The sequence below is a fragment of the Amblyomma mixtum genome, chromosome 2, assembly GCF_055824585.1.
Source record: "Amblyomma mixtum isolate Tamu chromosome 2, ASM5582458v1, whole genome shotgun sequence".
Lineage (NCBI taxonomy): Eukaryota > Metazoa > Arthropoda > Arachnida > Ixodida > Ixodidae > Amblyomma > Amblyomma mixtum.
Genome location: NC_143013.1, coordinates 139,592,493 through 139,664,581, shown reverse-complemented (window position 1 = coordinate 139,664,581; position 72,089 = coordinate 139,592,493). Strand labels below are relative to the sequence as shown.

General features: G+C 45.7%; 1 protein-coding gene across 1 annotated transcript; it reads left to right on the top strand.

The window, feature by feature from the left end:
• Positions 1-19,671: 19,671 nt before the first annotated feature.
• Positions 19,672-65,268, top strand: LOC149361088 (uncharacterized). The gene is made up of 8 exons (XM_089567993.1): positions 19,672-19,693; positions 34,587-34,745; positions 40,312-40,490; positions 41,418-41,624; positions 43,841-43,956; positions 49,967-50,093; positions 56,900-57,199; positions 64,968-65,268. The coding sequence occupies exons 1-8, from the start codon at positions 19,672-19,674 to the stop codon at positions 65,103-65,105; spliced, it is 1,248 nt and encodes a 415-aa protein (XP_089424119.1). The 3' UTR covers positions 65,106-65,268.
• Positions 65,269-72,089: the final 6,821 nt, after the last annotated feature.

Genomic DNA, 72,089 nt, shown 5'->3' with positions numbered 1-72,089 from the left:
CGAAATGTAACAGGAAGCCTGCTTAGAGTAACTGAACGTGGCCTCCAATATCGTCTGCCTCCGTTTGTTTACGCTAGAGCTCAGAATGGATTACCGTACAGGTAATAACGCGCTCTGGAGGCAGCTAAAGGAGCTTTGCGTGTAGGGAAATGAGCTACAAAACCAAGAGCTGCGTTAGCTGCAGCCAAGAGTGCAAAGAGCCAACATAAGCGATCTAGGCGGGGTATTAATGATGTCTGCTGGCCACGCGTGATACTTTAAGCGAGGGAGAACGTGCCTCTCACAGTTAGGTAAGAGAACGGCTGGGAAGGAGATTGGCGTGAAGAAAGAGAGGAGAAGGAAAGAGACAAAGTAGCGCGGCAAGCGCTTAGTCTAATGTTATAACGCGCGCAAACATTGGTGAAATATTAATAGTTGCTTCGAGGTTGAAACCTTTTAGTAACAAGGAGATGATACATATCGATTTTTTCTTGAACACTACTGTGACTATCTGTATAAGTAATGTCATCTCAATATTAGAAACAGCTGTAGCAGCCCACGCAGGGATCTTCAGGAAATATTCTTTGGGTTTCGGGAAACACCGAGCTTGCTGTGTACACGCACAAAAATAACTATTTTCCGTCAGTTCTCTAATTCATCTTTTATCGAGGGTGAAAGGGTATTGTTAGTGTGGTATTCCCTTGCCGAAAACTTCATTTTTTATCTGCTTCTTGTTGAGGATATCATTATGGGGTCAGGAGAATAGGGTGCTCTCGACAGTGAGGTCTGTGCTGTCACGAGACTGAGATAAACCTGTGACTTTGGTGCTGTGATTGTGCCAATTTACTCCACCCACACCACTGGAGCACCAACTGGGAGTAAAGCTTAATCGCCTGTACTCCTTGGTTTCGTAGGAGAGCGATATGCTCGAAAGTTTTTTCTTAGTAGCAGACTTTATTGCTTCTAGATCTTGCAAACAAAATGGGCGAGGAAAACAGGCCTCAGTGCTGTTCGCCTTTTATATGTAAAAAAAATAAAAATTCTAGGGCGTTTATTTATTATCGTGCGATGACAATGCATTAGCATTAGGTCTTCTTGCTTTTTAACTCGATAGCGTTAAGGGTCCCGTACAGTGAAAAACGCGGCGTCGTGGTCGACGGTTTGAGCAAAAAATCCCCAGAGGAGCAACCTATATGTGGACCACCTACATGACACGAGGGCCACTTAGGTCACGTGACCTTGTGACGCCTTCTGAACATGCTCACCCGATTGTGAGCAAACTGCTCGCCGTGGCATGTGGCAGCTAAATTAGTGATTTGTGGGGAGAGGGTGCGCGGAAAGAGCAACCTGGATCTCACAAGCCCGACCGGTGGCGGCACCTGTCATCGACAGACAGTTGCGCATTGCTTAACCGTTGGGAAGAAGTGTATGCAGCAATAAGAAACGCAACAAAGAGCACAGCCGCGGGTGCGGATAAGATCAACAACACACTCATTCGCAATCGAAAGCTAACCGAATACCTCAATTGGCACTGGCAAGCGGGAACCGTACCAGAAGAATGGAAACACGCGGAAGTCATCATGATCCCGAAACCAGACAAGAAGTTCCAAGTATAAAACCTCAGACTAATCTCCCGTACATCGTGCCTAGGCAAAATCTACGAGAAAGTGGTCACGAGAAGGCTACAAAACTATATGGCAGAAAACAAGCTTTACCCCCACAGCATGTTCGGCTTCAGAACCAGACTTTCAACCCAAGACGTGCTCCTACAAATCAGAGAAGTACTGAGCAACACCCCGCTCAACGGAGAACACATCATCATGGCACTGGACATCAAAGGCGCCTTTGATAACATAAGCCACGAAGCCATCATGAGAGGACTAAAAAACTTAAACAGCGGCACGAAAATACACAGCTACGTCATGGCATTTTTGTCCAACAGAACAGCAACAATCGGCCTGGGAGAGCTACGATCCGAAAAATTCAACACCCCGAACAAAGGCACGCCGCAAAGATCGGTTATTTCACCCATCCTTTTCAACGTTGCCATGATCGGGCTAGCTGAATAACTCGAGCAAATCGAAAACGTACGACACGCCATGTACGCCGACGACATCACCTTATGGGTAACCAAAGGCTCACTCGGAGAAAAGGAAGAAAGACTACAAGAGGCCGCGACATACGTGGAAGTCTATGTCAAGGCACGAGGACTAACCTGCTCGACAGAGAAGTCCGAGCTTCTAAGAGTATGGCGAGGCAAGAAGAACCGCACTGTCCCCGAGGAAGAGAACCTGACGCTAAACCTTCCGACTCGAGGGACAACTAATCCCGGAAAAAACACTCATCAGGATATTAGGAATGTGGATACAATCGAACCAAAGGTGCACCCACACCCTAACAATACTTAAAAGAGCAACCAACCAAGTAGCCCGCATGATAAAAGGATCTCGATGAAAAGACACGGCATGAAAGAGGCAGACACGCTAAAACTGGTCAGAAGCCTGGTGGTAAGCAGAGTAACGTACAGCCTCCCATACTACCACTCCACAAAATACTAAACGCAACCAGCGGACGCAATCCTGAGGAAAACTCTCAAGAAGGCGCTTCGCCTACCACAATCAACATCAACCGACAGACTACAGTCTATGGGGCTACACAAGAGTCTCGAAGAACTCCAGGAAGCGCAAATAATACCACAAATCGAAAGACTAAAACTATCGGCAACGCGCAGAAGACTCCTGAGCAGATACGGCGGTGAAGCTACGATAAAGGAGACCCAAAGCACGGAGACTATACCAGACGACTACAGAAACACCACCAAATTAGCACCGATACCAAGGAATATGGACCCGAACCTACATATGGTGCGAAGAGAGGCAAGAGCAGAGTATGTACGTACAAAGAACACTGGCAACTAGAAATGACACAGTGTACGTAAACGCCGCTGCATACACTGAGGACAGAAACCACAAGAAAAGCAAAGTGGGAACGATGATCAACTAGGACCTAAAAGAAATCACCAGCGCATCAATCCGGAACTGTACAGTAGTCGAGGCCGAAGAAGCAGCCATGGCTCTAGCGGCAGCGGAGGGCTATCGATCCAGCAGGTCTTTAATCATACTCACCGACTCACAAGCTGCATGCCGCAACTACCTAAACGGCAGAATCAGCCACAGCGCGCTCCGGATTCTCCGCTCAAGTGGCAAAACCGAAAACAACCAGGCCAAACACACGATAGTTTGGGTGCTGGGACATACCGACATTACGGGAAATCAGGAGGTGGATAGGCTCGAGGGTACGCAACAAACCGAGCATCCAACAATCCCGACCCCGCTGAGAAACCCGAGTCGGTAGCCCAAAGCAATACGGAGATGCTAAACTACTACAGAGGGATCAGACGAAAATACCCGCCCCCACACAAACAACTCAATAGAAAAGACGCCGTAGCATGGCGACAGTTACAAACCAGAACATTCAAGTGCTTAAACATGCTAAGAAAAATCTACCCCACGTAGTACAAGAGCGAGTGCCCGTGGTGTGGCGACAAACAAACCAGCCCTATACCATACCACATGGGCTTGCCAGAAAATAGACGAGCTAGCCATAATAGAAAACCCGAGCGCGGAACAGTGGGAGAGAATGCTATCCAGCGACATCCTGAAAGTCCAACAAGGACTAGTAAGGCGTGCACGCTGGGCAGCTGCCCTCAGCGGAGCCCTGGACTAGGGCAACCGACCCTGAAGAGAAGATGGAAGACTTCAACTGAAGCCGCAAAAAATTCTGTAAAATAGAGCAAATAACATTTCCACCACCACCACCCGTTGCATCACTGCTCCAGGAGTGGAATAAGCAACCCCAGCGATCTCTGAATGTAAAGTTGAAAATGACCAATTGCATAAGTGGACATTAACCTGTTAACGCCATAACATCGTACTCTTAAGTCGGAGCTTAAGTGCCCCCTACTCTTTCAATCCCTATTCTTATATGCTGGCAGGTGGCTCTTCAGCTTGCCAACCGGGGCAGGTGGCAGGCGGAAAGTGCGCACAGCGCTACGTCACCGGGCGCCGGATAATTTTTTTTTTACCTTCAGGCCTCTCCCAAAAGGAGGATTTCTTTCCTTTGCCACCTGCCAATGTGGCAAACTGTAAATGTACACAACACTACGCATGTGGACGCCGGACACTCTCTTCACGATGGGGCCTCAATGCTAATCCTAACTCCCCTATTCTCCCCCCTCTTCCCCTCAGCATTACTCCCCAACTTCAGGAAGCTCACTTAATTAAAAAAAAGAAAAGCTGGACAAGGAGGTGTAAAGGTATGCACTCTCCAGCTCAAGGGTTCCCAGAAACTACTTCAGTGTTTCCAAAAGACCCAGACATGACGGGCTGCAAGCCAGTCATGTCGTCTCCGTTCCGGACATCGTCTGTTTATCTTGTCACCACCGTACGTGCGTTCGTCCTGGTGCCGTTCTCTAGCAACACCGACACCACGTCAAGTTAAGCTAACTATAAAAAACACGTAGATACCTCCAATTTGGACCGGTCAACCCTGAATTTGAGCGTGCCCAAAACGATGGCGACTTCCAAATATGGCTCCGATCAATGCCAAATATTGGCTCCGGCCAGCTTAGAAATTTCACTTCGGCCTATTTTTCCCACAATGGCTGTCCAATCATAATTTATCGCGCCCAAAACGATGACGACCTCCAAAACTGGCCAGGGCCACCCCTAAAATTTGGCCACCCTCCAAAATTTGACCTTGGCAGATTTGGATCAAAATCGATATCTAGCCTTTAATTGACCGATCATAACACAATGGCGACCTCTAAATTTGGCCCGGGCCACCCCCAAAACTCAGTCCGAGCTACACCAGAAATTTGACTTCGGCAGATTTGGACCAGAATTGATGTCCAGCCATAACTGAGTGTGCCCAACACAATGGCGACCTCCACATTTGGCCCGGGCCACTGCCAAAATCTCACCTTGGCGATGCGGCAATGCTTTCGCACTATAAGAGGTTTAACGAAGTTAGCATCCTGAGCATTTCTTTTCGCTCAATAGGGAACAGAGTAGGGATAGTGGTGCCAGGCTGATTAATAACGTTTACCCATTCGCGCTGTCGGCGCCCCTCAACGCCACGTCATCCGCGTCAAGTGTGGGTGATGCCGCAGTCAGTAGTCCGGAAAACTAGAGAACTTAAGACGCTCATGTCTCTGACTTCCGTTTGTATTATGCGCTTATTATTCACCAAGAGGACGCCTCAAGGCCTAAAGCCTTCAGGGGAGGGCCGAAGCGTGCCGTAGGCGCTGTTGCGCTTACGCCGAGACTGCTTTCAGATCACAGCACATAGGGAAAAGCCAGCGGTAGTCAGCGGGTCACTTGCGCGCCATCTTCGTGAGGAAAGCGAAGTACAAATTGCAAAATACAAATGAGGCAGGGATAACTGGCGCTCTCGGGCCTCTGTGTACAGTGGCGAGTAGCGCACTCATTTTACCACCCGAAAACGTTTTGGAACTTTCTAATTACTTCTGTGCACTTTTTGTTCTCTGCCGTTACGATATGTTCTCCTTTGAGTTGTACAGCGGGCCAGTTGCTTAACAGTATCACCGGAGAGTCGAATTAACGGGCGCCCAGTGCTCTGTGATAAAAGCGGATCAGCAAAACAGGCTTTAAATGGTATGCACTTTGCGCGCATGTGCGTACTCTGAACCGTTCCGTCGCCTTGCTTCGTCACAGATCACTTACTGTACGTGCTTTTCTTCCATACGCATGAGATACTGTTAAAGAATAGGCCGAGTGGGACGTGGCTTCAGAGATGCTGTTGGCTAGCCTGCCAAACTACTGGCTGCCAGGGCAGCAGAAAACAAGCGCCGTTCTTTTTGTAGCGATACACTACGCCAGCCGCTTCGCGGGGTAAGCGTGGCTGCGCGCTGAGCTGTGGCACCACGGCTCCTCTAGCTGTGCGCATGCGCGGAGTGACGTCATAGCCCGCCGCTGGTGTGCGCGCCGCGCGCCTCGCCGCTGCGCCGACAGCAGGGCAGACGCCGCCCGCCCCGTCAGCTGTGCGCATGCACGGAGTGACGTCAGAGGACGCAGCTGGTGTGCGCGCCGCGTTCCTGCATTACGCTAGCATTTTGAGCCCTCAGCGTGGGGGCGCCATTAGCGCCATGGCTACTGTAGCCATGGCCACCGTGGCGGCGCCATGGCTAATCACGTGGTTGGTCACGTGGTGCGGAGCAGCTGCCGGCGGCCCGCCTCGCTGGCGAAACTGAGTGGGGGAGGAGTGGAGAGGCAGAGAGCGGGAGAGAGTGAATCCACGTCCGGGGACGAAGATGAAGAAAGTAGTGCACTGCACGGGCTCGGGCCGGCCCGAAAGCCCGTGATCTGTTTTGCCGGGCCTGGGCCGGGCCTGGGCCGGGCCTGGGCCGGGCCTGGGCCGGGCCCGGGCCTGAAGTTGCGGGCCCGGGCCGGGCTCGGGCTTAAAGCTGTTGACCCGTGTCGGGCTTGGGTCCGTACGGAAACGGCTGGTGTCCGACTATTCATTTACTTTTGCAGAGTGAAGTACACAACTGCGGCATTGGAGCAGCGACACGGATGAGCTATGGGTTATAATACGCGCTGAAAAAAATACTAAGCTTTACTCATTGACTTATTTCTTTCCTTATTTCCACGCAGCGGTGGCTTAGTGGTCAAGGCGCTTCATTACTGAGCCGGGGAACCAGGGTTTGCTCCTAGCCTCGGCGGCCGCATTTCTATTTAGGCGGCAAGCATGACAACCATGTACTTTGCAGTATCATTGCTCGTTGAAAAAACCCACGTGGTCGAAATGATCCGGAGCCCTCTGCTTCGGTGTCTCTCACAGCCTGACTCCCCTTGGGCCCTTAAGCACTAAAAACATAGGTTTTATTTTATAGCTATCTTTTTCTCATGTGAGAAAATTCACAAACTAAAGCGCGTTTGGTTTTCTTTTGGATCAACCGACTGGAACGTCTCGTAAATGAAATAGCCACAAAAGCTCGCTAGACTTCGTAAATCTCATCTCATAACCACATCTATCCCTCCTCGCTTCTTCAGCCTGGTCGTCATGACAATTGTTTAGCCCTGTAAGTTATCACGTGGTTCGCGCGTTATCTTCTGCTCCACCAGTGCTAGTAAAATTCAACCGGTTTTAATTGGCCATTGATCGCTCGTCATCGCATAACATACATATACACTATTAGAAATGCATTCGGGAAGAACATATGAGTTTAGGACGCTTATAGTCTTCAAAATGCACACCATGAAACACTCAAGACTTTTAGCTTTTCTTTTCTGCGAGATCTCACTAAAAAAATGTTATCCCACTGCTTGCTAGGCAGGTTTAAAATTTATACTTCCGGGCGGAAAAATATAACTGATTAAAATCATGGGGGAATGCAAAGTAGTCTATTACGCACGTATGCAGCCATTTTGATTTGGCTCTCGGAACTTCCGAGTTTATCTTTGCGCACCTACACGAGATCACTGTCCAAAAGATGGGCCTGGCGAGCACTACTCTTAATCACTTCCTTCTGGGTTAAAAAAACCCAACTTTCTGCAAGCCAAACTGTGGTTTCAGAACCTTTGTCAGCCAGCTTCTTATCGGTCTAGTAGCAGTCTACTTGCTTAGAGTGAGCAGTATATCTCAAGCGTTACTGTGAAATGGACCGGGCCGGGCCCGGGCTGGGCTTCACTCCGGGATTCACGGGCAGGGCTGGGCCCGCTAGAGAGATAATTTAGCGGGCCTGGGTCGGGCCCGGGCTTGAAGCCGCGAGCCTGGGCCGGGCTCGGGCCCGGGCCGGGCTTGGGCCTCAGATTGAGGCCCGTGCAGCGCTCTAGAAGAAAGAACGCCCAGCGAAACGGAGCGGGGAAAGACTGACTTTGCAATTCGACTGAACGAGTTCCACTCGGCCAGCTGCAGCTATCGCGTCAGTCCAGGTTTAAAAAGAGCTAAACCACAGCCAATTTTTTTATTTAGCTTTTTTTTTCTCTAAGCTGAACTAGCAGTTAGCCCCCTTTCCTTCTTTCATCTTCACACTTGAAAAGGGCTTGACGCCTTCGCACATGCGCATTTTTTTTGCACTTTCAGAATAGCAAAATGCAGAGTGATGTTTGCCTTGATACAACAAGTGATAGCAGTATTGAAGGGAAGACGCAGCACCTTCGATTCGCATCCTCACCACTCCGCGTACTCGTCCTATTCTTTCACGACTTCTCGCTTCACATTGCCTTCGCATTCTGCGCATCCTGAGAACAACAGCGTTACATCTTCGCAAGGTAACATGCGTTTATTTTGTGTGTTTTCATTTGCTGCTTTTATGGCGTGACTTTACAGGCAGCCCAGCATGAGCCGTGGAGTGTCTGAAGTCCGCACAATCAGGCAGTTGTCCGGGGGTGCACCCACTAGAAGGTTCTGTGGAGGAGACACCTTCCGGGCACAAAGTTTGGTTTGGTTTGGTTTATGGGGTTTAACGTCCGAAAGCGACTCAGGCTATGAGAGACGCCGTAGTGGAGTGCTCCGGAAATTTCGACCACTTGGGGTTCTTTAACGTGCACTGACATCGCACAGTACACGGGCCTCTAGAATTTCTCCTCTAAGAAATTCCAGCCGCCGCGGCCGGGATCGAACCCGCGTCTTTTGGGTCAGCAGTCGAGCACCATAACCACTGAGCCACCGCGGCGGCCGGGCACAAAGTGGACGACTGTGATTCGTAGGCCTGTTTTCGTTCGTCGAGGAGCACGACACGCCGCTTTTCTTGGCCGGTTTGCTTCGCGAAGAAAGGCTCGGTGAGCCCCACTCATTTGAGTACATGCCCACACCATGTGGAAGATATCACAGGTCTCCCCACAGTGCGGGCATCGCCCATCCGTGTTAGGATCGTAATGTTTTATTATTGCAGGACAGAGTAGAGTACCTGTCTGCAGGCGCCTTAAAGTTCGCTCCTCCGTCTTACTCAGCCCCTTTGCAGGGGCCGGGAAAAGGCGGTGGATGTCGCTATAATGCGTTATAATTTCCTTGAATCGCAGCAGCGGCTGGTTAGTCTCCGAGCCAGAAGAGCTGGGATGAGGAGCCCGGTGAGTAAGCGCTCGGGCAGCCGCGTCAGCGGCCTCATTACCTCGTAAGCCCTGGTGGCCAGGAGCCCAAATGATTCTTTTGGGTGTTGGATCAGTGGCAGTCCGTCTTAGAATGCAAGCAGCTAAGGGGGAGATCTCCCCTGCCAAGTAATGATCACATGCTTTTCGGGAGTCAGTAATGATGATTCTCGAATTGGCGTGGGCGGCAGCAAGCGCTATCGCTACTTCCTCGGCTCGCATTGAATTCGGGGCTCGAAAAGAGAGTCCATCAACGTGCATTTCCTGGTGAACGACAGCGGCCGTGTAAAATCCCGTGGGCGATGGGCCTGCTACGTCTACATAATATACACCGGGTCGGGAGCCGTGTTGTCTCTCAAGAGCCCGAGCCCGCGCTTGTCGCCTGTTTACGTGCATGTCGGTGTCCATGTTACGGGGGAGCGGGGAGACCCAGAGCATATGGCGCCACAGTACTGGGTTACGCTCCGCCTCCTCTGGAGTGCAGTTGTGTTGGATGTGTAAGTGGTTTAGCAGGCGGCGCCCAGGGGCCGTCTGCATGAGCCGCGTGTATTGGTTCACGAGGTGGGCCTCCCGCAGCTCCTGGTAGGAGTTTAGCACCCCCAATGCCTTGAGTTTGGCATTAGAGGTAGCCACCGGGAGATCCAGGGCTCGCTTAGTTGCCTTGCGGATGACGGCGTCTATTCGCGCCTCGTCTTGCTTAGTAGTGCGGAGATATGGCACGGCGTAGAGGATCCGGCTAGTCACGAAGGCATAGACGAGCCGAAGCGCGTCCCTGCCCCGCAGACCGCCCCGCTTGTTGGAAACGCGGCGGATCATGCGCCCTACCTGTTCGCCTACTCTCTTGAGTTTCAGAATGGTGGAGTCCGGTCTGAGTCTGTGGTGAATGAAAAGGCCCAGAATACGGAGCTCCTCCACCTCTCTAATAGGACCTCCTGACAGAGAGATGTGAATTGCTGTCCTATCCTTTGGGTTCGCTCTGACATGCAAAAGCTCTGATTTCGCTGGAGCACATTGGAGCCCACAGTCAATGGCATACGCATCGACTATGGAAGCGGCCTGCTGAAGGCGGGCCTCCATGTCCCCAAGGCTCCCCTCAGTGGTCCAAATTGTAATGTCATCTGCATACAACGCGTGTTGAATGCCTTCCACCCGGGCCAGTTGGCTTGGGAGGTGCATCATAGCTATGTTGAAAAGGAGCGGTGATAACACCGCTCCCTGAGGGGTACCCCGTGTTCCCATCATGTAAGGGCCGTATTCCTCGCCCTCAATCCGAAGAAAGGCCTGGCGATTAGTCAAGAAATCTCTTACATACGCGTAGGCCCTAGTCTCACAATCGGTAGAACTCAAGTTGGCCAGGATGCTTCCGTGTTTAACATTGTCGAAAGCTCCTTTCAGATCAAGGGCGAGGATGGCTTTGTCATTGTGTTGCATAGTTGTGGGTCGTATTACATCCCTGTGCAGCTGGAGAAGGACGTCCTGTGCAGACATGTGGGGGCGAAACCCGAACATGGTAACTGCAAAGAAGCCCTTACTCTCCAGGTATGGAGAGAGGCGATCCCGAACCATCGTCTCCATAAGCTTGCCCGCACATGAGGTCAGTGATATGGGCCTCAGGTTGTCCGTATTCACGGCCTTACCTCCTCCCCCCTTCCCCTACCCCTTCCAGAGAGGCATGGGAGACTGCCCTTCTCAACTGCTCCTCGCTTGAGTCCCAAAGGGCTCTGGTGAAACGAGCTAGAGACGGGGCATTGTCATGCGGTGTCCCGGACTAGGAACGCCGACCATGTAGAGTGGCCACTCTGTGGCTCCCAAACTCTATTTCAGAAATTAAAAGTTTTCACCACCACCACCACCCCACTCATTTAAATAGCAGTGTTTGGACTTCCTGGATTGCGTGAAGACCGAAGCTCTCTGTATCGGGTGTTTCAGCGAAAACTTTCAGAAATTTTCTAAAATAGGCTTTCTAGGGTAAAATTATGGCTTTTACGGCATGGTCTTGCCAGGCCTGGCGGACACCAGAAAACCGATGAATCATCTTAACTAGTAAGCTGATTAACTAATTTCTAATAATTAACTTTTTAACTATTAGAGTTAGGTGCCTGGTTGCAATTAGAGATCTGTAGCCGGTCGTTAGTAATATCCATATCAGTTTTACAATTTCGAAAACGAAAATATCCTTGGTGCTATGGCTAGACCAAATTTAGCTTTTTCGACTAGTTACGTGCACTGGAGGGGTTGCTTTTCCTGCATTCTTTCAGAAGCGCATGTACTTTCGCACAATGCAGCCAAATTTTGTCGAGCCACAGCGGCGAGGGTAATCGCGCTTTCGAAATTCTGAAAACTAATGCGGCCATTACTAACGACCGGCTACAAATGTCTAATTACAACTAGGCGTCTAACTCTAGTAGTCATAAAGCTAATTATTAAAAATTAATTGGCCAACTTGCTACCTAAGACGATTCACCGGTTTTCTGGTGTCCGCCAGCACTGGCACGCAAAAGCCCTATTTTTACCCCAAAAAGCCTATTTCTGAAATGTTTTCAAAGTGTTCGCTGCAACACCCGGTATATCGATAACCCTGAGCTCCTTCTCTCTTTCCGCTTCCTTCTGACCTTTGAACCATTAACTCAAAATTCCCAGAAAAGCGAATTTGAAAGCGTTCGCTTCAAGTCTCGGCTCTCTCCCCATGCGGCCTCTCCGTACTGACAAGGAGGTGTTTAGAATCCCCATTCGGCTTTATTGGAATTTGCTTTCCAAGTCAAGGCCACGTTTTCTGAGCAGTTATCTCGTTCTTTAACGTTGGTGAAGTCTTCTGACTTTTAATCATAAACCATCGGTGCTGCGCAGAATTCCTACTGCCTTGGCGCTAAACATTCTCCAACGATACATCTCGGAAAAAAGACTTTTGGCAATTGAACACAAACCGAGAAGACGACGAGCAGACACCAGAAGAATATGTGGCTAGAGGCGAATAAAGAGACCATAAATTTACCGCAATAAGAAACCCTCGGTTAAGGAATGGCGGCAGTGGGAAAGGCAGAGAAAATGGTTGAAGGTCCGAGCATATTCGTACTATTAGAAATTTTTGCAGCAGCACGAGCACAGGAGGCACAATTACACCTGAGCGTCGTTATCTCTCAACAGCGTTTTCCTTGGTCTTATGTCACTTTGCTTGTGCTGTTGCTGCAAGCGATTACTCTCTCCTTCCAACTACGCCCTCCAGCACCATTCTCCTGTTTTCTTCCTTATAGTCATCTCTGTCGGCATCCTCATCTTTTCTTCAAACCCGCCACTCTCATTTCGCAGTGCAGCACATAAATAGAAAGGCGGGAGATGAACACACCAAAAAAGGATAATCTCACGTATGCAAATATGCCGGCTGCAAATGAATCCCTGAGAGATACTGTTCGAGCAGGCCCTGCTATAAGTGGGCTCTCAGTTTGCCTTTACTCGAGGCCGCCTCTTCGCTCTAAATGTCTCTCGCCGACCCTTGATGCTGTCTTGCTCTGCATTCTGTTCCCGCCTTCCTTTTCGCTCGAGCCGTCTCTGTTGAAGCTCGTTTCGCTGGTAAGATAAAAGAATCGCTGCAGGAGGCTCTCGTTTGATTCTTCATACCGCTTTGCCAGTGCAAATGCTTTGAGCAGGCCTTCTGAAGTAGAATTCTTAGAGCCCAAACCCGGTGAGATATCTCGATGCGCGAAATTATTAAACAAGGATCAAGCTCCACGTTGATTGTCTTGTACATCGCCCAAGGGCTGGTCGAGAGTGGCTGGTTACGCTCCTAGTCAGAGTGCAGGCGCCCTTGCATATAGCAGAGGTAGGGTATGAACAATTGGTTCTCAGAGGGCGCTCAAGAAACATTTGCGCCTTTTTCGGAAAAGAGCTCTTTCTACCGGCTACTTGGAGAGCCCGTCGGTGCTGCTGGCAATGAATTTTGTCGTAATCTAGGACCTCATGGTCTCATTTTAAAGGAGTGTGTGCAGTGAGATTAGTTTCAGTCACGTTGTAATAATAGTTAGGCTGATCAGGAATGCCCAGCCAGAGGAATGCCCAGCCAGACGAAGTCAGTATGCTTAGATCTCTAAAATATGCAAATACTCAATATTTGGACATTACGTTTAATTGTGAGCCAACTCTTGAATATTGTAGGGTAGTGTTAAAGAAATATTAAGGTGAGAGTTCATTTTCCCAATGCGCAGCAAAATCTTTGAAAGTGTCCATTGCTGGCTTTCAGTAGTCAGGCTGACATTGGAAACCGACAGGTAACATTTCTGAGGATAGCAAAAATGGCTACAGCAAACAAATGCAAACCTGGCGAGGGGAGATCTACTGATATGTTGATTGTTATAGTGGAACCTTACGATATCTGAAAATAGTGAGTTCATAAACAACTTCCCATTGAAGAATGCGCTTGACCAGAATTACTGGGTATGAATTTTTGGCGAGTGTTATCATGCGTTGCATAGTTTTAGAAAGGCTCTCCATCCATTTGTGGCTGCCTGAACAAACAGGTTTTCTGCTGTTCGTGGTTCAACATCACCACCTCTTGCGATGCAGAGAACAAAGAAATTCTTGAAAAACGAATATTTAAACGAATATTTAAATGCATTGGCGCATGTTCTGCATTTCGAGAAGAGAAATGCTTTGTCGCGAAAGTTGTCCATGGTACAAGACGCTCGTTAGAATTCGCGTCGGCGAGTCATGCGAACAAAGGTAAGAATATGACGAGAATACGAATACTAAACTGGCCGTGCTGCTTTGCTGAGGAATTTGGCGGCACTCTTCTCGAAAAGACTAGACAGGATTGTAACACGAAATAAACCCCGGGGAGAGAGATGAAACAGCCGCACTTTGTTCCCATGACAAAGCTGCGCATTCACAGGTGTTTATTTTTAGTTTAGTTGCAACTAAATTAATCATTTGCTTGAGTAATATGTTTCACCCCGAAAGCTTTCGTATCACATATATAGGCCATTATATGAGCCTAAATAAAGTACCATGAGCACTCCCCTAAAATGTGTCTTGCGACCGGAGCCCTCCACAAGGGCACCTCTTGCTGCCTTTCTTCTTTTACTATCTCTGTCATCATGCAACTGCGCCGATTACTTTTATTACTTTTAGAAAACAAGGTTTTCTACTGAGACATTCATATTGGGAGAAATAGAAGACCGAACTCCCCGAAAATGTGGACACTGCTCCCACGGCGAGACACTACCGTTTTTGTGTCCTCCTTAATACACGCCAGCTCAGCTAGCTTCCCAGGGCCGTTCGACATCGCACAACAAATACTACCTCGAATTTCTTTTTCGATACATTTTTTTGCGTACTTCTTTGTGGTCCTCTTACGCGAAAGGAGATCTTTTCTTTTTTGGCACAGGTACCCGTCCTGTGCCGAAAGCAGCAGTATACAACAGTGTACAACAGCTGTATCTTAGCGGTACTCACCTATGAGGCTGAAACGTGGAGGCTAACGAAAAGCGTTTAGCTTAAGTTAAGGTCAATGCAGCGAGCTATGGAAAGAAAAATGATAGGTGTAATGTTAAGAGACCGGAAGCGGGCAAATTGGGTGAGGGAACAAACGCGGGTTAATGACATCTTAGTTGAAATCAAGAGGAAGAAGTGGGCTTGGGCAGGGCATGTAATGCGAAGGCAAGTTAACCGCTGGTCCTTAAGGGTAACGGAGTGGATTCCAAGAGAAGGGAAGCGTAGCAGGGGGCGGCAGAAAGTTAGGTGGGCGGATGAGATTGAGAAGTTTCCGGGGATACGGTAGCTGCATCTGGCGAAGGACAAGGTTAATTGGAGAGACATGGAAGAGGCCTTTGCCCCGCAGTGGGCGTAGTCAGGCTGATGATGATGAAGACCCATCCTCATGTTTTAACAGTGACAATTGTATCTGTGTTGGAGTTAGGAAACACTCTGACCGGCGTGAGCGTCTCGTACCATCCAAGCTGCCAGGGCAGTCCACCTTACCGCAAGCGTAAGCGGGCGGCAATCTTTTTCTTTCACATTTTTTTTTGCTTCTGCCACATGTCTAATATGCTGATTGATAATATTCTTTTTTCCCCCTCTGTCTTTCTTTTTCTTCCCATTCAAATTTTCCGAGAAAAGAAAAGAAAAAATGTCACCTTTCACGAAAACCCATGCGAAAAACCGGCAACAAGAACTGCAAACAAACGACTAACAATGCGCCTAACGAGAAAGGGCCTAATTTTAAAACTGAGCAAATCACTGCGGCCGCACTGAGTCATAAATACGTACTGGAAGAATGAAGTTTTTAGCAGGGATTCCCAACCAATAATTAGTGATATTTTTATCAGCCTCGTCACTGAGGCAACTTTCTCTTTTGCGCATTGTCGGTAATTCGCGCCGAAGAAAAAGACATCGGCACGCGTCACGCTCCCTTCGTGCCATACGCTCGTTCCAGCTTGCCAACGGACTAACACGCTAGGCTTAGTTTCTCTTCCCAAGCCCAGATTCTTCTCCTGACCGAGAAATCCAGCAAAAGCAATGGCTGAAAGTGAGTGCAATGTCCTTGGGGTGTGTTTCGGGAGTGGCCTTACGCGATTTCATGACCCGAAGCTGCGACTCTGCTATAATGACTCTGTAACGCAGGCTCAGTAAAGTTCTGGAACATTTATTGACGCCGCGTAGACAACGAATATTTTAGCTCTTTCTCTGCGGGTGCCACGGACGGTGTTCGAACTACCGACCATGGCCTGGGCTTCTGAACGCCATCGATAGTGAGGCATTGCGCAGATCGGAAGGCGTTTCCGAAGCTACTGCAGTTGCTGAGTGTGTGTGAAGGTTTTACCTGGCGTTGGTCAAGAAATGTTCCTAAATGTCTACGCGAAGAACATTTTCAACTATATTTGACACTGTGTTCAGATTATTGCTTTAGAGCGAAGCGTTTAGGCGCCCGTTCCTGCCTTGAAAGGCGTGCCGCGGCGCCGGGGTCGGCGTAATCGAGCGAACGAGCGCATTGGAGGTTAAAAGAGAACGAACGCAGAGGGACGAAAGACTGCGACGAGCGAGGAGGAAAGCGGTACCGTGAAGGCAGGTCGCGCGTCTGCGACCAGGGATAAAAAAAAAATGAAAGAGAAAAATTGTTCTGGAGCACGGTCGAAGACCTGGGCTCCCGCTATAGCGCATCTCTGCTCACGGCTCTGGCACTCTCCCCGCGACCTTGGCTAAGCGGCGCACGAGGACTTACAGTTCGAAACGATTTGTGCCGACTCAAGGAGTTAGTATTTCGGAAATAGGCGCAGCTTGACGCCAACTGCGGCACCTGCTCCCTTTTTCGGCGCCGCTACACGCTTGCAGAAAAATCGTTCTCGGTTTTTCTAGCGATAGCTACACTACGCAAGCCGCTTCGCGAGGTCAGCGTGGCTGCGCGCTGAGCCGTGGCACCACGCGCAAAGCGTCGCGCCGAACGGGCGATGGAATTTCTTCGTAAAATTGAAAATTGGGTTTTGAGGAAAGGGAATACGCAGAACTGCTTCACATATCTCTATGGACACCCGAAGAGCGCCATAGAGGAAAATCCGACCACCTGGGGTTCTTTGACGTGCACTCCCATCACACAGTATACGGGCCTCTAGAATTTAGCCTCCATCGAAATTCTAGCCGCCCGCTTCGTCAGTTGTGCGCATGCGCGGAGTGTCGTCAGAGATGCGGCGGGTATATATATCACAACGATACGGAGCCTATGGTAGAGTGACGATTCGGTTTGCAGCCTTCGGGCTGCGGCCGTGTATCTGTTTTTTCAGCCAGCATCCGTTCCGGCGGACGCGGTTGTTGCGACGCGCGTCTTTACTCTCTCTTTTACTCTGTCCTCTTATCTTTCAACTCTCTTTTATCTGCACGTGGCAGCGGTGGTGGCTCGGCTTGAGCCAGTTGGCAGGCCCGAGCACTTTTCCTTTTCATCCTTCTCTCAGTCAGTCGCAACCAGCCTGTGGTAGAAATGGACATCTCGGAGGAAGCTAGGGCTCGTCGCAGGATCGAAGGCAAGAGGAGGCGGTGAGCCGAGGAGACCGAAGAAGAGCGCACAAAACGTCTCGATAAGCGACACAAGACCGACGCGGCTAGACGGGCCCACTTAGCCGTCGACAGTGCATCCAGGACGACAGATGACGATGAATCGAGTTCTGCGTCTCTGAAAGAAGCTAGACACTCGCTACTCTACCAGATTTAAGCAGAGCTAAACCATAGCCAGTTTTTTGTTTTGACATTGTTATATGGATAGCATTCACGCGTCGATGGCTTGACAAATGCTCTACCGGGTTCAGTTTGCGGCGATCGGCTCCCCCTCTTTCCCATAATTTGTCCGAATGAACTCCTGACGAGATTATTATGTTGAAGTACAGCTGTGCCGGTCGTTGCGCGTGACATTTTGCCACCGCAACGGCAAAATTAGCGAGTGCGTAATCGTCTTTGTTCGCTTTGCGGCTGCTTGTGTGACGTTTCTTTGGTGTAAAATGGTGTAGCGCAAGAACTATAGTGTGTGATATACTGAGTTAAGTGAGGAGCCACGCGCATGACTGATGATCAGTCATTTGAAATATAAGGAACCTGAGAAGAAATGACAAGTTTACTTACTACGAACCTGGGATACACAGAATCCAATACGCGGTACCGTCAGTTCTGTTATAAGCGGGCTTGACTTATTATCGTACGGAGGTAAATGAAGCTTGAAAATCAGACCGAATAAGCTTCCGAACGCGTTTCTGGTTCGCACTTTTTCAACTTTTATGCGAAGCATACTACTTTAGCTACCACTTCAGCCCTTCACCGTGGTTATGCGCCTCCAAATCACGTGATACATGACGTCACACCACGTGACACGATGACGTCACGACAGTGGAGAAACGGGGGCCCACCTCGCGCCGTCGCTGTGGTTGTGCGCCTCCAAATCACGTGATACATGACGTCACACCACGTGACACGATGACGTCACGACAGTGGAGAAACGGGGGCCTACCTCGCGCCGTCGCTGTGGTTGTGCGCCTCCAAATCACGTGATACATGACGTAACACCACGTGACACGATGACGTCACGACAGTGGAGAAACGGGGGCCCACCTCGCGCCGTCGCTGTGGTTGTGCGCCTCCAAATCACGTGATACATGACGTCACACCACGTGACACGATGACGTCACGACAGTGGAGAAACGGGGGCCCACCTCGCGCCGTCGCTGTGGTTGTGCGCCTCCAAATTACGCGACACGATGATGCTTCGCATTCTCCAGGCTTAACCAAGTTAAGCCTCAGCCATTTTTTTTTTGTAATCTGAAATTTTTTGAAAAGCTCTATTTAAGTAGTCTTACAAAAGCAGCAATACATTCCTTAAGAATATCCGCGCTTTTATTTGCACTATTGTTCACTAACACAACCGACAATAATGACAATTTTGTTTTTATAAAAGTTTGATATAATTCACGCCTTGTTTCTTTTTCTTTACAGTGTCGCAGATGTCTTTTTATTCCGGTAAGACCTGCTTGTCTGGCTTCTTTTTTTGTCTAGCCCGGATATTTCTTTGCCTGCACAGCTACGCGGAGTAGCGATTAGTGGAACGACTTTCCGGAAAACTATTAAACAGTTGAAATGAAGACAAGTAAGGCTACGTTGACTGGGTCCGCATACGGATGCAGCAGTTTATTCGCACCCTGAAACAAGTGTCCATATACTGCTATGTAAGAACATTTATGACACTTGAAAACTCTGCTGAGTTACAGCTAGGATTGAGAGCTTCCTCGGGATTAAGGGGCGGAGCGTTAGCGTTGTGCTTTGCGTCGAGTTTTCGGCTCGAGATCGAACAAGGCTAGAATTTTTTTTTGTCTACCAGGACTGATTCGACGAATGATCTTATGCGCGAGTAACCAGGCATTTAAGCCGACGAGAATCACCTACGTGACGTCATATCGACATCTGAATCCCCTCCACGTTGAACCTTGCTAGGAATCCTGGGACTGTCACGGCCCACGGCCTCACTGGTTCCGCGATCTCTTAAATTCGACCTCTTAGACCTCTTAGTACATGTTACGGCAATAGCTTTGTATCGGAAATGTCTTAAGCCATCGTTAGCTCCCTCAATTTGCCGGAGCGTCTCGTGATCCCGGAGAAAGGCGGAGAAAGTTAGGGGGCTTACTCGCAGGTAGTGTTTTCTAAAGGTGCTGCACGAAAAACAGGCTGTCCAAATAGGCGAAAGTGAGGTCCCGCTAGGGTTTCATCGCAATGCTGCGGTACACAAAAGGAAATTGTCTATCTCTTCACAATGCTTGAGGCCTGTCGGTAGACACGGCGAGCTTCCTTTTAAGCGATTCTTCTGCCACTAGAATGAGGAGCACGACGGCGCGCATGTGAAATACGGGCCAAGCTCTTGTCTGTTCATGTCCTTTTCCCGAAGAGGAGCGAAACACTACAGATGTGTTTTTCCTTTCGGGTATATTTTGCTCACAAATTTTGGTGATTGTATTTAATATCACAGATCGCATCAAAGAATGACAGCCGTACACTAAATTGTTCGGTCGAGCTAACAACGTTTAATGGAATGTCGCCTTGCTTTTTGCTGAAACTATCTAACACGATGGCTGAAGGCAGGGCTGAAAGTAAGTCAAAAACAATTTTTTTCGAGTGAATTGGCAATGCAGGGTAGAGGCCTAGTTTGGGAAGTAAATGAACGGTGCCTTCTGTGAATACGGGGCGTGTTGCCCTCTAATAAAATTATGTCAGCTTTTCCCCTCTCACTTGTAGCGCCCTCTTAATTTGCATTTTGTTAAGTGTAGTAGACACTGATCCATAAAAGGTCGTCGTCGTATGCATTGGTTTTCTTTTTTTTTTTCAGGTGTCTCGGAGGTTTCGCAATTTGGCGGTGAGACTGACTTTGTTTTCTCTCCTTTCATGGGGGTCATATGTTTAGAGCACTAATCACGGTTTCGAAGATAGCAAATTTAATCAGAGGTAAAATATCAGCGATTACTTGAATTATAAATTGTGGATAACCACTAGTCCTGGGAATTATTTTCCGGGAGTTAAAATGATCTTTTGGTATCTTCAGCGCTGGACCACGCTGCCTGATAGGTGCGCGGGCCGGAAGTTCGAAAAAAGAACTCAACCACCTGAGCCCACTGGAGAAGCTTTCTTATATGGACTTAGGCATTAGTAGTTGTTATTTTGTCAAGCTTTAACAGTTCCGTTCTGACCACGTAAAACTGCCAGAGTAGCACTATGGAAGTTTATTGTACGGTGCCAGTAACGGAGTGTTTATGGAAACGTTAACGACGCGTTGTTGTGCTACTGGTTTCTTTCCACTACGAGATTCGAACTAGGCTGAACTGCACTATGAGAAATTCGTAAAATGCAAAAGGGGGCAGATTCCTTCAGTACAATGCGTTTTTTCTTAAAAAATTAATTACTTCCGCGTGTTATTAGCTAAGTGGCGATAAACACGTGGTCGAGAAATAGACATCGCAGTAGTGGAGAAAAGAGACTGGATCAACGTGTCTTGCATGATACCACCCAAAAGTGACCTCGCGAATTGATAATTAATAGCAAATATACAGGTCACGTTTTGAGCGCTTACTGCCGTGCTGCAGCCGAGTTCGGAGAGAGCGGTAATGCACTGTAACCGCCGCAAGGCACCGCTGACGACAACAAACTATAATCACGCGAATGAGAGAGTGGAAAATTCTTGACTCATCCTTATTCATTTGACCCTTCACAAATGGACGCTGAAATGAATGACGCTGTTGCGCACAGTTCTACCAATGCTTGTGAAGTACTCGGACTTTGCTTCCACATCGCAACCTGTATCGAGCCTACTGTGCGACAAAATTGGTGTGCCTTTTCTGTAAGGCAGTAGTTTTAGAGACAAAATACACTTTGGGATATCGCGCGGGTAATTACAAATAGATTGCTCTTCGCAAAAAATGCTTCACAAGTAATCTGCGAGCCAGCGATGTATGGTGATCACTGTGGCTATTCTTCAGAACTGAAAATATTTAAGCGTGTAAATATGCGGAGGCAGAAATGGCGCCCGATATTGCCGGTTTTATAATTCTCTGTGTGTGTTGCTGGTGCACTAAAAAAGAAGGGGAAGCGCTAGCCACCTTAACTGCAGTTTAAAGATCGTCCGTGGCGTACAGCACTCTCGACACGCTTATGTAATTAGCGTGTTCACAAAATTACACATTTCATGTCTTATTGTGTGCAGTCGTGCACAACACATCTCAAGCGCTCGCTAATTTTACACGTCGAATGATCAGGCCATGTCAGAGGTTTTTGTCAACATCTAACGCTGTCTCAACATTGGAGGCGGCCGATTTTGAATGCAACTGCTGTTGCATCAATCAATCAATCAATCAATCAATCAATCAATCAATCAATCAATCAATCAATCAATCAATCAATCAATCAATCAATCAATCAATCAATCAATCAATCAATCAATCAATCAATCAATCAATCAATCAATCAATCAATCAATCAATCAATCAATCAATCAATCAATCAATCAATCAATCAATCAATCAATCAATCAATCAATCAATCAATCATTCAATCAATCAATCAATCAATCAATCAATCATTCAATCAATCAATCAATCAATCAATCAATCAATCAATCAATCAATCAATTTATTCTGCACTGCAAAAACACTACAGATTCAGGCCTGTCGAAGCCTCATTGGGTTTGTATGGCAGCGCCATATAATTTCCTCCAAAGATAGAGAGGGCGCTGCATGTCTGTAAAAAAAAAGACATTTTTTCGTATCAGCAGCTACTGATGGGACACAGCGGACTTTTTCTAGTACAGTTTGTGAGGACAAGGCCACTGCGGTGCTTTGAACGATGCTCAATGCCACTTTCTCTATTTCTCAGGCGCTTTAGGAAAGAGCTGGTAACTATAGTGTATTTACGACCGAATATCGACTACCATATCAATATAGCAGTTTTTTTTTGTTGTGCATAATAGCTAGAGCTTCAAGCCATCTTCACAAGTTTGTACCACAAATCTTTTCTTCTCCACAGACAGCCAAGTGTCCTCCATTTCTTCTGGCGGTGGTAAGTGGTCTTCTCCAAACTAACGTGCATAAACATCTCTCTTTAGAACAGAGGTAACCATGCGACGAATCTTGTAACCATCATTGCTATGCATTTCAAAAACGATGTGGGGGGGGGGAGGGCGGAGAAGGGGGAATAATTCTAAGTTAACAGCGATGCCTTGAATTTGGCAAGGGGAAGCGGTGTAGTTTATGTGTGTTATTAAATGGCAAAGACAAAACTGGTCCTTTATATTTGCTCAAGTATGGAGCGAACAATATTCTTATACCCATGGCCGTAACACGCACACACACAAAAACAGCTTTAGGCCAAATTATTCCTGGCATGTTAATTCTCCGCTGAGACATAGTGGGTCGGGATGAGCTTAACGCCTTTAACGGTCAGTAATATTTTGAAATCGAAAGCGTTTAGAGCAATTTAAATCTTGGAAATAACGCTCTGAGCCGCAGGTGCATGTTTCAGTGCAGGCTGAATGGAGAATTGCTATCAATACATTTCTGGTTCTCGTGTAACTTTCACGCTAAATGAAATTTGTAGCTTATATTTGAAGTGCGCATCGAGCGTGAAAATGAGCTCACGCGGCATCGAGTCTGTAATTCCAAGCTAAAAACTGAATTATTTCCGTTACTGATTTCACCATCACGCTACGTGCTATTCACCGAGGTGACACTTTTACCAGCGACACTAGAAGTAGAAACAAAGCAGGAAATTTCATGACAGCTGCCCAGCCATTCGGTTATAGATTTATCGAGCATGGCTATTCATTAGGAATAGTTCCTTCACTTTCGGCTTAAAAGCATATTTTAGCATATTTTCGCATATTTTAGCATTATTCTAATGCAATCACACTGTCAGGCACAGCACAGGTTTAATACTTATAGTAACTACCACTAAAGCCGAGCAGCTTCGTTATCGCCTTTATTTCCCAGCATAATTTTTGTTTACTGAAGCCTTTGACTTCTTCAGTGTGAGGACGATGCGCACTTCACAGATTTGATACATGTATTCACGAGAGCCAAATGGACACGTCAGTACGGCTGTTTTAAATTTAGCGCTCGCACTGGCTGCAAAATAATTTTTTCACAAAGTTGCCTTTATTCAACAAAAGGTATTATTCAGAGCATTTTAATGTCGCAAGGGTTATACAGACAGCGAATAAAGATTGTAACTAAATGGTGTTCTATTGAAGCAACCAGCAAGTGTGTATCCTTGTGTAATAATGCTGTCTTTAAACTGACAATATTCTATACTTTCCCTAAATATTGTCTACAGTGGACGAGCCGCGCTAACAGTAATGCGAGTAACAGAGTAATGCGCGCTTGTCGCATTACTCTATATATTCAACAGTCCCTGTTAATAATTTACTCTAACTTCCGGAAAGTTGTAGTGCAAAGCAAATAATGTAAAAAATTTCCAGTCTTGGTACGTACGTGCACTTGAAGCATCCTTTTTCGCTCTTAAAAAAGCTCTGGATTATGAAAGGAATGCGTGATGCTACACATCCCAAAATAGTCGCGGGATTCGCCGTGAAGTCACCTCTCAAGCATCCTCATGTCGCCTCCCTTTGTGAGGTATGGATGGAAAAACTATTTTCGTCAGAGAGCATGTGTGGACGATTCCGTGTTAGATGGCCATCAACCCATGGCTGACGGCAACCTGGGTGGCCCACTCCACGGCCCTGGTCTGGACGACCGGGTCTGAGCTGGCCAACACGGCCATTGCTCGAGGGAAGCATCACGCATAAAATCCGCCGGTTGCGGTGCTATGCTGCAGCTACATAATATGTGGTCATAGGTCGCCAATTCCTGAAACCATTTGCACTCCGGCTGAATGTCCGGGTAGATTTTGCTCAACACGTATGCGTTGAAGAAACATCTAGTCCGCAATCGTCGCCAGACGTGTTCCTGCGCCTTCACCAATTGCTTGTCCGGGGGTGGGTAAATCCTCCGCTCGAGTCTGAAATTGTTAGTAATGTCATGAAAGGATACCAGCCCATCTCTCGTGAACCTTCCCGGGACGTCCGGCTTACCTACTCGGCTGACGAAACCTCTAGCATTCGTGTGAGCCGTCTCGTTCCCAGGGTTCAGATTTGGCCGCATACTACCTCTTCGAAGTTGAAGACAGGCAGACGGCAGATACATACGCATCTCTTGTGCGAAAGGAAGTGGTTTTTCGCTCTGAACCTCGACGCGTTTCTCTGACCCGTGACTTTAATACCGCTCCCTTGCCTTTCATGCCGTGGCAACCAACCAGAAGGCAGGTAAGCATAACACCGAATGATGCGACTTGTTTATTTCGAACGTGACTAGTTTTTTGGTGGTGTTGAAAAAACGAGGGAAGCTCCTTTGGACATTTCATCTTTTCTGAAAGAAACGTTTCCGCAAAGATAGAGTTCGTCTGCGCGCACATCTGTCATCATGCACTGGATACAGGGTGTGGAAACATTTGGCGATGAAGTTTTGCTGTTTGTGCGTCTTCGTTCGAGTGGTAGTTTTCACACTGCTGCTACAAATACCTTCTGTAACGAAGTTGTCAGTGCTATCTTGAAAGAGCGTTATTAGATAAAGGGCTGATTTACATGTTTTACGAGAACGCTTCAAAAGCTGCGCTAAACTGTACTGCATATTCATGAGCAGGGAAAAGAAAAAATAACAGACCATTTAACTTGGTTACGCTAAATGCGACATAGGTGCGATAGCACTGGTGGTGTGCTTAGTGTTACCGGATTATTAAGAGCTCCAAATTAAGGGTACAACGCGGTAGCTTTGATGGGTTTATGGCCATATATCCGGAATTAGTCATTTTTGTTTTATGTTCATAGATATCTGGGAGTCCTCATACCACTCCTGGCGTAGGGGTGCAGCGGTTAAGCGATGCGCCACTGCCCTGCGATGGCAGGTGCTGGCACCGGTGGGACTTGCGAGACCAATGTTGCACTTTCTGAGCCACCTCTCGTGACCGACCATTAATGGAGCTTCCACCTGCCACGGTGGGCAGTTTGCTCGTAATCTGATGAGCAGGTTCTGATTGCGTCAAAATGTCACTAAACTACCAGGTGGCTAAACTACCATCTAGGACAAGTTGCACAGAAGCCGGTGAGCACACAAGGACCACAAAGACAAGGCCTAGTGGTGGCTGATTACAAGGTGTGCCGTAGTGGTAACGCACTGAAACACTATAGGAATCGCCGAAGCCCAACCCGCCTGTCAACAGAGCGTCCAGCTCCATGGCTTTCACTTCCTTTCCAACTGTTGGAAAGAAGCTGCTCTGAAAACACTATAACCTATTCCCTGACCGCTTCCCTATCCCGACTTGATCGTAGTCACCACTAAGAAGGCGAAACGAAATAATAGTTTACCGAACCCGTGGCTTAGGTTTGACATAATAGGCTGCACGGGCAGTTTGTGTAGTAAAACGAAAGTTTTACTGTGTCCCTACAGGAATTAATCAGCAAGCTCAAAATTGCGTGAAAACGGGTTTTACACGTTCCAATCACAGAAATGCCTTGCTGATAAATTTGCGAGTTGAAGGTCGCAAATAGCACAGCAGTCAAGTAGTTTCACTGTTTATGCTGAACAAAGCTCACTACGAAGACGGTTAAGCCACAATATCACACGTTTACCTCAAGGCACTAGCGCACAGTAGTGGCTCCCAGGCTGACACCTTTGCCGTTTGATGAGGCCTCAAGAATTACTCTGGTTGCATATAATTCGTGTGCCACGACTAGAAGCAAGATGAGTTTTGATACCATAAAGGTTTAATTCTGTTTTTTTTAATGGCTTAGCTGGATTTTTACTGCTCCTGATATCCAAGGAGGTTACCTCTTCATCAACAGTTAAGCAAAAGTAATTCTGCCGCAGTTGGAGCTCGCACACAAGTCTCGTGTGTGTTGGTAGAGAATGTAGAGCGTGAAATACACACTTTCGGATTGTTTATTCCTACTGCTTCCTCGCAGTACTTTTTAGAGCGGTAAGCACTACATGTCACGTTTTGGGTCGCAACGTTATGCGTTACATTGCACATCGTAACCCAGTGGTTGCCATCGTAGCCAAGGGGGTTAACTAATGGAATAAAATTATAACAGGTGGCAGCGTGATGCCAGAGCATCACCTCGCGTTGCTTTTTAGAGCGGTAAGCTCTACTTGTCACGTTTGGGTCACAACGTTATGCGTTACAACGCACATCGTAACCCAGTGGTTGCCATGGTAACCAAGGTGGTTACATAATGGAATAAAATAACAGGTGGCAGCGGGATGCCAGATCATCACCTCGCGTTGCTTTTTAGAGCGGTAAGTTCTACTTGTCGCGTTTGGGTCTCAACGTTATGCGTTACAACGCACATCGTAACCCAGTGGTTGCCATGGTAACCAAGGTGGTTACATAATGGGATAAAATAATAACAGATGGCAGCGTGATGCCAGAGCATCACCTCGCGTTGATTTTTAGAGTGGTAAGCTCTACTTGTCGCGTTTGGGTCTCAACGTTATGCGTTACAATGCACATCGTAACCCAGTGGTTGCCATGTTAACCAAGGTGGTTACATAATGGAATAAAATAACAGGTGGCAGCGGGATGCCAGATCATCACCTCGCGTTGCTTTTTAGAGCGGTAAGCTCTACTTGTCACGTTTGGGTCACAACGTTATGCGTTACAACGCACATCGTAACCCAGTGGTTGCCATGGTAACCAAGGTGGTTACATAATGGGATAAAATAACAGGTGGCAGCGGGATGCCAGATCATCACCTCGCGTTGCTTTTTAGAGCGGTAAGTTCTACTTGTCGCGTTTGGGTCTCAACGTTAAGCGTTACAACGCACATCGTAACCCAGTGGTTGCCATGGTAACCAAGGTGGTTACATAATGGGAAAAAATAATAACAGATGGCAGCGTGATGCCAGAGCATCACCTCGCGTTGATTTTTAGAGTGGTAAGCTCTACTTGTCGCGTTTGGGTCTCAACGTTATGCGTTACAATGCACATCGTAACCCAGTGGTTGCCATGTTAACCAAGGTGGTTACATAATGGAATAAAATAACAGGTGGCAGCGGGATGCCAGATCATCACCTCGCGTTGCTTTTTAGAGCGGTACGCTCTACTTGTCGCGTTTGGGTCACAACGTTATGCGTTACAACGCACATCGTAACCCAGTGGTTGCCATGGTAACCAAGGTGGTTACATAATGGGATAAAATAATAACAGATGGCAGCGTGATGCCAGAGCATCACCTCGCGTTGATTTTTAGAGTGGTAAGCTCTACTTGTCGCGTTTGGGTCTCAACGTTATGCGTTACAATGCACATCGTAACCCAGTGGTTGCCATGTTAACCAAGGGGGTTACATAATGGAATAAAATAACGGGTGGCAGCGGGATGCCAGATCATCACCTCGCGTTGCTTTTTAGAGCGGTAAGTTCTACTTGTCGCGTTTGGGTCTCAACGTTATGCGTTACATTGCACATCGTAACCTAGTGGTTGCCATGGTAACCAAGGGGGTTACATAATGGAATAAAATAACGGGTGGCAATGTGATGCCAGAGCATCACCTCGCGTTGCTTTTTAAAGCGGTAAGCTCTACTTGTTGCGTTTGGGTCTCAACGTTATGCGTTACATTGCACATCGTAACCTAGTGGTTGCCATGGTAACCAAGAGGGTTACGTTATGAGATAAAATAATAACAGGTGGCAGTGTGATGCCGGGGCATCACCTCGCGTTGCTTTTTAGAGCGGTAAGCTCTACTTGCCGTGTTTGGGTCTCAACGTTATGCGTTATAACGCACATCGTAACCCAGTGGTTGGCATGGTAACCAAGGTGGTTACATAATTGAATAAAATAAAAACAGGTGGCAGCGTGATGCCAGAGCACCACAACTGGAAACTAAACTATGTCGATCCGGTGTATATATCCCTGTCTGGCAGGCGTCAAAGCAGGACCACTTAGTCGCGACATTCGTGTAAAATTTGTGGGCCAACCGTTTGCCCCAGAATAATCCGGATGGTGTCATACGATTCGAGCATAAACGTACTAGTTGAGTTAGAACCTAGCTTGGGGCAGGGATTCGAGCCCGTGACCTGTGCACCCCCAATTCCTCGTCTTTACGAATCTTCATATGAAAATTGCGGCTAAACCGTTCGTCGCAAGTTGTACGGGGTGGTGGCATACGGTATAGCGTTTTGTGCAGCATAAGCGTACTAGTTCAGTTATAGTCTAGCTCACAACAGGAATTGCAGCCGGCAACCTATGTTAGTTGTGTTAACGCTCGATATTTGATGGCTGCTTCAGCGTCCGCTCTTTTTTTTTTTTGATGCAGCGATAGCTCTCCGTATCAGACAGCTGTCCTGGTATGTTGCTGCGTCGCCGCCCTATTGGTCTGCTGCGGAATCGTGCTGGCCTTCGTCATGGGTCGGTTTTTTCTCCCTACTTCATTTTGCGCTAGAGTGCCCTGCTAGGTTGCAAGTTGTGCAGTTTCTTGGCACCGTGATGAGAAGTTTGACTAAGATTTAATTACGCAGAGCCCATGCGTCAATCTCTATAACTGTTTGCTGTCCTTAGCTGCTGTAATTCGCGTCGCATTGTGTCAACATTTGTCGTGCTCAACGCCATCAGTATATAAATATATATAAATAATATATATAAATATATAAATATAGACTTTTTGATTTAGAAGAGCGCTTTTTTCGGCATTTAAGTGCGTCTGCGGTGCAGTTTATTAGAACCAATTTTCAGGCTTAACCCTGAGGCTTTTTATTTACTTAGCAGCTTGTAGCTCACTGTAATATGTACATTAGTTCTTAGATTTCCGAAAATGGCACTGTCATCCTCGTTGCAGCGCAAGCAGTTTTGTGGCTGCATGAATAGAGGCATTGCGTATATTTTCATTCGCGCACAGAGCACCTGCTCATTTCATGACCTTAAAAAATAGACTTTTGGATAAATTTAAAGCGGTCACCAGTGGACAGAAGGGGTGCTCTTCTCAGAAAGGCTCATGCTGAAAGTGCGTTTTTTCATATCCAGAACAGGAACGTAAATTTGAGAGATGGGTGACTCATCTGTTGAACGTGCTCAGCACCTTCTATCTCCCCATCACACGTCGCGCATCTGCAGAGAACGTTAACTCACTTAAGCAAATAAAGGCCTTCTGGATGGGTAAGTTGAGACAACAGCCACTCCAGAGAGCGCGCATGCCCTTGGTCTTCTTTAATTAATTTCAGCGACACCCTTTTCTGCGTTGCCGCACAACAGCCATGCTCTTTTGCCAGAAATATTACTCGCAAGGCCTCATTACGTGCTGAGCTGCCCTGACAGACAGCAGTCGCTCCGTATGCTTCCGCCCATCGTCATTTTCAAACAACGCGTCGCTCTGAAGTCAACGCCCGTGTTCGAACCAACGTATTGTCATCGCCTCGTATATTTCAGTGCGAGCCACACTGCTTGCTACGCAGTGGAAAATGTTTGGATTAGACACCTTACTGCTTTAATCGTCGTGATGTAACAGCAACTTTATGGAGTGGTGGCTTCAGTCAGAGAGCTGCTCCAGGTGCCAAGGTACCACAGGAAAACTTTCTTGTTTATCAATATTTACTCATTTTCTGTCACATCCTTAATATGCAGCGAATGGTTCAGAACACGTTTCAGCGTCTCAATCTCACTTGTCTTGATTCATTGATTTCTGAGAGAGCGAAACAGATAACTTGCATTTTCATGCTCAAGTCAGAGCCTTCCATTGATTTCTGAAGAACATGAAAGAACGGTACACCACGTCTTGCGTGCATTCCGGAATTAATTTTTCTGATATGTTTTTTGTTTGTTGTTGCAGGTGACGTCCATGACCTTGAAGATAGTAAGTGGGGCAAGAAAATTGTTTTAAGCATGCTTTTTTTTTCTCGCTCCGCGTACGACCGGGCTAAAATAAACAAAAGATACGCACCAAGAGGTCCGACTTGTTAGGTGTTCTTCGGGGTTGCGCGTTTATTCTGCCTAGTAGATTTGCTGTTAGCGATTCTTGCTGAGCGGAATCAAAGAACGCAGAAATTTTTGGTCGTAAGTTTATCGGTGCGTAATGTTTGCGGGAAGAAAATGTCCTGCGTTAATGCTCAGATAATATCGTATACTATTAGTAAACGGCGATGAAAAAGGAAGTGATAGCCTAAATTCGGGCTGTCCAGAGGAATATGACATGTGGAGCACCAATAAATTCGAGGTCGTAGCTGTGCAGCTTGTGAAAATGTTTCGCGAGGGCTCAAGTGATGTCGAGTAAGACATGCTTTTGTTTGAGCGTTTGTTTCATCGGAGGTTCCTCTTGAAAGTTTTTACTAACAGAACAATACAGTCATGTGCTCGCGAGCTAGATTTTTACTCGTTCTTGCGTCCGCATAGACTGACTACCAGAAAAACAAAGATAAAGACCGCGTCTTTCAGTATACACGACCATTGCTTAAATGGGCACGCATGTGTGAAGCAACGTTATTCCTCTCATCTAGGTTTGTTTTGGAGAAGAGGAAGATATAAGAAATATAAGACAAAAGTGAAGACGCTGCACCCTTGGCGGCAGTGTAGTTGTTGCTACTCATTTACTGACGAGATAGACCCAACTTTTCTCAGGTATATATAGGCTGGGAGTTATTATGCGTGTGCTGCAAATTCACCTCTTTTGGACGCTTTGTTCGATTGAGCTAGCACATCTAGCTACATCTCTCCTTTTTGCTGGCACTGTAAACATCGCCATGCTGACATACGCGGGCTTTCAAAAAACAGTCCTCTGTTAGGGCCAAGTGTAGAGAGTGTGGCTCTTCCGACATGTGTGTGAAGACGCACTAGTACATCGTCTTGCAGGGGAATTTGCCCTGAAGCCATTTGTGTCAGAGTAGCCTCAACAAGTTGAGAGACAAAACGATAGATAGCATTAAGTACATGCAGCCCGAGCTCTTTCAGATGCTCGAGATGAGCGGTCCTAGAAAATTTTTTACAGAAGTAATTTCTGACTTACACCCTCAGAAGTGATAATGCATTAGTGAACTTGCCTAATGACGAAGCCAAAACGAACCGACGAATTAATCGAAACTCTAGCATCTGAAATAGACAGTATCAATTTGCTTTGCGGCACAAAAATCTGAGCAGTATAGCTGCAAATGTTTGGTTTTGCTTATGGGGGTTCAACGTCCGAAAGCGACTTAGGCTACGAGGGATGCCGTAACGCAGGGATCCATAAATTTAAACCAAATCGCACAGCATACCGGCTTCCAGCATCTCGTCTCCACGAAAGTCTTCCACGCAAGCAGTTTATCGAAAAAGGGTGAATGTGAAGCCATACGAAGTAATAAACTCGACGATGTGGGCACTTCCGATCTTTTTAAACTAAATTTGTGAGGTTCAGCATTAGCGTATCGTTTTTTTTAAGAGCAGTAGTATTCTTGTCTCACTATAAACTCGCTTGCACTCAGAGCAGTGCTTGTGCCGTTTTGCACAGATTGTTGTAGCATTTATATTTAAAAATGCAAGACCCCTGTACGAGTTCGTGATTTTTGTTCATGTGAAATGGTGGAAGAAAATGACACAACAAACAGGGCCCCGCTATCCGCCGCGGCGAATTGCTCACACTCCATTGCCACGGTGATTATTGCAATGAAATGTTTTTTTTCTGGCAAAACCTGGAAATGAATGGCAAGAAATTGCCCAGAATTTGGAAAGAAAACCACCCGGAAAACGTGACAGCCTCGACAAGGCCTAAACTGAAGGCTGCGAGAGTGGAACTGTAACGGAAAGTAAAGTGAAACAACACAGCAAATTGTCAATTACCTTCTTTGTGGCGTCAGTTGTAAGCACCGATGATTTTGAAGTCACGATAGAATTTTTGTCAAAAAATAAAATAAAAATTGGCTAAGCATAGAGATTCGCTGGAAAACATCGGTAGCTTACGGAGTAGAAATATTGTGCTCTAGCTGGTACAACCAAAAACTGTGGAGGCGGAGATCGACTCGAGTCGTGCTTGAAATTTAAAACAGCGTTTCCAACGTTCAATGTATATTACCAAAATATTTTATGCGAAGCATATTACTCGCACAACCGAGCTCTTCCTTGCTGCGCCGCGCACGGCCGCGTAGCTACCACTTGACCTTCATAGGCGCACCACGTGATATGACGTCACAACAGTGCGCTCGCTTGCGGACGCGCAGCCTCCGCCGGCGGCCTAACTCCCGCTCCTACCGCTAGGAGATACTGACGTCACGCAAAAAGCGACGCACTCGTTGAGTCAGTTGAGCAGCGAGATGTCGGCCAGGGAGAGGGCGGCTTCCCAGACCGCAAAACTATGCTTCGCATCCTAGGATTAACCATAAGCTAAGCCAGGCCATTTTTTGAGTATCAAATGGGCTAAAATGCCGTCGCGTATAATACTTTTTTGAGGTATTTCTCAACTCAAAAGGCCACTGCACTTCTAGCATGTTTTGTACGTTGCATATCTTCACATTTATACGGCTTTAACAATTTCCCGCGCGTCCACAGGAGGAAATAAAAATACTTGATTTCTGTCTTTTGATTTCTATGCTCTTCATTTTGACAACTCCCCTCAAGATTTTATTTGTGTTTCTAACTTATATGGGTTGCACAAAAGTAACTTAAACCTGTTACCGTCAGGTTCCGCAGTCTTTTCTGATGGGCTTCTTGGTGCTGGTCATTTATTTCAAACCCTGGGGGAAAAGACGAGCACAGAACGATGACAGACTAGAAGCGCAGAGCGCGGACTCCACAGTTGGAGGAAATAATGAACATTCATGCCAACTGCAATGCGAAATATGAATTCGCAATACTCTTAAACACATCGTCCCGGAAACGAGTTGAAGAAGCGTTTAATCAGCTGAAGAGATTACGCGCAGAACTGGTGTGCTATACTGAGTTTGTGAGTGAGTGAGTGAGTAGAAACTTTATTGATTTATAAGATTTAGCCTGCGGTGGAGGTCTTCTTCAAGTCTTCTCTTCAAGTCTTGAGGTTGCCTCCTAGCCTTGGGTGGTCCCCTAGTCCAGGGCTCCACTGAGTCTGGCCACCTCGCTTGCGTGTGCTATGAGTGCCCTTTGGGCCTCTAGCTCGCAGCTGGTGAGCCGGCTCTCCCATTGCTCCGCACTTGGTGTGTCGTGTTTGTGGAACGATATGTTTCTGTCGCATTCCCATGTTATGTGGTATAGTGTTGGCCTCGCTTCGCACCAAGGGCATGTGGCGCGGTATTGTGTCGGGAACATCGCTCCCCGTACTAAGATGAACATTTTACGAGAAATTTCATTCCTAGCGGTGCGGAGCTATACCTAACGAAACACAGCAACGGAAGGTACTGAGAGCGGCTTATCATTTAGTGGTAGATATTAAAATAAAAACTTCCGTCTTATTGCGAAAGCAATACTGCTTGCACTTTCAGCCCGTCGCGTAGCGAGGCCGGTAGCTACCAAGCGCGGCCTAACTCCTGCTCCTGCCACGCGCGGCGCGCTTAGCGGTCTAACGTCACAGCTGCAAGAGCGGGGCTCCAACTCGCGCCGTCGCGTAGCGAGGCCGCAGCTACCAAGCACGGCCTAACTCCTGCTCCTGCCATGCGCGGCGTGCTTAGCGATCTGACGTCACAGCTGCAAGAGCGGGGCTCCAACTTGCGCCGTCGCGTAGCGAGGCCGCAGCTACCAAGCGCGGCGTACTCCCGCTCCTGCCGCGCGCGGCGCGCTTAGCGCTCGGTTCGGGTGTCCACCGAGATGACAGAGAATTACTGCGCCATTTTCTTTCCTCAAAAAGCGGTGCGTTCAAAGGGCAAGGCATGGCGCAGTAATTCTCTTTCATCTCGGTGGACACCCGAACCACAGGAAGGGAGGAACGCCACCACCCGTTCGGCGCGATGCCTTGCCCTTTGAACGCAACGATTTTGAGGAAAGCAAATTCTCTGTCATCTCGGTGGACCCCCGAACCGCACCGTACAGGAAGGGAGGAAGTGGGAGTGAAAGAAGAGCGGAGCTTCTACACAATCATCCGCTAGCGTCAGCCGCTCGTTTTGGCGACCGAGGCACGCATAAATCTCCCATCACGTGGGGGCCCTCGTGTGGTGAGTATAATGCCATGTAAAACAAATGGGCAAAACTTTCATAAATAGGCTTTACTAAGAGCACTACCAAGACACACCACCAGGCAAACGAGGCGCAGCCAGGGCTATTGCTTTCGCAACTTACCGGGCTTAACCAAGCTAAGCCTCTGCCAAATTTTTATTGCCCACCGATCGAATAGACACGAATCTGCTTGTCGGTTCCGCTGGTAAATTGGTTTTTGAGGAAAGGAAATGGCGCAGTTTCTGTCTCACATATCTCGGCGAACACCTGAATCGCGCCTTAAGGGAAGGGAGGAAGGTGGGAGTGAAAGAAGAAAGAGGTGCTGTAGTGGAGGTCTCCGAAATAATTTCGACCACCTGGGGACCTCACAGGCGATGAATTCGGTAAATCGGGCAGCGGCAGCGGTGGCGGCGGCAGCGGTGGCGGCAGCGGGGGCAGCGGCGGCGGACCTGCCGCGATTCCTAGCTCCGGGCCAGTGATACGCATTGGTGCCAAGAACACGGGCACCGGCACCCAAGGGACCGTCGCACGTAAGCAGGCAACACGTTTCTGTCCTTTATGTCGCAAGCTCCCGTGTACTAAGCTTACTTAGAAAGCCGCTTCCAATTCAAGCCCTCTTGAGCATCGCTGTATAAAGAGACGCGTCGCATGTCTGCCTCACCACCCGCACATAGGCCTAGGCGTAGGACGCCACTGGCTGTCACTTTTCAAAGCACGGCCTATGTATCGCGGAAGGTTTGGCTTTTCCGTGCTTTGCTGAGAGGACCCCAATAAACACTGAGGCTAACAACACTGCAGCCTAATTAGAAATCGCGTTCTTAAAGCGTAGTTTCGCTAGTGCGCAACCTTAATGTGCGCTTGCGCTATTGAAGCCTCGAATAATACATATGTGACTATCGACCGTTTTTACACTGTCTGAGCGCGAGACTGGGAGTTACAATGAATTTGCTTTGCCGATTATACTAAGAAAACTGAACTGAAAAATGTCACATTCGATAAGGGCACTAATTTCGAAAAGAAAATGCGCAGCTCTAAATCGAGGGTATACGTCTTTTAAGAACTTTGTTTTGCAGTGCTATCTGTATTAGTCTATTTCCCGCGGTTGCGTGTCTCCGTCGTTGACCAGCCTGCGTGCCCCATTGCCCCCCCCCCCCTCCCCCCTTCCCCTCTCCCCCTCCCCACCAGCGTTGCGTAGGAGTGCACGAGGCTAGAAAGACTCCGAGAAAAACGAATAGGCAAGCATATACAAATGTGCCGGCTGTGAGGCATGGCCACTGTACTTTGTCCCCAACCTTTGGCGAAGGCTTGCTTTTGCAGGCAAATTCTAAACAGGGGCTACAACCTGTGCCACAAATGCGCCCAGCGACTCATAGACTACTGGGACTATGAGTTTGTTGAGTGACACTTAAATGGCTGTGATGAGTTCAGTGACGGCGGAAGTCGTGTGATGTCATCGTTCTCTTCTCGACTTCGCGAACCAGCAAGCCCTGATCAATCGTCGTACTCTGTGCGTAAGTCGTTGCATTTTCACTTTGGTTCTAGAGTTCAATTTTCTAATTATGCGCAAAAAGCTTTAGAGCTCGACAGACCATCTCAGAGTCGTCCTTTTAACGTACAGTAATGACCTTGATACTGGGCGCCCGAATACACTTCTAGGCTTTGTTCATTGTTATGTGCACCGGACGTTAGCTTTCTAAAATTCATCCTTGTGCCACCACATTATTTGTGGTAGCATAATCTGTGTAATCGCACTTTATGCCATCACAAAGGTAAGTCCCCGTGCGCTGAATTGTCAGTACTATTAGAACTATGCAAGTTAATTAGAGCTTCATATCCCTGTTTGCGTACTTCCACGCGAAGAGATGCTTACGTGCTTGCACTCGATTCACTTGGTCATAATGTCATAATATAGGACGTGCTGTCAACAGCGGCCTTTCCTTGCTGCTCTTTTCTCAATTTTCCTCTGGAATGATTAGCGTTGACTGACTGGTAACGACGTAACATGTGGAGTCACGCACAGAGTGTGACGTGTTACAAACAGAGGGCAAAGGCTTCAAGCAGCGAAGTGCTGTCGTCTGTCGCTTTCACTAGCCAAACTAATCCCCACAACGACCTCTATTTCTTCATACAAGGTGTTTCACCTATGATTTTACACAATTTTTAGAAAATAGGCTTTTAGAGTAACAAGAGCGCTTTTTTCGACATAGCATTGTGGTGTAGTACATCAGGATACAGCTAAGACGATATAACTAACATGATGGTTAAATAATATTGTATAGTTAACTCGTTAACTATTACTGTTAGCGTCTTTAATTATTGGGAAGCGTGTAGTCCACCGCAAGTAATATCTATATAAGCATTTAGAATTTCGGAAATACTGTTACCCTCAGCGCTGTGGCCGAACAAATTTTGGCTATTTCAGCGAGTTGAGTGCACTGGAAGGTTTGAAAGTTATTTAAAACTAAAAGAAATGAGCTATACGTTTCATAAAAAGTTAGTACAGTAGGAGGTCCCAAAGTAGAACTGTCTGGAGTACCTCGCATCAGGTATACATAAGTGCACAAGTTTGAAAGAGGAGCTGGAACAAAAGTATAGTATCAAGTTAAAACCTATTAGTATAATTTGCGGCAATGAATAAGTTATACAATAGTTAGTGGGCATAAATTAAGAAAAAAAGGCATAAAACAGCAAAAGCATAACAGCAAGAGAAAGAACACAAGAGACATCAGATAGCAATGGGCAATGAATAAACACAGATATTATAAAACAGAAGCGGAGGAAAAAAAAAGATATTTCAGATAAATAACAAACTGATCGTTTTCTGTCCTTGTGGAGAACAGAAAATGAGATTAAGGCAACCTTATGTATGGCATGAAGCTGAATGTGTTGATAAGAGATGTTTTTTTAGTAAAGTGTAGAAAACGGTCTGCGAACGTGCTGATTTGACTGGTAGTGGTAATGGAATCCAGGTTTTTATGGCGGAGAAAAAAACAGTTTTTTTCCATAATTTGTGTTCACTTTTGGCAGAACCTTGTTGTTTTGTTCAGAGATTCTAGTGTTATTGCTATTAGCAAGAAAAGGTGCGGAAAAAACAGAGAAGTTGATTATTATCATTGCGAGCGCGGTAGATTAGAACACCTAACCTAAGATTAAGGAGGCATTTTAACGGCAGAATGTTTAGATAAGAGTAAAGAGGTGAAGGAGAGGCTGTGCATGGGCTGAAAGATAAAATTCGAAGCGCTTGATTTTGAAGATGAGAAATACATGACAAATGGCATGAATAGGTATTACCCCACGATGATAGGCAATAATTAAGGTTACTGTTAATGAAAGGATAGTACAGGGATAAAAGAACGTGGCGTTGAAAGAAACGTCTTGTTTTTATTACCATCCTTATTCCAAACGAAATTTTTTTACTGACGAGATTCGGTGTGTAGATAAAATTTTACATGACAGTCAACGTGATGCCGAGAAATGTAACGGATTCGGAGGCAGTAATAATATGATGTCCCAGATAAATGTGTGAGCTCGAGATGACATGCTTTTGATGAGAGCGGAATATCATGAAAGCGGTTTTTGTAGGACTGAGTTGTAGCAAGTTATTTTCACACCATAAAACGATATTCTCTAAGTCCATGTTTAATTTGTTTATTAGTCGTGTGAAATTGCTATCCTGAGTGAATAATGTCGTATCATCCGCGTAAAGTATACATCTTGTCTTAATTAAGGACAAAGGTAAGTCATTGATGAAAATAAGAAAAAGAAGAGGACCTAAAATGGAACATTGTGGCACTGCTAAATTAATAGTTAAATGGTAAGAGAGAGTTTCGTGTAGATGGACAACTTGTGTACGGTTAGTGAGATAACTGCGTAAAAGAGCTAAAACAGGCCAACAAATGCCGAGAGATTCTAATTTAGTGCGAAGTAGAGTGTGGTTAATTGCGTCAAATGCTTCGGTGAAATCCAAGAAAACAGCACCGGCTAAAAACCCATTATCTATATGTTGTTTAATCCTGTCTGTGGATTTGATTAATGCTAGTCCTGTGGAGTAATTAGGGTAGAATACAAAGTGCTCATCTCCTAAGAGTTTGAATTTAATGAGGTAGTTCATCATGCGATTAACAATCACGTTTTCTATTTTACTAAAGAAGGGTAATATAGCTATGAGACGGTGGTTGCCTAGGCATTCTTTGTCGCCTTTCTTGAATATCGGTATCACCATACCTTTCTTAAGTTCAGTTGGAAAAACACCAGTCTTAAATACTAAATTAATAATGTGACTAATAACATTAGGCAGCTCACGACCCACCAGCTTTATTTTAAAAGAAGGAATTTCATCGATCCCAGAAGCGGTATTTTTTAGGCTAGAAATTATCTGAAAGACTTCGCCTGGTGAAGTAGGACGCAAGTAAAAAGAGTGAGGGCATCGACGAGGGCCACAGTAACTACATGGAGGCGAGGAACCGCAGCACGAGAAGGAGGAATTAAATGCATTAGCAATGTTGGTTTGATCAGTTAAAGTACATTCACCATCATATTCTTTCATTATACTCGTTTTGTTTTTCAGCTATATTCAAGAATTCCTTAATAACCTAATTCTTACGAGTGTCATTTCCATTTCTAAGTATTTCATTTTGGTAGTAATCTTTTTTGGAGCGTTTTAGTGCTGCGGAGAGAGTATCCGAGCATTTTTGAAAGCGCTGTTTTAGGTACACGTTAAACGGCTGCTTGCTAACCTTTTTGAGAAGGGTATTTTTTTTATTTATACAGCTTATAAGACTTTTGGGTATCCATGGGTTCCGGGGAACTGAATACCAAGGAGTGATGGGATGTGCACGGGCTAATTATTTCTTTGAGCTTCGCATAAAATTTACTGAACGCGTTACTGGCAGATATTTCTTGTTGTATGTTATCCCAGTTAGTCTAAGTTACTATCGCACCAAACCGGTTTCTATCAAATGATTGCTTATAACGTTTTCTGGGAGGCGTGTTATCAGGACATTCAATTGACAGGAAAGTCGTGTAGGGGTCCGTGATATCAAATTTGATGACCCCTGAGATCTGAGGCGTAATAATGTGATCGATGAGGGGGCTAGAGCCTTGATGTGCAATGCGCGTTGGTGACGCTAATAGTGACTCCAAACCATGGCCGAGCAAGCAGTTTGTGTTTCCAGAACGAGAGCTGTTAGAGATCTCTTATGTCAATATTAATGTCACCTAAGATGACGATGTTTTTGTTTTCACGATTGAGAATTTGGAGGATGATTTCTAGTTCATGCAAAAGAGCTCGTAAGACGCGGAAGGTGAGCGATAGATACTACCAATGACAGTGTTTCTGTGTGAAGCAAAAATGCATTTGTCAAATTCTAACCACACTGATTCGCACTTTTTTGTTGAAACGTGATGTCGTGACGGCGTTTGTATGATAAAGCGTTAGAAATAAAAATAGCAGATCCTCCGTGTCGATCAGTTGACCTGTGATAGTATTCATTTTGATCGCCAGGAAGAGCAAATAGCCTATCATCGTCGGATGATAGCCATATCTCAGAAAGACAAATGAGTGAAAAGGAGTGATTAACGAGCGTTATAAACTTTATTAAGTCATCGTAATGCCTTGGTAAACTACGAGAATTAAAATTGATAATAGACTTATGAGTATCAGCTGAATTAAGCAGGAGGCTTTTAAGGTAATCTAGAGAGAAGTGCATGATGATAATCAACTCCAGAGACGTGGTAGAGGTCGCTGTCCTTGGTCTTCCTTGCCTTTATACGGCCCATGCCTTCTTCATACGGCTAGAAATTCTAAAAGCCGATATATATATATATATATATATATATATATATATATATATATATATATATATATTACTTACGGTAAGCTAGACACCTCTCAGTAATTAAGGAGAGTAACGATAATAGTTAAAAAGTTAAGTAATCAATATTGGTTAATCAGCCTGCTAGTTGTTTGATGTATTCTGGTGTACTACACCGCGCTCAATGCTACACCGTAAAAAGCACTCTTCTAACTTAAAAAGTGTGTAAAGTCTTACGTTAAACGCCATCTAGAGCACCTAATATTTCCGCACTCCTACGCAGCCACAACAACCAGAACTCTTCGACCCGGCATGCTAATCTGCGTCGTCGGCGAGAGCTTCGCGAACCCGAGGGTGCTCGATGGCGGCTTGTGCGACTATGCCATCTACCCTGACCTCGTCAAGGACGGCACTGACTTCGTCCCGCTGTACGGAAAGACCTCTTGGGAGGCATTCAAAAAGGTAACGAAACGGCCTACCCTCCGCTAATTCAAGAGAACTTATGGATGTGATCAGTTGCCTGCGGCGCGGACGGTAGCGAATTAACGCGACAGTAAAATCCGAATAAAACCCCATGTATTAAGGTGTTTCCTTGTAGAGGCTTGCAACAGCGGTTTTTATTTTCGCCTGTTCCCGCCAGAACACAAAGGGAAACGTCAAAAACAATGCTTTAGCGCTGCGTGATAGGGCGAAATGTTAGAGCAAGTGTGCGTTCGTGAAGCAGAGAAAATCGGCAAGTGAGGGGTCGTTTTAGGTGGTCACGTTTTTTGATGCGGTCCTGCTTGAAATAATATTATCCTGTCTTCGCTACAGAGACTGGCCAGCCATGCCTGGTTAAAATAGTACTTTTTAATTCAGTGTCATGCATTTGACCCAAAGACTTGGGGGCCTTTCTCGGGACTTCCTGCTCTGTGAATAGGTTATGGGCATGCCATCTCCGAACACGTGCAATATCCGCAGCGTTTTCACATAATGTTAGCGGTCTGGACCGTGCCTAGTGTGCCTACTACAATATGGAGGGTTAATGGAACGCAAGAACAATGAGTGCGAAATCATAGAGTAAGGAACTCTGCTAGAGCATATAACTTGCGCATTTCTATGCGTAGAAACGCTCTTTAATGAGGCCAGTACCTGAGTACTTTTGTTCCTAAATATTTTTTGTGATGGACTGCTGATTTTGTAGAGACTATTATTCGAGAATGAAGGTTTCCAGATCAAAAATTTTTTGATTGATTTGGCAGCACAATATGGCGGGAAGGATGGGGCAGTGTCTACGTAGTCGTGTTTTGCTATGCGGCAGTGTACCTCAGAAATGCACCTACCAGCTCTGCTTTGTACGCTGTTAGAGTTCACTGTAACACTGCAACATGACCGCCTTTCTGTGTGCAGGCCATCGAGGCAAATTCGCAAATGGGGGTCGGTTTGAGTTTCTCTATGCTCCAAGCCAAGAACAGTAACGGCACCGTGGCCTTCATTCCCAACGCACTCCCCCAGATAGAAAACCTTGTGCAAACGTTGAAAGTGTCAGCCATGGGAGTGCTGGACTTCGCTCGTCCCGAGCGCATGAAAACCAACGAGCTGAAGCCCGTGTTCGAGGTGAGCTATTGTGCTGCTTTTTGTAAAGTCAGAATCAGTGCGAAAGTGACCTAGTCAAGCTTAACCTAACGGTAGGTATTCCGCTAGAAGCATAAGCAGAATACTTCAACAGAGATGCCTTTTGGTTTCCTTGCAGTTGATTGGGGCTTTGGTTACAGCTGGTGAAGATCAGATAACAGCAGATTTGTTGAAGGATGGAGGAGAGATTGTGGTTTAAAAACTAGCCACCCTGTATACGCAATGCCTTGTGATCTTGAGCGTACCTAGAGCTTGGAAAGATGTTAAAATTATCTTAATTCATAAGAAAGCAGACGTCAATGACTTGAAGAATTAGAGACCGATACGCTTATTGTCTGTTGCCTGCAAGGTATTTACTAAGGTAATCGCTAATAGAGTCAGGACAACCTTGGACTTTAGTCAACCAAATGACCAGGCAGGCTTTCGTAAAGGATACTCGACAATAGATCACATTCACACTATTAATCAGGTGATAGAGAGATGCGCAGAATACAACCAACCCCTGTATATAGCCTTCATTGATTACGAGAAAGCATTTGACTCAGTGGAAACCTCAGCTGTCATGCAGGCATTGCGGAATCAGGGTGTAGAAGAGTGTTATGTGAAAATATTGGAAGATATTTATAATGATTGCACAGCTACCATAGTTCTCCATGAAGTCAGCAATACAATTCCAATTAGGAAAGGTGTCCGGCAGGGAGACACGGTCTCGCCTATGCTATTCACTGCCTGTTTACAGGAGATATTCCGGGGTCTGAAATGGGAATAGTTGAGGATAAGAGTTAATGGAGAACACCTAAGTAATATGCGATTCGCTGATGACATTGCCTTGCTAAGTCACTCAGGACATGGACTGCAAAGCATGATCAATGAATAAGACAGGCAGAGCAGAAAGGTGGGGCTTAAAATTAACATGCAAAAAACCAAAGTAATATTCAACAGTCTAGCAAGAGAACAGCAGTTCGCAATTGATGGCGCGGTGCTGGAAGTAGTAAGAGAATATGTCTATTTAGGGCAGATGCTGAGATTTGATCCGGATCATGAGAGGGAAATAACTAGAAGAATGGGGTGGAGCGCGTATGGAAGGTTCTCTCAGATCATGAATGGAAGTTTACCAATATCCCTCAAGAGAAAAGTATACGACGGCTGTATCTTACCGGTACTCACCTATGGGGTAGAAATGTACAGACTAACAAAGAGGGTTCAGCTTAAGTTAGGGACAGCGCAGCGAGCTATGGAAAGAAAAATGATAGGTGTAACGTTAAGAGATCGGAAGCGGGTGGAGTGGGTGAGAGTACAAACGCGGGCTAATGACATCCCAGTTGAAATCAAGAGGAAGAAGTGGGCTTGGGCAGGGCATTTAATCCGAAGGCAAGATAACCGCTGGTCCTTAAGGGTAACGGAGTGGATTCCAAGAGAAGGCAAGCGTAGCAGGGGCCGGCAGAAAGTTAGGTGGACAGATGAGATTAAGAAATATTCGGGAATACGGTGGCCGCAATTGGCGAAGGACAGGGTTAATTGGAGAGACATGGGAGAGGCCTTTGCCCTGCAGTGGGCGTAGTCAGGCTGATGATGATGATGATGATTCTTATTTTACAGCAAATGGCCGCCACACCGGGAAAATATTTTTGGCACTGATCGGGCGACACCAGAGCAGTAGCCTTCTTATTAATTAGAACTACTCTTTCATGGTGACTGAGGGTCCAGGGGACGTATAATAAAATCGTAGCAACAAAGGAATTTCTGCACTGTCAACATTTTTTTTTCATCATCGAGCGCTAGTCAGTGAGAGGAAATCCGAATTGCCAAACAAAATGCGAATACCGTTTTTTTTTCCTGCGGATTTCTCGCGTAGTTATTTCCCTCTACAATTGTCAAAGAACACGCCCTTTTGTGTGGCGTCATATAAAGGCGGTATCGCTCGTAAGCAGCAGATGATTGCTGCCACTTATCGCAATCTGTTACTCTTTTTCATCATGTATTCGGACCTGAAAAGCACTTGTAACAAGTATAGTAGTTCGAATGACAGGAATTGTATATTGTTTTATAGCTTTTTCCGTCGATGTTTCCCGGCTCAAGCAGCGCTCTTATTGGGGAATGGGCAGTTGTTCTTTGAGAGGTGCCGATTTTTCTAGATTATCATTATAACTCCTGACGTCACTTGAACGCATGCTATGTCCGCATTGCGCACTACACAGGCGCTGGACACAGCGGTGCGCCAACAGAACCACAAGACGCCGATGGTTTTTCTCGGTGTGCAACTGTATGGCTTTGATGATTACTTCGAGTTTGTTGAAGAAGTGGAATCAGCAGGGTAAGCATATTCGAGTCAGACTCTGTAATTCCGCTCATACGTCATCTGGGAGTATAAAGTGAACCCGACAGATATCAACCTGTTCAGTGCCGGTCCGAGTTTAAGTAGAATTTCCCCTGAAGGTGCCGCAAATCTGTAAAACCGGGAGTAATCAGTCATTAGCATTTGCTGGTGATAAAATATTTGTTACAAAATAAGATTCAGGCTGCCTGTAAACAGAGTGCTACCTTACAAAAATGTGCAGTGATATTCTTGAGAAAGTGCTCAGACATATAGTAATAGAACCTTTAAAAACCAATCGAAAATCTTTTGTCTGGATACTTTTTAGTAACATCCTATCAACCATCTTACGACAACTAGACATCGATATTCAAAAGACTCAAGTATGTACAAATTTTTTGTACTACCTCTCATCAACTTATCAATATTTTCTGTACACTTCCTACCAACGCCTTAAAGACGATGACTATCAACAACCTTTCAGCGTTAGGCCAACAACTGGCCATCGATAGTCAAAAGATTAAAGTAGCAAGAAATTCTGTATACTTCCTATCGTCGACTTATCGACAGTCGGTACACATGCACCCAAAAACTTAACAAGGCTGTCCATCAAAAACCTATCAACGGTATTAGGACAACTGACCAGGAATATTTACAGGAATCATGTTCACAGAAAATCTTTATAATTTTTGCCGTCAACTTAGCAACATTTGGAATTAGTGTGCAACGGCACTGTACCACTGTTTATCAACATTCTTTTAACGCTTCAAAATGATTTTTTGAACACACAAACTTCTGCTATAGACGCAAAATAATAGTTAGTACTGCCATTTTTTGTACACAAGCCTCTCTACAGAAGCCCTCGGGACCTCATTTTCATTTTGCTATGATTTGTTGACAAAGTGTATTGGAGTGTACTCTAGGAGAGTAGATTATTCGATTACACAACGAAATTACTTAGCAATTGTACATGCTTTATGCAAAGCCCTCAAGCACATTAAAGAGAAAATGTTATTTTCAGTAGGAATTACAGATTGAATCCCCTTTTTGATATAAATATAGTGTTTCAGGGAAGGTGGTCGCTAAATTTGGAAAATAGGGTTGTTGAGGAAAAGAGAAGCATTTTGCGGCGTAGTAACGCCAGTGTTTGCAGACGTCAAAAAAGAGGCGAATGATGTCACCTAGAAAAGTGATTAAGAAATCCTAATAGCAAATTTATTCCTTGCTGCCAATAGAGACCTGTTTGCAATTAGAGATTTGTAGCCTACACACGCATACACATAACAGGGGCCGCCGTGGTGGCTCAGTGGTTATGGCGCTCGGCTGCTGACCCAACAGACGCGGGTTCGATCCCGGCCGTGGCGGTCGAATTTTGATGGAGGTGAAATTCTAGAGTCCCGTGTACTGTGCGATGTCAGTGCCCGTTAAAGAACCCCAGATGGTCGAAATTTCCGGAGCCCTTCACAACGGCGTTCCTCGCAGCCTGAGTCGCTTTGGGACATTAAACCCCAGTGAACCAAACCACACATAACAGGGGTTTAGGTCAACGTTTAAGTCAATAGTAGCAGTGACGAAACACAATCCGTGGTTGGTCAGGCTGACCAGACTCTCGCTCAGCGCGATGGCAGTGCGGCTAGGCTAATGCCCATCTTCAATATGACCCCGGCATATGACCCTGGTGGCTCATGGTGCCGACATTACAACCAGGTCGTTGTAAGGTTGGAGGTGTTTGATATGTACAGTCTCGCAGCCACGTCAGCGGAGATCGGCAGACGGCTTGCGCGCCTCAATAATATAGTTGACGGGAGATGTGCCCTTCAGGACTCGCTAGGGGCCATGGTATTTGGAAAGAAGTTCCTTGGAGGTGCCAGGAGGGCTGGAAGCGATCCATAGCCACTCTAGGCACCCGAGTGGCAAAGCCGTGCAAGCTGTTCTTCGTCATGGCGCTGTTTTTGGCGCCCCTGACTGTCGTGAGCGACCATGCAATCTGGGGGCAGACTTCAGCATGCTGGGAAGCTTCAGAAACAGTTGTACACTCAGATAAGGCAGGGTGATAGGGAAGAACTGCGCCGATGGGAGCGGATGGATGCAGGCCGTAAAGCAAAAAAAAAAAAACTGGGAGAAACCTGTAGTGAATTGGGTGGCAAGACTGTTGGCGTACGTAACATAAGCTAGAACGAGGTCCCACTTTGTGTGGTTGGCAGCAACGTACATGGCCAGCGTGTCACCCAGGGTATAATTAAGCATTTCGGGTAGACTATTTCTTTGCGCATGGTAGGCTGTACAAGTCCGATGAATTATATTGCACTCGGAGAGCAGAGCTTTGGCGACGTCAGACGAGAAGACGCGTCCTCAATCAAAGGAATCCGCGAGCAGCAACGTGTCGAAGAATGAAGCGCTGCAAAATGAAGAACGTCACATCACGAGTTTAGCAGCCGACTCCGCGGCGGTTTGAGCATACCTGGTCAGGTGGTCAATGGCGACAATGAGCCACCGATTGCCATCAGCGGTGTATGGCAAAGGACCGTATAATCGATTCCAACATGGTGGTAGGGGCAGGGGGGGCAAGGCAGTGATTTCAACTCGCCAGCATTGCGATAAGGCAGTTGCTTACAGCGTTGGCAGGTCGGGCGCGAGTGGACGTACTTGAGGATGAGGTGTTACATGCCGCGTCTGTACTACCTGGGGCGGCTGCAGGTGTGCGTCTTGAATACTCCCGCATGGCCGCATTGCTGGTAAGCGTGGAAAAAGGTGCAGACTTAGGACCATAGATGTCGTGGGATGGCGAGAAGCCATTTCTATCCTTCAGAGTTAAGAAAGGCAGGGCAGGGAGAAGCGCAGAGAAGCTGGAACCGCAGTCGGGTCGGAGAGAAAGTCTAGAAGAGAGGCAATCCATGGATCCTTACGCTGCTCGAACAGCATGTCGTTGGTGGTGAGGGAAGGTGGAACGAATTCGAGGCCGAAGAGGTTGGTAATCTCAGCTGGTAGTGGGGAGCGGGACAGGGCATCAGCGTCCTGATGCTTGCAGCCCGACCGGCAGACGACGCGTATGCTATATTCTTGTCGACGTAGAGCCCATCGAGGCAGGCGGCTGGAGGGACCTTTTAACGAGGAGAGCCAACGAAGGGCATGGTGATCCCTGACCACGGGAAAATGGCGGCTATACAGATAAGGGCGAAACTTGCCGAGGACCGAGACAATGACCGATCACTCTTATAACACAATAGCATTAAAGGCCCCGTTACCCAGAAAATCTGGCGCCCCCACACGCCACAGAAGCAACCAAGGTGGGCCACCAAGGTCACGTGACCTTGTGGCGTCATCGTAACCTGCCGAAAAGATTGTGAGCAAAGTGACCACCGTGGCAGGCTGCTGTTAAATTAATGACTGATCGCGAGTAGTTTCTTTGGGAGAGCAATCTGGGTTACCCAAGCAACACCGGTGGCAGCGTCTTCCATAGCAGGTGGCGCATTCCCTTAGCCGCTGCACATTGAGGAAGGACACCTGTGAATGTAAAGTAGAGAATGGCAAATTCCGCAAATGAAGGCAATAACCTGTCAACGCTACCGCGTCATGTCCTCAAGGCGAAGCTTAAGTGTCCGCTTCAATTTTTCCGTCACGCAGTAGTTGGACGCGACTTTCATGAGGGTACAGCTGTCGTCTGCAACTACAGTAGTGAACAAAAAAGATATAATTTTTCGTTTTATTTAATTAAACTTTTTTTAATAAAATTTGAGCTTGATGTTAGTTGGACAATTCCAGACTTCCTAGAGACAGCAACACATTTTTAGCACCATTTTAAGCGACAATATTTTCTCAGAGCAAATTTATTGAAGATCTGCTTTGTGCGTTGCGTGAAGGTATCAGCTATTAGGCTTTTTTTTCTTACACAATTAGGCAACAGTTTCAAGATGCCTTTTCAAATCACCGAATGCGTCAGTACTTAAAACAAAAGCCTTTTATGGAGATCATTGTTTGACTCCCCCGAAGCATGGAGTCCAGGAAGCTGTCAATGGACTTCTAGTCCATGTTTCTCCACTTTTGCAGCAGCTTCTGAACATTCTTCTCGGCACTGTTGGCTTTTTGTCCCTCCGACGATATGCGATGCTTATCCGAATATATTCAACTGAAATAATCTCAGTAGTCCGCTCTGCCACTCCATAAGGTCCACCATTCTCTTCATTCAATTTTTCAAAATTGGAAAAGTGTATTGGCGCCTACAAATTCCTTGCGAGCGTAACTACGGATAATATTGTCAGTGCCGTAACCAGTTAATAAATGTAGAGCATCCTCAGCACCCCCTTTTTATGCGAAGGATATTACTAGAGCTACACTACAGCCCGTCGAGCGCGGCGGTAGAGCTACCATTGACCTTAAGCGTGACCACGTTACACCACGTGATAACATGACGTCACAGCAGAGGACAGATGGGCTGCCGGCTCGCGCGATCGGCCGCGGCGGTGGAGGCTCCACATCAGAGGCGCGGCGGCTGACCACGTGACAACATGACGTCACAGCAGAGGAGAGATGGGCTGCCGGCTCGCGCGGTCGGCCGCGGCGGTGGAGGCTCCACATCAGAGGCGCTGCAGCTGACCACGTGACGCTACAGCAGCGGTATAAAGCTGAGCTTGCCTCGCTCTCCGGGCACTTACGAGGCGGCCAGATGTTGGGATGCCGTCTAGAAGCAGGGCTTATTTGAACGAGAAGCGAAAGCTTCAGCGTGCCACAGAGACCGATGAAGAGCGGGATGAACGTCAACCAAGGAAAGCCATGTATTACCAAGCCTAGCCATCAATATGCTTCGCATCTGACTAGGCTTAACCTTAGCTAAGCCTCAGCCATTTTTTTTTTGATTGAGAAATGTCAACGATAGGACCGTCTGCTAGTATAATATTAGAAAAATCACGAGGAACTTTAGCGGCTAAAGTGTTGAAAGGCGAAACCCTGAGTGCTGCATTCTGCTACGCAATTTTTCACTTCACATTCAGTTGGTGCATTAATTAACTGCCAATTAATGACTCTTAATCCTTGCCTTTAGGAGTGGAACGCGACAGCATGTTGTAGCGCTACCAGGGAGTTCACGGGAACGCCACCACCCGTTCGGCTCGATGCATTGCGTTTTGAACGCAACCCTTTTTGAGGAAAGGAAATGGCGTTGTAATTCTCTGTCATCTCGGTGGACACCTGAACCACACCGTACAGGAAGGGAGGAAGTGGAGTGAAAGAAGAAAGAGAAAGAGGGTCCGTAATGAAGAAAATGAAAATTGTAGGAAAGGAAATTACGCAGTAACTGTCTCACATATCTCGGTGGTACCAGTCGAAAATTGTATTTGAGGAAAGGAAATTGGCGGTAACTGTCTCACATATTTTGGTGGACACCCGTCAAAATTCGCGCGCAGTGACGCCACGACCATTTCGACCAATCTGAAACGCCGACAAATTTGTTAACACGTCTTGGTCACGACAGTACGAGTCATTAAAGGCTTTCGCCTTAATTTAAATATTTGCACAGGAATCAGAAAAAAATTCATAAACAAATCGTTGTAGGTCAGAACTAGGCGGACAATAAACTGAGATTAGTACAAATTTCTGAGCATCATGGCTCACAGAAAGAGCAACAATCTCAGCTGCCGTGCATCTCAAATACTACAACGCCGCCACCTGTACACGCTGAACGACGCAGGAAAAATGAGTAAAAATCCTGCAATGCAAACCCGTGAGACATCAGATCATTTATATTTTGAATCAGTTAATAACGCAACCGCTATATTTTGTATTGACTGACAAAAGTAGACATTTAGGGAGTCCCAGTGCCTTCTTATTTCTAATTTAGACATGTACGAGGTCTAGTAGAGGTTTTGAACATGAAGTCATGAGGAAACGATTTCTTACCAAAAATATCTTCCGTCTGCGACCCATGGCTTCTTATCATCCCGAAGCTTTCTAGAACGTGCTCATCTCGAAATAGACTTTTTGGTTTTACAAATGCCTTTTTCATCTTTTTTTTCAGGCCTATCACCACTATTATTATCGAGACCCACATACATGACCTTCTAAGAGGTCGGCCGTACAGTTCTTCTGGGTGTCAGGCCTTCCCCGTATCTATGAAGACAGATCAAGATTCGCTACTTTCATTTGTGAGTTATTGGCTATGCTCATTCCGTCATAATAAGTGTAGGAAAGTAGTGCCATGTGAAAATAGAACTTCATGGTCAGACCATAAAGTCCACGTAGTTCTGTAAAAAAGGCTCCCAGATGCCTTTTTGGCTAATTTTAGGTGATTAGCTGGAAAGTCACGGTTTGTATTCAAATTTTCGCTGCGTATTTTGCGTGCAGCTTCTAGAAATCGGAAGCGTATTCCGGAGCTGCGCATAGTTTAAGCTCACAACGCCACAGCTCAGCAGCCAGGCTTCCGTCACTCCATAATTAAAAAAAAATTGGCAGTGGCTTAGCTCGGCTATGTCAGGATATACATAGCGAAAGCTAAGTCGCCGTCCATACTGCCGCTTAATCTGTGGTTGCGGCGCACGCGAGCTCTCCTGTTCAATCATCCGGCATGTTATCAGGCGTGCGACACAGCTGGCGAAGCGAGTGCAACGACGAGGCAAGCGGTGTGACGTCATACCAAACGGCGGCGGCAGCTCCGCGGCGACACGCGCGGTGTGACGTCATGCCAGATGGCGCGACGAGCGCGCGGCGTCCGCCAGCTGCGGCGGTTGCTAGGCAACGGCTCAAGGTCGGTCTCTGTGCCTCCTCGGAGCAGCGCCTCAGCGAAATCGCAAGTTTGTGGCCAACGTAGCTTTCGCTACAAAATTACTGCATGGCGTGCGCAGAGTATTGTCAAGGGAGCTCAGGACGCGAATGCGTGTGTCCAGACGCACTGTTGCGTCACGTGGTGCCGTGGCACTGTGTGGGTCCGCATGCAGCGTTCATTCATGCTGAAGAGGTTCGTTGTCTAGCATGTGCTAGGAGGGGTGTCACAACCCTTCAGTCGGATGCAACAAGGGACAAAGAGCCCTCTTCCAGTAAAATGAAAATGAATAATATTGCTTATTTTCGTTAAGTATTGTTGCGAAACCTTACCAGAATGCTTGTTTTGAGTCCAAGAACTCGAGCTTCGTAAGTAACCGTGAGCAACGCTTCTCGGCTTGAGCCCGGGAAATGCAGTGCTAACACACCCGGTAGAACACCCACAAGACTGCAAAAAGGACGCGCCATGCCGGGCCACGATCGCTGAGTTCCGAGCCACCATGCGGCACCTGGGTTGAATACAAGTGCTCATGCTCGGCGATGCTCGACGTGCACACTTTCCCGGCGAGTCTTTTTGGTACCACGCACTTTATAAGCAGTGTTCAGGACTAACCGTCATTAGTCTATCGGGAAACCGCAAAGATCTTTCCCAAACCACCAACAACATCAATGGCTTCACCCGTGTAAAGAAATCAATCAACAGCTGGCTGCATCATTTCTCTTACTCAACAGCTTTATTGCCGGTAGCTGTCAACACGCACTCGTACAAATGAATAGAACACAAAGGCCCTCAACAACATCAATTGCTTCACCCGTGTAAAGAGATCAATCAACAGCTGGCTGCATCATTTCTCTTACTCAACAGCTTTATTGCCGGTAGCTGTCAACACGCACTCGTACAAATGAATAGAACACAAAGGCCCTTTCTTCACGTAGACAGGGGAGGATATAGCTTGAGGCAATTTAAATGACATTGAAATTGCTTCGAGCGCAATGCAGCAAGGCGTATACGCAAAGCTAGAGGTTGTAACCATCGTCCACGTGGCTGTAAATAACCGAGATGGAATGTAGTTTCCAACCTCAGTAGATGAGACGCATATTCTTTCCAAAAACTGAGTTGATAGACTTTCAATACCTTTTGAGTTCCCATAGTTCCCGTAATGCGACGGCCTCCCGCAATATGAACTGTAATTTTACGACGACGCAGATAGGCACCCATTTCTGGGTTTTGCGTCGGTCTAGCAGCCGTAGTAGTAGAAGTAGTATTGATAGTAGCCGGGTTACCCTGCAGGTGGTTGCCGTGTGATCCACCGGGGGAGTGGCTACCGTGCAAGGATTGGGTAATTTTGCGATAAATTATAAACGCGAAAACGGAGGGCGGTTACCGCATTAACAAGGTGGGTATGGAGGAAGTAGGAGGAAAGGCGAGTGTGTAAAGTGCGCAAACAATGGGGTGGTTGCCAAGGAAACCACCCTGTGCGCGGGCATTGCTTGCGGCGGACGGTATCGTGGGTACGTAAGAATGCGCTATCGGAGAGGGGTTGCCACTGGAAAAAGTGCGTGGTTACCGTGGAGGGAGGGGGAGAGTTATACCCAACAGCTGCAGCTGAATCTCGCGTAAGACGGTGGCAATCGTTCTGGGATCTTTTTTTAACCGCTGTTTTAGTTTTGGAAATCGAATAGCGCTGAAGGTACCTATGTGTGGTGAAAGTGGTACGCAAGCTGTTTTTCATTATTTTTTTTTTTGCTGGAATTCAGGGTCGCACAGTCAGCTGCAGTTCCTAGGCTAGTTGCATTCAGCGACTTTAATTCAGTTTAGAGCGCCTAAACCGAGCATGGATAGACAGCAACACACTAGAGCGAGACAGTTTGAGTTTTTTCTCTCGGTTCATATTTGTGTTAACGCGATAGCTTTAGAGGCCACGTTCTGCAGAAAAACTGGCGTCGGAGGTGTCGGCGTTGCCCTTGAGCGAAAAAACTGCCCACCGTGGCAGATGGCATTTAAACTGGAATGAGTGGCCGCTCGCGAACACCAACCTGGGTCTCACAAGGCCCTCTGCTGGGAGCACCTGCCATCACAGGGCAATTGCGCGCCGCTTAACCGCTGCACCACTGGTATCTGTGAGTGTAAAGTAGAGAGACCATCTGCATATATTGGAATTAACCCATTACGCTTTCACGTCATACCCTTAAGGCGGAGTTTAAGCGCCTGCTCCAATTTTTTGCGCGGTCTTGGTAATTTAACTGTAAGCTTCACCTTCTCCTATTCGTCTTTACAGCTGGCAGACCAACAAGAGGAATCTATTTGAGAAGTGAAAATTAAAACGGGGGATATCGACTTTGTGATCCCCTCCGTCACGCATTAGGCATAGACTCACTAAGCGCCTGTGAATGCTTGTAGCCCAGAGGCCCCGTTTTGTGAGATTAAATCACGCGGTATTCCTCGATGCCCGAATTCACTTCACCTGCCGCCACTGGGTGAACATATGCGTAGCACGCGGGACGTGCAGTTATTACTTGAAAGGACTCGGTAATGGGCATGCAACTTTGAAGTGCCACCAGGCTCTTTTTCACACTTTTTTCTTTTTTTCTTTTTCTTTTTATTATCATTTCTTCAGCACAGTACATAACATCACTGTCTGGATCCTTAGCCAAAGGCTAGTTATGGATCCATGCAATAAAAGCAAAGATATTAGTGAGGACAAATGCTTTCTACATGCATGCCAAAATAATACACATAAGAATGGTGGAAAAATGCAAAGCGTACAAGCAAGAGGGTTCAAATTACAGATATACAAGAGGGCTCACTACAAAAAAATAGAAGAGTGTGCAAAAAAACACGAAGGCAGGAACAGCATTCTTTATACAAAATATACGCAGTTGCCTTAGAAGTGATTATTCAATGACATATAAATGGCAAACCCAACATAGACACTACAGAGAATAATAAGAAACAATCACAAAGCGATTTGCATTGTAAATCAGGTAATTATTTGTGACAGAAAAAAGGTCTTCAGTGAAATGTAAGGATTAGACGTTGCAAAGACTGCACAGGGGATTTTATTCCAAGTTTTTACCCCTTGATACTCGAAGCGGCGCTGGCCATAGTCATTGCGAGATGTAGGAACCAGAAATCTTCCCTGTGCTGCTGAACGGCTGTTAGTTGGGGCTCTATGGAATGTGTTCAATGGAAAGGGGGAGGTGCCGGAGAGGACTCTTAGTACAAGTAGTGCAACGCGAAAATCTCGAAGCTGCAATGCCGGCATTATTTGGAGTCTAAAAAACAAAGGGCGAGAAGGCGTATACGGTGTTGTGCAAGTCATTATTCTCAGTGCCCGCTTCTGCAAGCGTAAAACAGGTTCAATGTAAGTGATGTAAGTGAACCCCCATGATTCTATACAGTAAGTTAATTGGGACTGGAAAAAGCTAAAGTATATTGTTTTTAGTGTGTGTATTTCGAAATGTCGCCGAGCTTTGGCCAGAACGAAACATGCATAAGATAGTTTGCTGCGCAATTTTTCGATATGCGGTTTCCAGTTTAATGCAGCGTCTAAGGTTACACCCAAGTACTGAATAGTTTTAACTTCTTCAATTTCTTTATCTCCTATCGATATTGCGGAGCAGGTATTCTGGTATTTTTTATAAGGGGATGCAAATATAACATATTTAGTCTTGCCTATGTTCAAAGTGAGTCTATTTGTTAAAAACCATTTATTGACTCTCTGAAGTTCTGAGTTTAAAATATGCTTGGCTGTTTCAACGGAGTTAGCGGTCACCAACAATGAGGTATCGTCGGCGTACATAATAGCACGGGTCTTTATTAGGCAATCGGGTAAGTTGTTTATGTAGAGTGTAAAAAGTATAGGCCCCAGTACCGAGCCCTGCGGAACACCTACGGAAATAAAACGCGAACTTGACGCGTGTTCGTCAATAATAACACACTGCCGTCGCCCAGTTAAATAACTTCTAAAGAAATCGAGTGATACACCTCTGAACCCATATCGTTCTAGTTTCTTGCATAAAATATCGAGATCCACAGTGTCGAATGCCTTCTTAATATCCAGGAATACACCAACAGAAATATTGTTATTATTGAGTGCTTCATTGATTGAGTCAGTTATAGAAAGCACAGCCGTGGTGGTCGATCTAAATTTCTGAAAACCATGTTGGGACGTTGACAGAATTGCATTTTTAGTCAGGAATTGCGTAATTCTTTTAGCCAATAGTCTTTCGAAGAGAGTGTTGATACAGCTAAGGATTGATATCGGCCTATAGTTTCCGAGTTCATTAGGATTCCCACTTTTGTAGATAGGGACTACCTTGGCGAGCTTCAAAATATCAGGATAGATGCCGGACAGAAACGCTTTATTAAATAAAGAGGCTAAGGTGGCAGCTAAGACGCCACTGTTGTTTTTAATTATGGAAACCGGAATACCATCGAGACCCGTGGCCTTAGTGGCATCCATTGAATTAAGTGCACTCATTACTTCGTCACTGCTTATTTCTATAAAGCCGAAGGTCTTTTCAAGATACTCAGGCAGAGAAGGTCCGTCTGTGAGACCCATACTTAAACGTAAATCAGCACCCACTGAGCAGAAATGATCGTTAAACTGATCTGATAGCAGGTGTTTATCTGCGGAAAGGGCCAGGTCAGGAAGTATTCGGTTTGATGAAGTAGGCTGAATTATCGAGTTCACTGTAGCCCAGAGTTTCTTAGAATTGCCGGCGCATGCGTTTATTTGGTTACTAAAATATAGCTTCTTCTGTACACGCATGGTAGCAACAGCTTTATTTCTATGAATCTTATACTGAGCACTATAATATGCGTTCCCTCTGTTTTGTTTCATTTTGGTGTGCCAGTGATCGCGCGTTTTTATCATGTTTAGCACAGCTGCTGTCATCCAAGGGCACACTGGATGTGTATAGTACGTTTTTTTCTGCGTAAAACTACAATCATTTATCACAGCTTTAATTCTATCGACAAGGCTGCAGCAGTGTTCATTGGCATTCATATCGGCGAGGTCTGCAAAGCTCATTTCAGAGAGCCTGAGTGCGCATTTTTGATAGTCAATTTTCTTCCTATGTTCGCACGTGCTGTCAGAAGTCTACGGCTATCTCTATCGTCTACGCGGTATAAGAAGGCAATCGCGAAGTGATCTGCCACTGCCGTATCATATGCCCCAGCCAAATAATTAGGTGGCACGAAATTGCATAGAACATGGTCGAGGCATGTCGAGCTGGAACCTGCGATTCGGGTCGGAGTAGAGATAAGATTCGTAAATCTATATGAAAATAACAGGTCAGTGTATTCACTGTGGTTGGCACCTAAAGTATCAATATTAGTATCGCCGACGATGATTGCTTTTTTGTTCATATCGGTTACGTGTATAAAAAAAGATTCAAGATCATTCACAAACTTACTGCGATCTGCGTGGGGGGCTCTATAAACAACACCAACCATGACACCTTCAAGTTCAACAAATAGAAATTCCGAACTGCTACTGACGGATGCGTTAAGAAACGGACATTCGCAGTGTACAAGGGTCTTTTTAATGTACAAACCTCTCAAGCTGAAGACTTACCGAACACAAGTAAAAATTTTCGATGCTCGGAAGATAGCGTATTCTTCGGTTTGCATTCCAGTGGACGTATATCATGTCATTCTTTGAGAGCGATACTGGCATCTTCACGAAAGACCGAAATACTTTAATGGACGGAAAGAGTATAGTAGCGTAATTCTACTGCAACCGTAAGCAAAAGGAAGCCAGCTCCATTTGTGTAGGATTTTGGCGAAGCCACAATCGCAGTACCTTTTGTTGAGGTGCAGTGCGAGTAATGTTGCGTTCAAGTTTGGTCAGTTGTAGACCGCTAACGTCCACCAACGTCGCCAGTTTGTCCCCTCTGTTAGACGCCATTGCTGCATCTGCATTTTTGCAAAATACAGCTATTACCAACATTTTTTTACAGCGCGGATTGCACACTACAGTGCTTTACGTATTGCCTCAAACGTATTACGTATTGCCCGGTCCGGTGATTCTAGATTGGCGGTTGCCTGTTTAAAGTTAATGCGTGCTTTACGAGCTCCAGATATCTACTCCTGACAGCAATTTTGCATGTGGCGTATGAGCAAGAAAATTTGTTGTCCACGTGCTTGGCAAGCTAATTAGCATGTTCTTGCCATTGGACAATGCAGGAAATAGCGGAGCGTGCCGAGCAGGACTTGCGGTCTCAAGGTGACAAGTTCCGCATCATGTTCTCCTCAACAATGGGCGTCGCGATGTTTGTCGGCGCGGAGGGGGGCAACTCGCCAGCGCATCCCTCAGAGCTCTGCGAACGCGCTCTCATGGTCGACTACGACGTCCTGTGCAATACAACGGTCAGCAGCGGAGACCCAAGCTACGACCGTGTCGAAGAGTACGCGTACAAGACCTGGAAATACAATAACCGAACGAACTGGGCCAGTTACGAGACTGAGCAGTCCTTGAACCTAAAGGTGAGCCTTCCGATTGCTTCCTTGGCAGTCGACTGAGTTTGGTGATTGCTTACATGAAGGCAAGCCGCAGCTGGGCTGCTCAAAACGACTGTTTAAAATAGTTGGTTGGTTGGTTGGTTTATGGGGTTTAACGTCCCAAAGCGACTAAGGCTATGAGAGACGCCGTAGTGAAGGGCTCCGGAAATTTCGACCACCGGGGTTCTTTAACGTGCACTGACATCACACAGCACACGGGCCTCTAGAACTTCTCCTCCAAAGAAATTCAACCGCCGCGGCTGGGATCGAACTCGCGTCTTTCGGGTCAGCAGCCGACCGCCGTAACCACTGAGCCACCGCGGCGGCGGGTGTTTAAAATAGCTTATTCACATTTGGTGAGAACAAAGTCGTTCGTGATGTCAACAAGTCTAGGTTTCTTGGACATCATTCTCAATTTTGAGGCAACTGGTGGAATATTATATACGATACTGTCATGAAGTTATAGACGGGAGCAGCCTAACCTTTTGATATGTATCAAAATCTCGCTTTTAAAGTTTGTCCTGAGCTGGCGGCGGTATTTAGCTCTGCTTTAGGAAGCCGATGGGGTGCGTGTTCGACAACAATTGTGAGGCAAGCGCGGAACATTGTAAGACACTTTTATGAGAATACTGTTGAGAATATAATTTAAGTGACAGAAGAACACCCGAAAAAATTGAATTGAGCCTACTCGGTTCCTTCGTGAAGTGTGAAAGCGGGCGAGTTGCTGCTTCACTTTCTAAGTCCTTGCATAGTGAAGCATATGGTCACGGAGATTGATTCACTACAATCGTGCCGCAGAAAACAACTGTGACGAGGAGGAATCTTCAGATATGGTGACTGTTTAAGGTTCAATTTTACGGTACGAGAAAAAAAAATGCATTCATATACAAAGTTTGATTGAAACTGCGTGCATGTACAGAATTTATCAGAGTGTAGAGGAATAGTGCCGGGATTCATTTACCCACTACATCTTCCCCTCTTCTCCGCTCATTTTTGTCCGCCTATCCATCCGTCCACGCAGGTACGAGACAAGGGAACTGGAAACATACGTGGGTTGAGTGGGATTCAGGTCCCTACCTTCAGGCCGATGAGTGCCTTTAAACCTTTTTCTATCGTTTTTACTTAATTCTTGCTTAAAGAAGAGGGTTTCGTGCATGCAATAACTGAAAAGTCGTCAATCGAGCTAATGCTGAAGCAAAAAATAATTTTTTTTGTTGACAAGGCTTATTCTTCAAAAGCGTAGCTTTTTGGGCTTGTTGGTGCATGATCATAGCGAGATAATACAGCGCAGAGTAGGACAGGACACATGAAGAAGACACGAACAACACGAGCGCTAACTTCCAACAAATTTTTATTTCACACATGCAACATATTTAACACCAAAACCACGTCATCACCTGTGCTATCAGTAACGTTGTCTGAGAAACGATAGTTCTTTATCCGATAGAAAGATATTAGACGTGCTTACACATGTCTCTCTTGAAGAATTTATCCTCTCAGCTTCAATTATTAACCGCGTGGTCATGTCCCTACTTTTTGCAAGCACAGCAGTCTTCTCAAAAATGGTTTGCATGTTTTAGATTCGCATGAATGAATGTGATCAACAAGTGATTTCTCTTTCCCGTTCTTGACGTCGCGTGCGTGTTCCATCAATCGCTGATTGAGGCATCTCCCCGTCTGGCCGATGTAATGGCCCCCGCATGATAACGGTATTTTATACACGACACCTTCAATGCATGACACGTACGGCTTCTGATGACGAGTCGTGCATCCACGTGTTCTGTTGGTGTTGCTTTTCCCAATCTTGCACAACGAGGCAAGTTTTTTTGGCGCCGAAAATACGACAGTTGCGTTTGCCCGCTGTCCAATCCTTTTCAGATTATGAGAAATCTTGTGCAGATATGGCAATACAATAAAGCGCTTCCTTTCACCGTGCGTCGGGGCCTGTTGACATTTATCCTCATTCAGTTTTTTTAAAAGCTTCTCGGCAACAGACACCTGGACATCGGTGGGGTACCCAGCATCAGTCAGCCTTTTGGTCTGCTCCTTAAAACTTTCATCCATCCTGTGCGTACAAGATTTTCTCAGGGAGTTCTGAAAACACATGTTGACGATGGCTCTTTTTACGAGTTTGGAGTGTGCAGAATGATAAGGCAATACATGCTTGTTACTACGAGGCTGGTAGGTCCAGCAAATGTGATTAGGATGAAAGGTGAAGTTGAGATCTAAAAACCTGATAGAATCATTTACTGGGTCAAAACAACAACACGCGAATATAAAACATGCAAACCATTTTTTGAGAAAACTGCTGTGCTTGCAAAAAGTAGGGACATGACCACGCGGTTAATAATTGAAGCTGAGAGGATAAATTCTTCGAGAGAGACATGTGTAAGCACTCCTTCTATCTTTCTATCGGATAAAGAACTATCGTTTCTCAGACAACGTTGCTGATAGCACAGGTGATGACGTGGTTTTGGTGTTAAATATGTTGCATGTGTGAAATAAAAATTTGTTGGAAGTTAGCGCTCGTGTTGTTCGTGTCTTCTTCATGTGTCCTGTCCTACTCTGCGCTATATTATCTCGCTATGATTATTCTTCGAGAACGCTGGTGCACTCAAGGCGTGTATTTTATGAAGGGAGTATGGTGTGTGCTTTAAGGGTTATTAATGTCTCTCGTAAATGTGCGAACGGTGCATAGGGTTCACACTGTTTTCATGTAGAATTAACCCTAGAAGTCCACGAGTGGCACTGCGGCTTCGCATCGCCGCATCTAGCGTGTAAGAAAAGTGTACGAGTTATAACTTCATTTGTTTTTTATTTAGAGTGTCGATTGTGCCGTTTCTAGACCTAAAGGGGAGCGTCGGTCTGAAAAAGATGCCTGTAAAACTCTCTATTAAAACGTTTTTCTCGGAGCTTCATATTAACACCCTTTCTGATTAAAACGTGGCTTGAAGAGAAAGTTATATTACTATAGTTATTATGCATAGAAAACTGCCTGAATATTGTGCAAAAACCGCACACCGTCCTTGGCGAGCGATGTGTTGCACCTTTTATTGGGATATTTTACCGCGTATCCTAAAGAAAGAGCTTCCTACAGCACCTTACTGGACCAGGTTTTTTTTTAATTTGAAAGTGAGAGCCATACTGTTTGGGATGCTTATGCTCGTGAGCTTCGGCAGTTTGTGGACGACCAGGATGTCTCTATGGCATGGCAGGTGTGACAGTACGCACAGGCCGAGAAAATGTAACTTAAACTAGTCCATTACCCGGCTACTCCAACAAGGCTCGACCTGTGATATTCCTACTTCGTATTTATATTTTCGGTGTAGTATATATTTTCGGTGTAGCATATAAAGTGTATATTTAATCGTACTTTAAGCGCCATTCAATGCGTTTTTTCTTACCAAAGAAAAGCCCCTCACATCGCCAACTGTCTATATTTCGTACATTTGTTATGAGGTGGCACCAAAGTGTTCTTGTCACAAATGTAGTGACGACCGCTTTCCTATGCAAGTAGCGCTTTCTCAGACGTCCTGCGTTTCGTCCAGAAAATTTTTCCCACGTTACACTACAGTTGGCGTCCTCTCCAATGCGTCTTAAAATGTGGGCAGTGGTGTGACACTCTGTGGCGAAGAGAGCTGTAACAGCTTGAAGATGATGTTGGCATTAAGTTGAAATTGCATAAAATGGGATGATGAGTGCGACAGTGTCGATGTACAAAAAGAGTTAGGGCAAGGTTGTCGTTATCAGCCATGCTGTTCATGATTTGTATGATAAATACTGAAAGAAATTTGGGAGGCAGGAACCTAGGTAATCAATCTCTCGTAAAAATAAGGCGGTATGATCGAAGAGCAGTGTTTGCCCGGTTTAATGCATACTGACGATATTTTACTACTAGCTGACAGCCAGGAAGATTTACAAACTCTGGTTAATACTTGCGGACACGAAGGAGGTGTTCTACGTGCTGTGTTTAGCAGAATTAACGGAGGTTTTATAATGTTTCAGTGATTTTAACTGATCAGATTCTTACAGTGCAAGGCCATAAGATATCTAGGCTGACGCAATGCCGATAGAGAAGTGCACCAGGGCGTAAGGGCTGAGAGATTCTGCGATGATGAAGCAGATAGCATTATGGCTGTAAAAGAGTACAGTCGGGGACAAAGTCTCTGGACCACGTGTTCCGCGAACGAAGCCGATAGCTTCGCTATTAGCCGGTGGCTAGAGACCACACCTGTGGAGGTTAAAGTAGAAATTTTGTTATTTCCCCTCAAGTGTGGTCACAGGGCGACGAACAATGGGTTTCGCTGACGGAGCACGCGGTCCATATACTTCTGTCCACGAATGTGCTTGGAAAGGAATAATGGTGCTAAGGCTTACTTTCGTGAAAGCAATTTTATATCGTAGGGCGGACGATAAGTCGGACCTACAAATAAATCGGAAAGGTGCTGACAGATTAGCACTAGATGCTGTCGTGAAAAGCACAAATGAGGCAGTTCAGTAGAACGTAGGCTGAGCTCAGAGTAAAATATTCTGTTGAGAATGCCAGAGGAAATGTTATGGTAGGAGGTGGGTAGCTAAGGTATTTAAATACATGTACAGAAGGAGCGTTGAATAAGAGTGGCGGAAACGGCCTAGAAAACAAACAAGTAACTATGCAGCAATCCTGGACAAAGACATAAAGTGCTGCCAATGAACGGTAAAGAATTCGAAGGGTGTGAACTGGATAAAAAAAGGATAAACAAGAAAAAAACCTTATAGCTCAAGAGGCAGCGCCTTACACTTTAACATGTGATCGTCATCAGCATGACTACGCCCACTGCAGAACAAAGGCCTCTCCTGTATCTCTGCAGTTAACCCTGTCCTTTGCCAGGGTTAAGCTGTCCTTTTCCCGCAAACTTGTTTATCCCATCCACCCACTTACCATTATACCGCCCCCTGCTACGCTTGCCTTCTCTTAGAATCCACTCCGTTACACTCAAGGACCAGCGGTTATCTTGCCTTCGTATTACATGCCCTGCACAAGCCCATCTCTTCTCTTGAGTTTGAGTGGAATGTCACTTACCAATGTTTAACGTTACAGCTATTATTTTTTTCCATAGCTCTCTGCGTTGTCCTTAACTTAAGCTGAACCCTTTTTGTTAGCCTCCACGTGCGTTTCTTCCCCATAGGTGAGCAGCGGTAAGATATAGCTGTTGTTTTCTCCTGCGGGATATTGGTACACTGCCATTCATTATCTGAGAGATCCTGCCATGCACTCCACCCCATTCTTATTCTTATCCATTCTTATCCGGATCAGCGGTCACTACCTGCATTAAGTAGACGTATTTTCCTTACCCCTTCCAACACCTCGATACCAGATATGAACCGCTCTTACCTCGCGAGACTGTTGAACATAACTTTCAATTTCTGCATGTTGGTTAGACCCAACAGTCTTCCCTACTTGTCTAACTCATTGGTCATGCATTGCTGTCCATACTCGAGTGATTTCGCCAGGGAACATCATCAGTGAATCCCAGATTACTTGGGTATTCTCCATTAACTCGTATCTCCAACTGTTTCCAAACCAGCCCTCAGACTACCTCCGTAAACAGGCACTGAATACCATTGGCAAGATCGTGTCTCCCTTCCCGACACCCTTCAGTATTAGAATTTATTGCTGACTTCATGGAGGACAGGATTATGGCAGCTGTGCAGGTGCTATAGATCTTTCAGTATTTTTCCTTAAGACTCTTCTACGCCCTGATTCCGCAGTGCCTGCATGGCTGCGAAGGTTGCCGCTGATTGAAATGCTTTCCCTTAATCAATGAAGGGTGTTTTACTAAGATTTCACCCAAAGTTTAAAAATGGGCTTTTTGAGTAAGAAGAACGCTTTTTTCGGCACAGATTGCCAGTGGTGTAGTATACCAGAATACAGCGCAGGCGTGCTAACTAGCAGGCTGGTTAAAAACTTAAAAAAGTTAACTTTTTAATTATTACCGTTACGCTTCTTAGTTACTGAGAGATGTGTAGCCTAGGGTAAGTAATATCCATATAAGTTTTTAGAAGTTCGAGAACGCGCTTACTATCGGCATTGTGGCCCATTAAATTTTGGCTATTTCGATGAGTTTTGTGCACTGGAGTGGTTGCTTCGCAAGCGTTAGACATTAATATACATGTATGGTATTAATATACGCGTATTGCTTCTTGACGCTGTTATGGTCTCGGCTTGATAAACTGGGTGATGGTTCTGTCATGATGTTGGTCTTTTGAAAGAGGCAATGTAACTGTTGATACACCGTTTGTCATCATTTCAGGTATTTAAACAGGCAGGTTAAAGTGTTGTATTTAAAATTACGTACCCGCGTCTATTTTGCATTTTGTTTCGTGCATACATTGCTTAAAAGAGAGTACAAGTCGCAGCCATCGTTCTGTTGATGAAACCGAAACAGCATACGGGAGGAAATACAATTATAAATTATTTAGTGATGGTACGGAAATGCAGCACGGGGTGATCCATGTTTTCTAATGTGTAACGCATCATTTGAAAAAAAAAAGAAAACACGAAACTAAAATTAGGTGTCTATAGTTCTTTAACAGTGGCCTTACGGCTTGCCGGTGTTCACTATATTTCATGGTGTTAGCTAATCCGCACTGCACTGCTCTAGCGGATAAGTATTTCGGCAATTTCTTTTCCTACAATAAAAGGTATGAAACGACAACAAGGAAATGTTGGGTACTTGCTTGGCGTGTTCTCATATATCTATAGTATAGGCTTTAAGCACTCCACTAATAATAAGCCAAATTGAGCAGAGGTGGGAGAATCCGCGAATTAGCGGGCTTGTGCACTCTGAACTATTAGAAAGCATTCCTTACGAACATGCGTCAGTACGGATAGGACGTTAATCAAAATGCGAGGATCAGATGTGCGAATTATACCTTTAAAATCAAGATTATTAACGTGAAATATTAGCTGGGGGCCATAATAACTGATGCTATTGATTATGAAAAAAAAAACTTAAACGGGATCTCATGTTTTTAGTTTTGCAAGGTTAGTCAATTGTATCTCACACGAGATACTTTTGAAGTTTTCCTCACATAAAAGTGTGTCTAAAACCGAACTAATTCGATCAGCCGCAAAGACTGAACACTATCGCGTGTCATCCTTACGGAGCCTTGTTTCGACTACACCCACGATAATTTGTCTTCAAACTGATCATAGCATTTTTCATTAGCAAGCATCCACCGTCTCTTAGCGCGCGTTCACGTCGCTGAGTACCGTTTGTCGACAGCAGTGAGAGCTGGAACGTACGTTACGCCCTCTCAGTTTACCAGTGCATCGAAAGTATTTTGCAGTGATTCCTTTCAAGATTCATACTTTCACCGTTGAGCGTGTTCAGCTATAGCCTTTGGGGTCAGAGCTGAAAGCTGACAACTGCCATTCGCTGGCTTCCGTACGAAATGGTAGACTGAACGGAGAGTAGGACTCAAAATGAACAATAAAAAAAATGCTTTTTTTACCATATCCTAGGACGCCGCTTATAGCAAGCAACTTGTTCACAACAGTTTCTCTGCTAGCGCATCGCGCGCAAGTCCATGCTCCTGTTGAAGGTGTTACGAACTGCAACGACGCGCGAAATGATTCATCGTGGGCATATATTCATAAGTAGTAACAATATCTGGGCGCATGCTTTCGGTGTTTTTTGCGGCTCCTTGTTTGTCGGTGCAAAAAAAAAAAAACCGTAGCACCCTGACTTTCCACCACTCCTTCCTGCAGCTCGAGAGGTACATAACGAACGTCTCTGACGGCTGGGCGCTCTTCGAGGTGCAGCATGACGTGGGGAAGGCGTGTGGCGTCAACGACAACTATCGCGTGTATCTGGTCCAGGCGAAAGCACGCAACCGAATTCCGTAAAGTCCCGTCTGGGCGATCACCTGGCGACGACAGCGACACGCCGACGTGTCTTCTTTTGGGTGTTGTTTTCTGCAACAAGCTGCCAGCGTTTTTTCCTTTCACTTTGTTTTTGAGTGACCATGCCCCCTCGCTCATGTCAATGTGCTGAGCAGTGCAGATCCTCTCATATCTATAGCAATAGTGCCGGCAGAACTGTTGAGCACCCTCGGACCGATACTTTTCAACATATATGTTTCCGACCTCGGCCTGCTACCGCTGAAATCAAAAATTTTCCAGTACGCAGACGACACTGCAATTTCTCTGGAAATTCATGATTCATGATGGAAATTCACGGGATATCAAAGCTTTCAAGAGGACTTATCAGCGATAGTAGATTGATTCGCTCATAATTTAATTTTTATAAATGCACAAAAAACGAAATTAATGTGTTTCAGAAATCCTCATAAGGCGCTTTCGTTAAATAGGGACATATATTTGCATTCTTCTAATTGTAATTCATGCATCTGCCAACCATTACAGTTCAAGCCAGTGGTCAAGTATTTAGGAATTTGTTTTGACTAGCACCTATCCTGGAGTGACCATGTCATTTACGTTTGCAGAAAACTTAGGACTGTCGCAGCCATGATGTATAACCTTCGAGGGAAAAGCCCTGTCAATATTCCAAGAACTGTATATAAGTCATTAGCCGAAACAATTATCACATACGGCATCACCTTGTATGGTACGTGTTCTGACCACAAGAAACAAAATATTAACCGAATAATTAAAAGAATTGTCAATAGCATAGCCTATGGAACGGAATGGGAACATATAGAGACACATGAGAAATACCGTATACTAGGAATACTTCCAGTGCATGAGCTATTTAAGTATACTGTGTTGACCCGCTACTATTATTCTAACAATTTTAAGCTATTAGTAAAGAAAGATGTATTACTACGAAAAACTGAGAAATATGTTAAACCACGAGTCTTTACAAACTATGGAAAGAAAGCCAGAAATTATGTACCTCAGATATTCAATGAACTAAGTGAGATACTGTACGATTTAAAATCACGAGCTGTAATGCTGAGAGAAGTAAGGAAATGGTGTTCAACTTTGTCTTGTAATGTGTGATTTTTTTTTTTGCCAAGTGGGAAACTTGACGGGTTTTTTTTTCGTTTTTTTAATATTTTCTCGCTTTTATATTTTGTTCGTATAGGATTGTATTACTTGTATTTACCTTCTATTATTATTTTTTCCCGTTATGTGAATATTGTGAATGTATAAGGATGCAACACTAGCTGCCTGGTCTTCTAACAAGCACTACGTGCTTAGATTGACCAGTACTTCTTTTTGTACACTTTTCTATGAAATAAAGACTTCACTTCACTTCACTTCACATGCTTTTTGTTTTCTAATTTCAGCGTTAAGGTCTGCTGAGATGATAGTAAATGCCTCAAAAAAATTCCTGGTATAGCTGAAACCCTTAAAAGCACTGTAAAGCGATTGTAAGGTATAGTTACAGGTTGTTAATTATAACCACATGATTGGATCTTTCCGCTGTGCGTCGAGCCTTAAATCTTTTCATAAAATTCGCAGATAATTAAAAAAGCTTCTCGAGATGCCACCATGCCACCGGTGTTTTCTCCATGTGCGACTCAATATCAGCGCCAGTTTGGGGATGAAGATTGGTATATGCTGGCTTGGCAACTGCTCCGTGCAACTGCCTAAGGTGCAAATACAAATGTCAGTAAATTCCAACCGAAGGTTGCTGACAAAATCAACACTACGGCCAAGTTCCAAGCTTGTTTATAGCACAGAAACAAGGATTCGGCAACAATGGGAATGTTAGACGGGCTGTGTAGAAGTGAGCGCATCGCTATTATAATGCTGATGAAGGCGGTAGTTACAGTGACGTCGTTTTTTATGGCGAACACCGATCTGCTCTATGTTGGATATCTCCGAATTAACCACCACAACCGGTCGAATTTCGATGAAGGCGAAATTCTAGAGGGCCGTGTACTCTGCGATGTTGGTGCACGTTTAAAGTGCCCCAGGTGGTCGAAATTTCCGGAGCCCCTCACTAATGCGTCACTCATAGCCTGGGTTGGCTTGGGACGTTAAACTCCAGTAAACTAAACTAACCACCACAACCAACATGCGCAGAGAGCGCGGGAAATCATGATGGTTCCTGCGCTGGTTGCACGACCGCAATGTTGTGGATTCTAGCTGCATGTAGCTTTCATGTAACCTCTAAGCATGCCCCTGTCTTAGCCTTAGAAGTTGACGGTCCTGTGCATCTATCACTGCAATTCGAGTCTTTCATACTCTGTCTTACGCGGAGCCGAACGAGTTGGCGCTGTAAGCACCAGATCAACGGCCTTTGTAGCACGGGGTCAAAAGTCTGTGCGCCATGTGTTGTTCAAACGAAGCCGGTAGCTGTGAAAGTAGCCGGCGGCTGTAGATCAGACTTGTGGAGGTGAAAGTAAAAATTTTGCTCTTTCATTTCCGCAAGTGTGTCCTCCAGCTGCCGGGGAATAATAGAGCTATTGGCTTAGTTTGAAGAACACGTGGTCCAGAGACTTTTGACCCCGACTGTAATTTGACGTCTCTAGATGATATCTCAAGCTTCGTTAAAATAGATCTATTTTCTTCCGTCTGCCCAAATCGTCTGTATAATAATAGTTTCCTCATTTTGGTAAAATCAATTCGTCATAAACGTTCATTCTTCTTTTTCATCTCCCTCATCCATCGTTAACCGACGAAGCGAAATTACGCTGGATGAAGGCACTTTGTCAACATCGTCATTTTAGCCATCGCTATCGGTCATGATCACGCTCTCAAGTTTGACAGGTGAGCAGCTTATTTGTATTAAATCTTCTTGGTATATTGCTTTTCTAAGCATCTGCTGCTACTGGGATGCCCCGGTACTCGCCTGGCACTGGGAAATTGTTACTGCCGGGAAAACTGAAGGCCTATTCTCAATAACTACATTGCTCGTGCCTCTCCATCTGCCTTGTAACCCGACTCAAGTATACTAGAAACTTCTCGCATTACACCGCGCTGGAGCGTTTATCTCGCTAAGAATGGCTTAATTTGAAAATTGAAACGAAAAGTGCCAAATATTATGGTAAAGAAAAAAAAAGGAAAATCATATTATAGTTTTTCCGCCTTTTTGAGACGATAAGTCTTCTTTTTGCATCACAATTGCAAAATTTTCAAGGACTCAAAGAAGCCCTGTCTTTAACAGGAAAAGGTTTAGGTTTAGGTTTATGGGGTTTAACGTCCCAAAGCTACTAAGGCTATGAGAGACGCCGTAGTGGAGGGCTCCGGAAATTTCGACCACCTGGGGTTCTTTAACGTGAACTGACATCGCACAGTACACGGGCCTCTAGAATTTCTCCTCCAAAGAAATTCTAGCCTCTGCGGCCGGGATCGAACCCGCGTCTTTTGGGTCAGCAGCCGAGCACCATAACCGCTGAGCCACCGCGGCGGCTTTAACAGGAAAAGACTGGCAAAACAACCAAGTCCGAAATGCACTAATTAAAAACGTGATTTCTGGCTGTATGCCAGCCAGCTTATGCCTGTGTTTATGCCGGTATTTAATGCTACAAAACTTAGTTTCGTCTTCGTTGGAAACAAAGCTCCTGTGTGGGAGCTGAAACATGGTATTGTCGATATATTGCTCGGTACCGTTTGTTTTTATTTGTTACAAGCCCACCCAAAGCGGTCTAATTCGTCAGGGCAGAGCTCAAGAAATCGCGGCTTTAAGAAAGGCATATATTGAATACTGCCATCGCCGCCGGCCTCTGCTCATTTCCTAGGCGAAAGAAAATGTGTTGAAAGGAGGGTTGAAATGACTGCGAAGTAACAGACGGAAAAAAAAAATTCGGGAAAAGGGGAGCGATGCGGGGTGGGGTCGAAAGGCAATAGTTGAGAAGGGAAGAAAGGAATAGTTCATGCGCAGTGATGGCAAGACGTTGTAATCTCACTACTAGTCGGCTTGGGGCGGCTGTCGCCATAGCGATCCCCTTTGTACACAACCCATCATGCAAACAGTTGTTCTGCTGGTAATAACCCGCGCCTTGACGAGGCTCAAATCTTCCATAGTTTGCAGTTCTCGTTCGTTTCGACCACAGGAAAAAATGAGCGGTGCCCGAGAAGCTTTCCGGTAGCACTGGTCAGATTGGCCCCGATCAGTCCCTTGACGCGGTCTGACAAATAATCGCTCTTCGCCGGAACCCGCCACTATTTCTGTCGTGAGCCACCCTTTCCGTTGACTTGATTCATCATTTACATTTTTTTATTTCAGCCGCGACTGCTGCGTCATATGGAGCTCTTGTGAAGTTTCTCATGCTAGAGCTCAGCGTGGAAATCATCTTATATTAGGATATCACTGGCTGAAAAACAACAAAAATTTAGAGGAGAAGTTTACCACCCACGCAGACGAGTATGTCAACGAGAAAAAAACACCAATAGCTGAGGAAGCAGGGTTTGTTTTTTACGAGAATAGTAATCCCCTCAAATTAAAGCAGTGATGATTACTCAGTTCGCCATCTTAACTCTCTCTCGCTGAATACATTTATCGTTTTAGGTTTTGTAAACTGGTAAGAAAGCGCCAAAGATGGAAGCAGATTGAAAAATGAAAGATTGGTCACCTGGCCTTCTCTCGTGAAAACAGTTTAGAAACTTACGTAGTGTAGGTTTAGCTAAATCCTTATATAACACATGTAACTTTTCTCGAAACAATGCGGCTTTCATCTAACATGACTACTTTTAAAAAACGCAAACACTGAGTTCACTAGAAGTCCAGAACGTAGGCAAGAACGAAGGACTACAGAACTTCTTTTATGATTTGATAACAGAATGATTTCTGTAAAAAAGCTGGCTTATTACAGCCCGGTGTGCTTTATTAAATCACTTCTCAGCATTTTTTGCTAGCTTTATTCAATGACATCCTCATGCAGTCAGAACGAAATCAACTCAGTAAAGCTAACGCAGCAAGATCACCTTACTGTGAACTCAATGCTTATGAGCCTCCCGCCGCACGCACCACTGTTTTGTTGTTGTCTGTGAAGAGGTGTTCGCTACTTTATTCACTAAATACATATGTCACTTGCGACCGAGCCCGTGAAGTTAGAAAATATGAACGAAGTTGGCTGAGCCATAACAGTGAAAGTGTTGTCAGCATGTTTGAGAAGTAGAGAGAAAATAATAGAACATAGAATTTCATTTTCACTTCTGCTTCTGGAGACACTTTAGGAATCGTAAATATAACGCCTTTGTGCTGACGGGCCGCATCATAAAACGACAGAAGGAAACCCAGCGCAAATCGGAAATTTTCAAAAATGAAACTAAAGTAAGACTAGAAGACTATGCGAACAGGCTCTGCAAATCATTACTATGGGATTGGTTTTCACAGCGAAGTTTGCGCTACGAAACATAGAACCCCGCTGTCAATCAATGTAATAGAGATGTGACTCAGATTGTCACAAAAATAGGATTAAGAGGTGTGACGTAAGCACAAAGGCAATATCGAATGATGTGCCAAAGCAATTGCAGCAAGCCATTCAGCTCGGCAGAAATGTAAACGACATAAGAATCATTTCAGGACAACGGATGCGAAAAGCAGGCGACACAACAGGGGTAGACCTAGCCTTTCGAAAGCAGTTCTGTGAGGACAAAGTCCTGTCCTTTTTTTGCAAATTCTTTATGTCCTACTCAAGCACATATTTCTCGCCTGCCCGTCTGAACGCTCCCGACACAGCATCCGCGCTCCAATCGTCCCTTCACAAATCCAGGGGATTTCTCAGTTCGTTGCTGCCGCTTCTGCAGCCGAGCTCATGCCATCCTTTGTGTACATCTTATCTTCCTTTCGTCTTGCTTCGTGTAGCTCTTCTGTGCACTTTTGCAATCTGTACACTTCTCTCCTTATTTTACTGTAGCTTGATATCTACCGCTATTTTTTTTGTTGTTGTTTATGGAGATTTCATTATTCCCTGCATCTCTGGTCGCTTAGTCCGGCCTTGCAATCTGGGGAAGATAACATGTTGCGACTCCATCGCGTCTGCACCTTCAATCCACGAAAACAGGATGTAGCGACGCTTTCTTCCGGGTCAAGGAGCGTACGAATGCTACAAAGAGATAAGCTTCCTCTATACGAAAAAAAATTAAAAATACAGAGGTGAGGAAGATAAAGAACGAAGGCGTTGTGTCGCAAAGAAACTTTCGAAGCGCCACTGCTGGCGGATAAAATCAGCTCTAAAAAATAAAATGGTTTCACGGTGGCAGTAGGCAGAGTTTCCTGAACTGCTTCGAAACTGTTCGCGCGGGAAAGGAGCTGAGGGCCCGGAGCGTATCCTATTACAAAAGCGAACGATCATGACCCTTTGCTAGATCCCTGATCCGCTCAGCTGCATCTGGGATCCTATACAAATCTCGTTTTAAACCCGTCGCTCCTCGCTAAGGGGACCGGCCCGAAGGCAATCCGATTGCCTTCTCTCGCTACATTGGACGCTTCGCGTGAGCTCTGCTTACCCTTAATGTTTTTTTTTATTTCATATCTGCGCTTGGATTTCACCCCTCATCTTCACGTTTTCCTCGCGACTTTGCTTCCGGGATAGTGGACTTATGAAATGGTCCCTAAGGAGTTTCATAAGCCATCTTCACAGCATTTTAATAATTTAACAGATTTATTTCACTTGCTTGCATGGCAGACTGGCTAAAATTCTTCGGATTCATATACAGCGCCCTTAGCACGGACCTAGTGTATTGCAGCAAGACTTTTACTTTGTTCGATATTTCAACAAGATAGAGGTAGGTATTCTTTTTTGAGTTCATAAAAATATTAAGGACTCAATTATTTTTCATTTTATCCCTCTACTCAAATGCATGAATTCAATTCAGCACATTTTATCAGGCTGAGAACATCTGTCGCGGTGGCATTATAAATGACAATGCAAATTTATCTCTCAGGCACCTGGAAGCCAAATTGTCTTCTGC

Excerpts from the sequence above, each read along its gene's own strand:
- LOC149361088 (XM_089567993.1), top strand. The coding sequence starts at position 19,672 with ATGGCTGAAGGCAGGGCTGAAA. Across the intron at positions 41,625-43,840 it reads AGCTGAAGCCCGTGTTCGAG|GCGCTGGACACAGCGGTGCG; the intron begins GTGAGCTATTGT and ends CGCACTACACAG. Across the intron at positions 50,094-56,899 it reads AAGATTCGCTACTTTCATTT|GAAATAGCGGAGCGTGCCGA; the intron begins GTGAGTTATTGG and ends TGGACAATGCAG.